General features: G+C 34.0%; 6 protein-coding genes across 6 annotated transcripts; 3 read left to right on the forward strand and 3 right to left on the reverse strand.

The window, feature by feature from the left end:
- Positions 1-6,738: 6,738 nt before the first annotated feature.
- Positions 6,739-9,579, reverse strand: LOC140884747 (protein SIEVE ELEMENT OCCLUSION B-like). Its single transcript, XM_073291595.1, has 7 exons — positions 9,322-9,579; positions 9,140-9,241; positions 8,599-9,047; positions 8,275-8,384; positions 8,027-8,169; positions 7,459-7,947; positions 6,739-7,371 (listed from the first exon to the last, which is right to left on the reverse strand). The coding sequence occupies exons 1-7, from the start codon at positions 9,505-9,507 to the stop codon at positions 6,739-6,741; spliced, it is 2,112 nt and encodes a 703-aa protein (XP_073147696.1). The 5' UTR covers positions 9,508-9,579.
- A 16,449-nt stretch (positions 9,580-26,028) lies between these two features.
- LOC140882157 (protein SIEVE ELEMENT OCCLUSION B-like) lies at positions 26,029-29,356 on the reverse strand. The gene is made up of 7 exons (XM_073287959.1): positions 28,915-29,356; positions 28,615-28,797; positions 28,090-28,532; positions 27,883-27,992; positions 27,657-27,799; positions 27,090-27,566; positions 26,029-26,994 (listed from the first exon to the last, which is right to left on the reverse strand). Exons 1-7 carry the CDS (start codon positions 29,311-29,313, stop codon positions 26,365-26,367), a joined length of 2,385 nt encoding a protein of 794 aa, XP_073144060.1. The 5' UTR covers positions 29,314-29,356; the 3' UTR covers positions 26,029-26,364.
- A 9,995-nt stretch (positions 29,357-39,351) lies between these two features.
- LOC140879040 (uncharacterized) lies at positions 39,352-42,990 on the reverse strand. The gene is made up of 7 exons (XM_073282673.1): positions 42,734-42,990; positions 41,474-42,630; positions 41,073-41,365; positions 40,843-40,992; positions 40,603-40,667; positions 40,331-40,447; positions 39,352-39,910 (listed from the first exon to the last, which is right to left on the reverse strand). Exons 1-7 carry the CDS (start codon positions 42,988-42,990, stop codon positions 39,352-39,354), a joined length of 2,598 nt encoding a protein of 865 aa, XP_073138774.1.
- Positions 42,991-45,298: 2,308 nt separating this feature from the next.
- Positions 45,299-49,998, forward strand: LOC140879041 (F-box protein At3g44326-like). Its single transcript, XM_073282674.1, has 2 exons — positions 45,299-46,354; positions 49,863-49,998. Exons 1-2 carry the CDS (start codon positions 45,315-45,317, stop codon positions 49,996-49,998), a joined length of 1,176 nt encoding a protein of 391 aa, XP_073138775.1. The 5' UTR covers positions 45,299-45,314.
- Positions 49,999-59,509: 9,511 nt separating this feature from the next.
- LOC140879042 (F-box protein At2g27310-like) lies at positions 59,510-60,616 on the forward strand. Its single transcript, XM_073282675.1, has one exon. It carries the CDS (start codon positions 59,510-59,512, stop codon positions 60,614-60,616), a length of 1,107 nt encoding a protein of 368 aa, XP_073138776.1.
- Positions 60,617-67,787: 7,171 nt separating this feature from the next.
- LOC140879043 (secreted RxLR effector protein 161-like) lies at positions 67,788-68,264 on the forward strand. Its single transcript, XM_073282677.1, has one exon. It carries the CDS (start codon positions 67,788-67,790, stop codon positions 68,262-68,264), a length of 477 nt encoding a protein of 158 aa, XP_073138778.1.
- The last annotated feature ends 1,910 nt before the right edge of the window (positions 68,265-70,174 follow it).

Below are 70,174 nucleotides of genomic sequence, written 5' to 3' on the forward strand. Positions count from 1 at the left end.
GGATCTACTAAAGACCAAACTTAGTTTGTATGCATCGAATCTATTTCCGACTGCATAGCTTCAAGCCATAAATTTGAATCCGCATCAGAAATTGCTTCCTTGAAGTTTCTTGGATCACATCCAACATCGGGTTCATCTTGATCCCCTTCAAGAAGAAGACCATATCGAATAGGAGGTCTAGAAGTCCTCTCGGATCTTCTAGGTACAGGCGTGTCTATCAATGGTTCCTGAGGTGTAGGATCGTTATTTTGTATTTCGGGTTCTTCTCGAATTTCTTCGAGTTCCATCATCACGCCTTTCTTATCCAATAAGAACTCCTTCTCCAAGAAGGTGGCATTCCTTGAAACAAACACCTTTGTTTCAGCAGGATAATAGAAATAATATCCGATTGAATTCTTCGGATACCCTACAAAATAACATAAGGTGGATCGACTATCCAACTTATCTCCCACTGTCTGTTTCACGTAAGCAGGACATCCCCAAATCCTCAAGTACGAATAATTAGGAGCTTTGCCATTCCATAACTTGTATGGAGTTTTGTCCACTGCTTTGGTGTGGACGTTGTTCAACAACAATACCGCCGTTTCAAGCGCATAGCCCAAAAACGAAGGTGAAAGATCAGTGAAGCTCATCATGGATCGAACCATGTCCAACAAAGTTCGATTACGACGCTCCGATACACCATTCAGCTGAGGTGTCATAGGAGGAGTCCACTGAGAGAGAATCCCATTCTCTTTCAGATAGTCCAAAAACTCGGTACTTAAGTATTCTCCACCTCGATCCGATCGAAGTGCTTTAATACTTTTACCTAGCTTGTTTTCTACTTCAGCCTTGAATTCTTTGAACTTTTCAAATGCTTCAGACTTATATTTCATTAAATATAAATACCCATACCTTGAATAATCATCAGTAAAGATAATGAAGTAGGTGTGGCCATATTGAGTACCAATTCTAAATGGACCACAAACATCTGTATGGATCAAATCCAACAGATTTTGACTACGCTCAGGTTTCTCCTTAAAAGGAGATTTAGTCATTTTTCCTTTCAGGCAGGACTCACAAGTAGATAGAGAGTTAATATCAGACATATCAAACATGCCCTCTCCCACTAGCTTGTTCATCCTCCTTGAGGAAATATGACCTAGCCTAGCATGCCAAAGGTTTGCCGGGTTTTGACTATCGATTTTCTTTTTGTTTGTTGTTACCGGTTTATCAACATAATTTATTGGAACGTCTTTTAATTTTAAGTTATATAGATCGTTTTCAAGTTGTCCATTTCCAATCAAACATTCATTCTTGTAAATTTTGCAAATCCCATTTACAAAATTGCAAGAAAAACCATCTCTATCAAGCATAGAAACAGAAATAATGTTTTTAATCAAATCTGGAACAAATAAAACATCTCTCAAAAGTAACTTAAAACCGTTCTGCAAAATTAAATAAATATCTCCCACAGCTTTAGCTTCAACTCTGGAACCATTTCCGAGCCTCAGCTGGGTCTCATCCATTCTAAGCCTGCGACTTCTTGTCATCATTTGCAACTCATTGCAAATATGAGATCTACATCTGGTATCCAATACCCAAGAAGTAGTATTAAGAAAAACATTTATTTCAATGTAAAACATACCTTTTGCAGATCGCAACTGCTCGAGGTATTCCTTGCAGTTACGTTTCCAATGACCGGGTTTCTTGCAGTAATGGCAAACTTGTTTAGACTTGTCCAATTTTTCATGTAACATTTTGCCTTGAGATCATGGTCCAACCATTTCTCTAGTTCGGCCAACCTTTCGGCAGTTACATTAGCCGGGGCTATTTTCGAAGAAGCCTTTTCTAACACTTAGAAAATCTTTTCCGAACTTAGGACAATCTTGACTTTATGGAATCATTCCGTTATAGTTGCGCCAGAAAGTTTGTTTTGTTTGAGAACATGTGGATTACGAATTCATTGTAATGAAATACTGAGTTGAAACAGACAATAATCGATGATTGTTTAATGAATTTACTAAGACATAAAATAGGCGAAATTTATTTTATGAATCTCACTCCCACTATTTTAACGATTTCACTACCCTCTAATGAAAACGGGAAACTGTTTTTCTTAGTGAGAACATGGAGTCCAATTGACAAACTATGGTCCCGAATAATATCAGCCAACCATAATTTTCAAAAGGTAGAGCCCAATTGCTTCCAAAGCAACCTCCACGTTTTTACCTCATGTCCAATAAGGGCCCAATAATATGACGCCGTTTATTGTGACATGTCAAGATGACCCATCAATATTAAGTTGTGATGGACGGTCGCCATGTGGATCCCCCAATAATATGAGCCGATCCCATGGGAGTTCCACCCAACTTACAACATGTGTCGATCCAATGTACAGCTTTCCGACGAACGGGCCCTCCCAATAATATGAGCCGGACCGTATCCGCGGGTAGCATCTCATACATTGATCGTTGATGGAAGGTAGGAACATTTAAACAAATTTAAATTTCCTTTATTTATCTTGATATCAATTTTAAATCATATTTAAAATGAGGGATTTTATTTTTGAAAATTTGTCTCATCATTTTTTAAAATTTTGTATGCTTGCCGGATTCACACAATTTTGTCTAAAACATGCATACAACAATAATATCACATATTATATAGGATGATCGATTCCATTTCTAATCGACCCGTGGTTGCCAATCACGAGTCTTAGTCCAATCCTAGGTAATATGTAGTATGCAATGCAATCCTTTACATTTTGCTTCCAATTTACATTTCTTCTGTCTTTATTGTCTGCTGGGCCCACCTCCATCTTCAAATCTTCATCTCCCACTAAATCTAATGTATTTACAATAAATAACAATGACAATTAGGGGATACATTTTTAAGGGGTGGGAACGGGCCATAAACCAAGCCCACTTTTATTACATATGACAATTCATATTGGGCCATAAATCAGGCCCATTAATAAATCCAACAACAATAAAAACAAATGTAAATTCCTAACATACACCTACAAAATTGGTCATGGCAATCGATCATCCTTATCCAATAACATTTAATTCAAAATTAATTTATTGGATAACATGCAATGGCAATTTAAATTTAAAAGGATAAAATCATATTTCATATATAAAATCTTATTTTACATACAAAATCATATTTTATCTTTTTATCAAATAAAATCATATTTTATCTATAAAATCCAATTTTATACATAAAATCATATTTTACTCAATATATCCATAAGATCATATCTTATCATCAATTGTACCAAAAATAATTAATTTCAAAATTCAATTTAACGGATAAAATATTTAAATTTTCCAAAAATTCAAATTTATCCAAAAATCAATTTTAAAATTTTCGGACTCCAACAATTCGATCCGATGCCTCGTGGACCAATCAAAAACAATTTTCGATCGGATCATAAATAGAATTTTAACATATTAAAATTTAATTTAAAAATTAAAAAATTAATTTTTCCGCGGGCCGCCCGGGACATTCCCGGGCTGCCCGCGCCCCATAGGGCTCGGGCCGGGCAGCGACGATCGCTGCCCTGGGCAGCGCCCAGCGCTGCGCTGGGCAGCGACGATCGCTGCTCCCCCCCGGGCAGCGATCCAATCGCTGCCCGGGTTTTTGCCCGAAATTTTTTTTTTATTTTTAAATATTTATTTTGTTTCAAAAACCGAGGCTTAAAAATATTTTTGTACAATCGATTAATTTAATCGCTTGATCTGAGCAACCTGGCTCTGATACCACTGTTGGAGAACGCGGCGATCAGATCAATCAGGATTGATACCCGGTGCAGCGGAAGTTTAAAATTTTTATATGGAACGATTCCATAATGGGTATCAACCTTACGATTAAATTGTGTGTGTGTAAAAATTAAATAACGATTATAAATTTTTACCTCCAATCTCGAAGCGAGATTATGGACACCAACAGATTGCTCTGCTCTTGTTGTATATCCCTGAAACTGATGGACGAACTGTTCTTCAATCAGGTCCACGAACGGATATTTAATCCCTCTGATAGATTGCACTAGAAAATCTATCAGAAGTTTCTACGAAGAGAATTAACGAATTTGATCCGTTAAACCAGACTATAATTCAAAATTCACAGACTGGATTTTACCAAGCAGAGGGGAAAAGGGGGCGGCCACTTCAGAGGAAAAACTAGGGTTTTTCGAAAATTTGTGACCTGTTCTATCTAATTTCTGTACTGCAATAACTTATTTATAATGTAGGCCGCTAACAGCTTAGGGCCCATTAGTCATAAGTTCAAGCCCGACAAGCAAAGCCCGCATGTTCAGAAATTAATATAAAATTCATCATGACTCCAATTGATAAACCGATTTCACCAATGTGCACAGAAACCATTTCTGCACCTTTTAAAGTCAAGATAAATTTTTCTGAATCCGAATTCAGTGATTTCCAAAAATACCCATTCCTATGTCATTTTAGGAAATCTTACTCCTCTACTCTTAAATAAGAAGTCCAACTTCTTTGTTCATTAAATTTAACTCTTTAAATTTAACTATCTCAACGGGAATTAAAAATCCATTACTCTGTGTGACCCTCAATGGTTCAGGGATACAGCTAGCCGTGGGCTCACAACTCCTTGTGACTCGGAACAACAATTTCCGACTTGCCCATCGAATCATGGTAAGAGCGCCTAGCAACATCGCCCCATGATTCCCTAGGTATCACTGATAGTGCCTGCAAGAACCAATAGATTTTTGTTAGCGTACAGTACGGTCCCTTCATCCATATATCCCGATCGAATCAACAACCATTGATAAATCGAGAGTCGTTCGAGATTCGATAACTATGCAATACATCTTGAAGATCAAATAGTGACATCGCATGTGTTACTAAGAAACCATTTCTTAAAACATATCATGTACTCTGGCCAGAGATTCGTCACACTAATATCTCCTCAGATCGCATAGGATATCCACACTCGCAAGTATGTGGTGAATCCTTGACAACAAAGCATCGACTCCTATATGTGTTGTAACTGTATCCAATCCCGACACCTGATGACCCCAATAGAGTCGGTAAACGAGTCAAAGCACAGTACTAGCATATAGAGTCTCAATGATGTCTCAAGTAGTAAGGACTAATGGTGTACAACCAAAACCGCGGACTTTATCCACTCGATAAGTGATAACCACTTGGAAAGTCCGGATAGGGTAGTTCGATCATTCATCGTATGAATATCCATTTGCATGCTTCGAACATCTCTATGTTCCTTACCAATGAAACGTGGTACTCTGCATCGCAAATGCTAGTCTCAAACTCGAGCGATCCTTATCCTTATTATCGGACGGCTCAATCGACTAGGAACAGTTTAGAATATACAGTGACTATAAAATGTGTTTCATGATAGACATCCCCATGTTCTACCACATCTTACATACACTATAGTATATTCAAGGTCTTTATCAAAACAACAATAGTATATCACAATATAACAATATGAAGAAAGATAAAGTCATTGCCATTAATAAAAGTGTAAATTATATTAAACAAAAGATTGTTTATACAAAGAGTCATCAAAGCCCTTAGCCACAAGTTGGCTCACCGGGCACCCACTCTTTCAGAGCTGGAGCTGGTTCTTACAATTCTTACTATGTGGTTTTATTGTTTAGCTTGTCTTGCTCTGATTAATGATAAAATTGTTTAAACTCTTTGTCTTGCTCTGAATTCTTATATGTTGTGTGTCTAAAGTACGATTATTGTTCTCGTCTGTTAAGTATTGACAGTAGGTGTTGAGTGTTGCCAACACTACTTTACAACACTAAGTACTACAGTGATAAAATTCAGGGGGAGCAGTAGTTATCTAACTCAGGGGAGTTATCTGCTCGTATGTGTTTTGTCCAGAAAGGCAAAAAGGTGAAGTTTGAAAGAATGTGCATATCACGTTTCTTTATTTGAAATTTTGTCCTTTCTTCACATGTGGTTAAATTGATCTCATGGATTTAAATTGATCTTATCACAGTTATCTTATCATGATTAATCAGAATTGAATAACTTATCTCTTGTTTAAAGAGGTTAGTTATATCTTATCAAATAAGTAGATAACATATTTTATCCTAACTACTTTTGTGTTTAAACTTTAGGTAGGATTTCCAAAAAAAAATCTATTTAAGAAGACTATCCTACAAGAACGATGAAGACGGAGAACGAGAATTGCAGAGAATAGAGGCTGGCCATTGAAGAAATTTTGGAGCATTTATTATTGAGATCCAGTGTTGTCGAGGAGGGTTGAAGACACTGAAGAGCACACGAGTGAAGAGTGTTCTGAAAGTGGATGATTGGGTTCTTTTGTCCTCGGCTGATCGTGAAAACATTCTATTGGTTTTTGTTCTAGTTTTGACTAGTTTTTAGGATGTTTTATTGTTTTCTCAACATGTTGAGAAAAATATTTTTTCGTATGCAATCACTAGTTGTTTGTGTGAACTGATTTATTTTACTAGTGATCTTTTTTGGCATGAGACACCGCGCAAGTATTTATTACTTGTGCATAAATAACTGAGTAATTTCATTTTTGTTTATTTTATTTATTCCGCTGCATAATTGTTTTTTTTTTAAGTGTTGTCAGCACTCACTGAAAATAACACTATCTCTGAAATTGTATATATCTGGTTTTTTGTAATTGAAACGTCAAATTCTTTCAAAATCGAGAAAGAGACACAAATATATATGAATTTATTCTAACATGCATGCGTTTTGTTTCATGCCCTCAATCAGTGCAGCAGCGATACATAACATACTGATCCATCGACTTCCCGCATTCGGAGCAAACGATAAACTCTGATTCATACCCGGCGTGCTCAGGCAGAATCAGGCTATTGCAGTGATGCTCTGTTCGCACCCGTCGTGTTTCCTCGTCCAGAATGTACACAAACTTGTCGACATCATGATCGACCTTGTGTGCCCATTGTGGGTAATTGTCCAAAACAGGCAGCAAGACGTCGGCTTTTCCCTTCGTCATCTCGTGGTTTCCTCGGCTAAAAACAGCCCACCCATCTTCGCCGCTGTCGAACGTGAGCATGCTCAGGATCTCCTGCATCACGGTGTCGGATTCCGCCGACATCCCGAGCCCTTTCTTGGAGTTCAACATGCTCATCAGTCTTGTCCAGAAGAACCAGATGTATTCGTTGTAGCTGTCGAGGGGGAAAGTGTGGCTCAGCTTCTCCCTGTCGATCACGTCGTGGCAGCGGCGGACTTTGTCTTTCGAGTTGCTTTTTCCCACGTAAAGCATTTCCAGCGGGATGCCCATTGCAGCCGCCGCTGCGCGGGTGGATTGGGTGAATCTACGCACCCATTCGATGTCGTCTCCTCCGAAAAGGCATCCGATACTGTTGTTCCTTATCTGTGAATGAATGAGAATGTTTCAAAAAAAAAAAAACAGGATTTTTGTTACTGAACAGAGTGGTGGAATTATTGTTAAGTAATTTACCCAATCTGTAAAACGTGGATCTATGGAATCCGCGAGTAATTCAAGGTTCCAGCTGCTTTCTGCCCATAGAACCATTTCTCTTTGCTTGGTAAAAGGGAAGCCATTGCTCCCCCAAATCCACATCATCGGCAAGGCGTCAAGATTCGACAGTTTGGCTTGTGGATCCAGGACGACAAGCATTGGCCTGTGCGCGAAATTCCAGACCTCTCGGATGTATCTTACGGCCTCCTTCTCTATTAATGCAGAGCGATCCAATGAATGCCAAGGCATCTTTTTTAGTAGGTTCCGGAACTCTGTATCTTGAAACAAGTCCATTGAAGTCGATGAAGAGTCGAGTATGGGGAGCCAGAGAACCTCGTATTCTTGCCTCGTTGGGTAATATTCTTTAGTACTGTAAATGGAATGGAGGATGCTTAGCTCTTCGTGAGGAATGTTGAGATCAGTGATCAACAATAGTACAAGCTTGGAACTCAGTACCTCGAGTCTCTCCTGTCAGTTCAAGAAATTCATTGTAAGGATTCTTTGGTAAGAGAGAGACAACATAACGAGTCAATTACCAGCGACTTACAGGCCTCTTTGTGGAACCAAGATAGAGTGGCATCTGATCGTCTCTAGTACGAAACATCGCCCTGAATACCTTCATGTTATCGATATTCTTTGCCTCCATGAGTTTCTTGAATGCAGTGTATTTATATTCTTTCATTCTCCTTTCTGCAGTATAACAAGATCAACATAGGAAGTACTTGGGAATGTGTTTCATGTATAATCCATGTAGACTGGTATAGATTGTGTTAAAACTAGTAATTATAATCTTACCAACTAGCTCCTTTTGCATATGCAGTTGACTCTGCAATTCTTCCAGCAATATCGAGAGCTTATAAGACAAGTCGAGTATATCCATCGACTCCGCAGTCGAACTGGAGTACCTGATCAACCACAAGTCAGTTTTGGCGTACATATTGTATTATAAGTTACTCCTTGCAAATCAAAAAGAGGGGTTGCTTTTAATTAGTTCTATTTTGGCTTAGATAAATTTAGATGCTCATAACATAGGTTGTATAAAAAAGCAATATTCAGTGAGTTTATTAGCTTCAGGCGAAAACCCAAAGGACAGTCCAAGATATATGTATATATGCATACTTGTGGCCTCTGCCAACGAGGTTCAGAAGTAGAGAGGCACAAGAAACAAGACCCTTGATGATCAAGTATACAGCCATAGGAATATGCGCGGTAGGAGCTGCCATTTCTCCCGATCCGGGGCTTAGGAACTCAGCCGGAAGATCCCTGAACTCTTTAACACAGCCAGTCACCTTTAGAGCTGTTTCTAAAAGCATAGGAATAGACTCAAACTTGTCTCTTAAATCAGCAGACTGATTCACTGAGTCCGGCAAGCTTTTGAGACGTGCGATGTCCTTGGCAAGTGGATCTTTTTTCTGATTCTGAAAGACTAGACAAAATTCACCATAGTTGATGGCGAAAGCAGCGAGGGTGATGACAAGTTTGGCGTCCCACGAGTAGCTCGACAAAGAACTGAGGATGTCCATTGTTATGGAATGCACTTCTACTCCAGCACCACATTTCCAAAACATCTGTTGCATCATAATTAAGCACACGTTAATATTTCGGATTCTAACAAGCATAAATGAACTGTTGCTTAGTTTTTTCCGACATAAATATATACCTCATTGCTAATATTATTAATGGGAGATGCCAGTGCTTCAACAATATCTAATCCCCTGTTAGCGTAGGCCTCCTCGCCATGCACCGTAGGGTACTCGTAATCCTTGAAAAAGACAAACACTCTCCAAGTTTAAACAAACCTCGGTTCTTGGACTAAAAAATCAAGATTTAACGATGACATACAAGAATAATACTGTCATCACTTGTACGCAATGGCTGCGCATGGCGAAAGACACCCTCAACTACATCGAGAACCGGCCTCACGTCGAAATCTTCATAGCCCAAAGCATGAGTGGCCACAATTTGATTTCTCAGCGTGTTCTCATTTGAAGGTAACAAGGGAATACTCCTTGGATTTGTCTTCAACATCGTCTGGCCTCCCTTTATAACATTCACCGGTGCGCGTGTTTGTGTCGCCTGGAAATTGCTTATGCTATCGAAACTCAGAGTACTCTTCTTCCAGGCTTTATCATGTAGAGATCATGAGCAGAAAGTAGGAAGACTGGAAGAAGAAAGCCAAGTTTATTCCTTGCTTCCAATGTGTTCTTAATCATATAGGATCCCTACTTAATTAATTAATATCTCGACTATTTTATTGCTGCTATTTTATATTAGTACTTTAGTATCGAACTCTAAAACCCATAAAATATGTCATCATGATTGGTTGAATTTGTAACACTTAGATATTTCTCAATACAATAAAAAGTTCACCTCAGTATATATATTTTTAGAGCACCTAACAGATTTTTGCAATTCTTAGAGCATTCTTCCTACCATCAGTTCAAGAAACCCTTAATTGGTAATCTTTTTTCAATTTTATTTACATTATTCAGGATGAGATATTCCTTATCTTCACTGTATATAAAGAATATGCTTATTAGATAAAAGAAGAAGACATCTTTTTTTCTTTTTCTTTTTTGCCAAAATTGCCCTTTGTTTTTTAAAGTTTTGTTTGTTTGTTTGTTTGTTTTTTTAATTTCGACATTTCAAATTGTATTTTAGTTTATTGGTAATTTTTACAACTATGATATTACTCATATCTGAATAAATCAAATTAATTAAAAAAAATATTATACAAACACGCAACGCATACACCGACACACTATTTATTGATTATATTTCTACGATTACAAACAATCATTTATGTTAATATAATTTTTATATATTTATTGATTACTTATTTTAACTTTAAATTAGATATTTCGATGTATTTCAATGGCAGTACGTATGCTATAAGTATGACTATTAAAAAATTAGATGTTTTAGTTAAGTTAGTGGACATAAATATTTAGTATATTTTAAAATAATATTATAAATTTATACTTTACCGCACAGTTCAACCATAATTAAATGATTTTTTCATATTTTAATCTTCTTCACTTGTCAGAACGTTACATTTGATTTTCATTTTGGCATCTTAATTAATTAAATTTGTTTATTCGTCAAATGAATTTTAGTGATAGCTAGTATTTTCGACTTTTAAAAATTAGAAGCTCTAGTAAATTAGTGAATATAAATATTTAATTTAATTTAAGTTAATAATTTTTTTACACGTTATGTTTTTATCACTTGGTCCAACGTATCCCAATTTATACGCCATTTGGTAGCCTCTATTATTAATCAATGTATAACTTATCTTATTCAATCACGTTCTTCTCGTCATATTATTTATCAATCTATTAATTATTTATTTTACATCAATCAAATCATTAATTATTTATCTTACATCAATCAAATCATTGAATTTAAATTACTATATTACAAATAATATTATTCATATTTTATTTATTATTAAAAGGACAAAATGATAATTTATCATTTTTATATAAAATTTAACCAATCAAATCAAATAAACTATAATTTATCAATCAAATCAAATATTATATTAACTATCATTAGTTTCTTATTTATTTTTTATTAAATTATATTACTTATTTATATATTATTTATCCTATCACCCTCAAACGTTTATCACATATTTTAACTCTCGACACGTCAGAATGCTACATTTGATTGTAACAAAAATATTTAATTTGAATCGAAGAAAAATTCTAAAAATATAGGCAACTCGTCTATGTCATGATGAGATCACACTAAAACTAGAACAAATAGCTACAAATATTTTCATAGGCTCAGTGGACAGATTACCTAATTAACTAAGCCCTGCTTGGAAACTACACCTACTTGGCTAGCCTATGAATTTGATATCTCACATCCGTTTATTTGGCGGATTGATTTATGCGTTAAAAAAATAGAGGATTTGAATCCTTTTTTGTATCGGCTCATTTCAAATCTTCTCCTCGCTCCCTTCTTTCTGTCCGGCAGCGCTCTCAGCCTCTCACCTCAGCTGTCTCGAATGTTTATTATCTTTCTTGAACAAATATTCAAGATTTGTGGATTAATCGATTTATTACACTGTGTTTGGATGCAGTAAAAAAATGGGATTTGGATTTGGATTTCCAATTGGATTTGAATTTGGATTTTAAAATCCATTAATTTGAAATTCCATTTAGTGTTTGGTATAAAATTTAAAATTGGTATTTGCAAATCCATTTTCGGTTTGGAAGAAAAAGGTTTTGAATTTGGAAATTAAAAATTTTACCTCTGTAACCTTTTATCTTTTATCTAAATATTTAACCCATAATATTATTCACATTATTAAAAAGCCGAAAACTTTATACCCTCTAGAAGAAAATATTCCAATCAAATTTTACAAGTATCGAGATTGAAACATATTTTTAATCCAAAAATATTAATTAAATAAGTCACTAAATAAGTTTAAAAAAAATAAAAATAAACGACATTGTTTTTTAAAAATAAAGTTTCGGTCTTGATGTAAAAATAATAATCATGAAATGTTCGAGCAAATAAATAAACTTATTACTGAATACGACCAGAAATCACATCCTAATTTTTATTCTAGAAATCAAATAATTGTTCAATCCTAAGATGAATTTTTCATTTTCCATGACAGCCAATCGAGACGATCATCAGCTGGAAGTCCCAAGAAAAAATCAGCTGCAGTTGGATTTGACATCAAAAAATCATTTGCTGTATAAACAAAACTTTTATCCACTCCATTTAGTTTCTTCAATTCAATATATGCCTCTTGACATCGACGCTTGTTCTGTTCAGTGACATCCAACACTTTAGCAATTTGCGATATGGTAGCATTCAAACTATCGAGTCTCTCATTCAGATCATCATTTTTTGATGTTTTTTTCTTGCCAGCCTTAGACATAACATTTGAGGATGATGAATGGGGAATGTAAGGTTGTTGAAAGTTCTCCACTCCAAAATCTTCCAAACTTTCTAGACGTATCTCTTGCTCAGCTACTAACTGGTCGATCTTTTCTATTCTTGAAGATTCACCACCACTTGATTCTCTTCATTCTCTTGCCCAACGACGTGTCTTTTATTTTCCAGTTTCCGCTCCTTTTCCAGCAGCTCTATCCTTTTCAAATAAGTCTCGAAGCAAGGTGAAACAAGGAATAGAAATATTTCGAACTTGTTTAGCATCGGGGTATGCCTATTCAATTTACACTAATATGTCATATCAATAATAATTTTTAAAAAAACTAAAATGAAGAAAGAAATTAAGCATACCTTGATTAGTGCTTCCCAAACCTCCTCTTGTGCGTTAAATTTTTTGGTAAAATCATTCCAACCAAACCCACTCCCTCTTTTAAAGACTTCAAGAACAATAGTCATTTTTCTTTTCAATGTTTTCAATCGGTTCTGAACATTATCCTTATTAACTTTCATTGTAAATTTTGAATTCATGGCTTCAATTACAGCATTATATGCTGCTTGAGTAAAATTTCTATCCGGTTTCTGGCCTTGATTTTTTTGGTCTAATAAAAAAACAAGCAAAAATTCATCCATTTGCGGCGTCCAAGTTTTGTAATGGACAGTTTCAACAACTTGAGAGTTATCGTTCATTTCCCTAACATGTAAAAAACACAAAAAACTAAATATCATATAAAGAATTTTTTTTGAATATTATGTAATCGTAATCCAGTTATTTCATAACGTAAAATAAAATACAAATCACATAAACAAATAAATAAGGTAAAAAAAGAAAACAATACATTATTTACAAATCAAACTATCTTAACATTATTATAAAATAAAATATTCAAGTACTAACACATGTATAATCTTCCCACATTTGTTGTGATATTCTATTCCTAATCAATATTCCAAGTCTACTACTTTCCTGTGTATCATGAGAAGAACTACATTCTTCATTTGTAAGTACTCCTTCAGTTCTAAGTTGATCATCAACTTCAGCAATCAATTGTTCATCAGGATCTACACCCATTAGAAAGTTATGCAATATGCAACAAGCTAATATAATCTCTGAATGGGTTTCAACGTTATAGTTAGGCTCGGCACCACTAGCTAAAATTGAAAATCTTTTTTTAAGACACCAAATGCTCTTTCTATTGCATTTCTCAAAGATGCATGTCTATGATTAAATATTTCTTTTGTTGATTCTAGTCCACGACTGCTATATTCTTTTAGATGATATCGCGTTCTTCTGAAAGGAGCGATAAAGCCATCTCTTAGCATAAATCCAGCATCAACGAGATAATATTTACCTACAAAAATTATTTGTTGATTAATATACATATTTTTTAATTTATTTTCAGTGACAGATGTAATTATGATATAATACCATTTGGAACTTTTAGTTTATCTTCTCTATGAAGCACATCATCAAGGATACATCCATCAGCTGCAGAACCTTCTCATCCAGGTAACACGTATGTAAATCTGAGATCGAAGGTACATGCAGCCAACACATTTTGTGTGGGAAAGTCTTTTCTACCTCTGTATCTTGCAATATATTCTTTAGAAACTTTAACACGAAAATGTGTTCCATCAATTGCACCAATACAATCCTATCATAAGTAAAAAAGAAAAAGTTATTTTTTTTTTCTAAAGATATGGCTCAAAGAATTTAGTTAAATGACAAAAAGTTTTGAGTAGTAATTTTACCTTGAAATATGGGTATAATCTAGGATTATGAAGGATTTCTGATGGAGTTTCACTTCCATCAGGTTGGACCAAAAATTGATCTTCAAGAGATATGATTGCCTTCAAGATATTGTGGAAATGTCGACTTATTGTTTCTCCAGAACTGATGGGCCTTGTCGTTAGCCAACAAACTTAAAATTCCTACTCCCTAAAAAAACGAGTATAATAATGAGCAGGGTCGAATCCACAGGGAACGGGTATTTATTTCTTTCAAGTGAATGTAACTAAAAGGGGGGTTTTTGGTATGCAGTAGAAATAAAAATAAAAATAAGCGAGAATTAAATAAATGAGATGAACAATTAAATAGATATGAACTTCAATAATTTACCAAACTCTGATTCAAGGAATTTTCGTATTTCAATTATATCACTGGTCATTGGCTAACAAATAATTTATTCATGCAGTTCCTAGCAATTAACCTTAAAATCATAGGGATAGCCACTAAGGTTTTTGTGTTCTCCTATTTTAATTGACCAAACCCAGCATCCAGTTAAAACTTATCAATAATCAACTGGGGACGATAGCGTTCCATATTGATTAAAAATAGCTTTTCGATTTGTGAAAACAGTTAATCCTAAAATCTAACAATCGAGATAGCTGCAACTGTTAAATCTAGTTCCGTTAATTTACTTAGATCAAACATGCTATGATAGCACAACACACCTAATCTATCGCTACTCAAGTACCAATCATTCATGACAATTATGGATCACTGAACTCATGGTTAGCAATAAAAAATCATAAATCAAATTAATTTGTCAGATTAATCGACCCACAACTTTCATGAAATAAATCATAAATTAACAAATACTAGAAACAGACAAGAACATCAATTTAAACACATAACCTCAGAGTGATAATCGAAATACCGAAAAATATCCTTGAATCAGAATTAAAAACTTAGCCAAACATAGTTGGCTTCATATTCAAAAATACAAAAGATTAAACCTAGAAATTATGAAGAAGAAAAGAAGAAGAAAATATTCACTGTCTTTTGCCGTGCAGAAAGTGCAGAATGCTGAAGCAGAGCAGAAATCTTTAGAAATTCCTAAAAACTAAAACTAACGTCTAGAGCCTAGGAAAAAAGGAAAAAAATAAAGTTTAAAATTAAAAACAAAAAGATAAAGTCTAGCTAAAAGATAATGTAGAGATATTGTTTTAAATAAAAAATCTCTAACTATTTTTATTTATCTAAAATTCTTCTCTTCAAAAAAATCTTCCATAACTTAAATACCATATTTATAATTCCTCAAATATGATATTTTCTTCTCAAAATCTGAAATCTTCTATCCCCTACTAGACAGTAACAGCGTAGTAACACAGCGCGCCCACGCCTTGCTCCAGATCCTCTTCTAGTTTGCTCAATTCCTCAAAATTTCTCTTGGCAACTCCAAATATGATAGAATTCAACTCTTTTAGTCCAAATTTTGTCTAAGATCATCAAAATTCCCCCAACTACAAAACACAACAAAAATGCACCAATTAACATATGCAAAAGATAAAAACCCGAAAAATATGACACTAAAAATATAAATATTATGAACCTATCAGAAACGTATAAATATAAATCCCATCGAACGATTACTTTCATTTTGGCCAACACCATACAAAAACTTTGCCAATTGTTCTTCTATGGTGTTATATATAGTATCTTTGAGGAGTGTTTTTTTCCTTAATATTTTAACAAATTTTTTAAATGCGGTCGGACCCATACGAAGCACATCGCGAATTCTTTCTTCGATTTCAATACGATACATTAACTCCTTCCTAACTTCTTCTCTTTTTGGATCATTTCCTGATATATTTCGATTAATATATCTTTTGTTTTTAATAAATAATATATTCAAGTAAGTAATGCAAGATACTATGACTATAACAGCAATCCTTGATCTTTCAGCTGATCCATTGATGTTATCCATCTATGAAATTAAAGAAATACTTATAAAAAATATGAAAAATATCCTAAATTCATAATTCCAACAAATATGTCAGACAAACAAATAATTTAAACGACAATTAAATTAAAAATGACTAACATGCATGTGTGCTACTATATATATGTAAATACATGAATTTAAAATCCAATAACATGAACCTACTGAAAACGATGCATGACACCAATTAATCATGCTTACAATTTTTTATTCTTATTTCCCCCCAACAACTATGTCCAACTCCGTGTCCACCATGTACAATAAGTGAGTTGACCAGCACAATTGGTGAGTTGACTTATACATGGTGGGCATGGAGTTAAGCATAGTTGTTGGGCACCATAAAAGAACTATATATATATATATATATATATATATATATATAAATATATGAATCATATTCTCGAGTATATAGTGGTACTGACCACACCAATCAATTTTATTTTTCCTACACTATATATATGCTTTTTTTGTTTAACAGACACCACATATATGCTTAATCATATATGAAACATTTATTTTCCCTACACTATATATATTTGCATAATATATGAACCATCGTTTTTTACCATTATATATATATACACACACACACACATATATATATATATACACGCATACACATATATTGACATGACACTTTTGACTTCATTGGACAACTACATGCAATACAACATTTATTTTTCCACATCTACCCAAATCAACTTTGGAAGTATTTTCTAAAATTTTCAATCTCTATCCTTTTCACCAAAAATTCCAATCCCTGCCCATTCATAAATTCATAACCGGGTCCATCCAAACATAAAAATATTGGCCTTGAAAACTATAAAAGACAAAAAGAAAACAACAAACTTCAGAAAAGAGCTAAATGTACACGGCTCCAAGAAAATAAACAAGAACACTGTACTGCAAAAGAGTCCAAAAAATTCACTCTAACTTTACCTAACCAAGGACTAAATATGTGAAAACTTGAAGTACACTATGATCAGAACCGCAGCTCAAATAAACCCAACTAACAGCTCATAATACTCACCAAAATCCATGCTTCCAAACAGTGTGTTAAGAGCAAATGATGATTACCAAGCCCAAAAACAAGAACAAAAAGAAGATCACTCAGTTGCAAACTCAACCCAAGACAACAAAGCATCGATTACCAAGCCAAAAAACAAGAACAAAAGTAAGATTCACGGACAAGTAAAACCAAAGTCAATAAAGAACAATCAACGCCCATAAAAATAGAAATCATGATAAATAAATAAACCCGATCGAGTACAACATTTGTTTTCCCATACACAAACATATAAAAGAGGGAGAAAGAAGAAAGCAAACTAACCAAAAGAGGAGAAAGGCAGTACGAGTTTGAAAGCTATCGGTAGGCAGGTAGATGAACTTTTGCTACAAGAAGGAAGGTGAATGGAAGAAGAAAAAAGAATGTTGTAAAAAGATAAATTAAAAGGATAAAAAATAGAAAATAAATGTTTGAATCAGTTGTTATTTTATTGAAATCCGAATCCCACAAAATCTTGTCAATTTTGATGAGATTTGAGGTAACAGAACAAAATCCTAGCAAATCCCATGAATTTCCTCAAAATCCGATTCAATTTTTTAAATTCCATAAAACCAAACAATGAAAATGGTATTTATAAATCCAAATCCTACCAAATTTCACCAAATCCATGCTTCCAAACAGTCTGTTAGGGTTTTTTTTAGGTTGGATATTTGTGATCGTTTATGTGTTTGCCTGCAGGTGAGAATAAACTTTCGATGTAATAGCGCCGGACAAGTGGAAATAACGTGCACGGAACACTACCAAAGGTTCTGGCCACGAGAACAAGCTGCTCTCCAAGAAAAACAGGTTTCATTCTCTTTTCTTGGACACTTTTTGCTGATTTTCCTGTATAATTGTAACGGGCTATGGTTTTTGTATCTGACTTTAGTTTCACGACCTATTTTGCTGGGTAATTTACATTGCTAGATCCAAGTGAATTTTTCTCTGATTTGGCTATGACTGAAATTTGCTACCTACTTTAGGGTCATTTAACATAACATGGGATTTATGCCTGATTCTGATAGCTCGTTGCGGATGGGTATTGATAAAATGAGATTTATATCTTATAATAATTTACCTTTTGATTTTGTAGATTCATTATGCCTACAACATGTTTGACAGAATGTCTGCGATTGGAGGTTATGTGGAGAGCGGTTTATCCGGCAATCCTATCATTTTTTTTGTTTTTTCAATTCAATTAATTTGCTTCATGTCAAATACACATTTAAAAAAAATGTAAGTGGAAACCCAAGGATGAATGGTAGTAATGAAAAATCCATTCCTACACTTTGAACATTCCTTTTGTATTTCGATGTTTAGTTTTCTTTGATTAATTTGAAACTCTATTTGAGAATCAAGGATGTGTAATGTTTGAGGTGCCACTAATCAGGATTCACGGGGTGGTTTATATTTTAGTATTAAGCTTGTTAATGGTGGAAGTGGTTTGGAAAGGGAGGGTACAATAGGCAAGAAGTGGTAGAGAGGTGAAGGGATAGGCAGTCGTGTTGACATTCTCCTATAGCTTACTATCAGAAGGTTCCATTTCATCATTTTTTTTATTCTCAAATGTAGTCAGCATGGGCATGCTTATGTATCTCTTTATAATTTCCCATCAGGGATCATCGGCACCAGAAACTTTAGGAGCTGGAGTTAGTGTGGGTTATGTCTGGGATGATCTGACTCTTCCGCACAAACTAGTTATTCAACTTGATGGTAGTTTCTGTTCTTTGTGATTGTTAGCTTTCATTAGATGATGATTGGCTGATAGATTTCTGTGTAGATTGTAGCTTTGTGAAGGAGATTTAAATGTTACAAAAAAATGTAACATTAGAAGAAATTGTAGAATCTTTTTTTATATATTATAGGACATGATAAAAAAATATAGTACTATTAAATCCGTATTTGGACGCTCTGGAAAAACTGTTAGCAGACAATTTCATATAGTTTTGCGGGCAGTCTTGAAAATAGGAAAGCTTTATATTAAGCAACAATCAAGTGGAATTCGTCACGAAAGAGATCTTGACAAGTGGAAATGGTTCCCGGTAAATTTCAAAATAATTATAAATATTTTATGTAGTTTTCCATCTTTCTTTGAACTGATTATTAATTTGAAATCATCTCTCAAATCCAAATACCCCCATCCAAGCACAACCTAAAATCTCTGTCGGAATAAAGGAAAATTTGATCAAATTAAAACGCATATAGTCAAATCGGAATCTAACAAGTCAATATTTTACTATTTTTTGACGTCACGTCATCAATTAAATTAATAACCAAAATTTAAAATCAATTTAGTGTCCCAAAATCAAAACTTGGAAATTTAGTGAACCAAAATCAAAATCCAAAATCTAAAATTGAATATGCTAGTGGACCAAAAAAACTATTTCACTTATTTGAACCATATAATTAATGATTAATTAAGTTAATGATGTGTAAATATATGTTTTATGAATAATTTTATGTTTCAGATCATGCAACTTCGCTTGGAAAACTCCAGTTCAATTATGTGTGTGGGACAAACTAAACAATTATCTAATTGCCATGTCTATTAATAAATTTTATATTTATGAAACTTAATTAAAACATATAACTGATTTGATTGTAATTAAACGCTTCATGCTCTTAAAAGTTATGGCCCTAATAAAATTCCAACAATCTCCTACTGGGCCATATATGTAAACTTATAAATGCATTAAACTTAATGAACTCAAATTTTTTGTCATCATAACTGTGAGACTTTTTAAACAATCTCGTCCATCAATTATATCGACATAGCTAGGATCAATGCAGTTTTTGTTGTATTTATGATTTATCACAACTAAAATATCAATGGTCACTTATATCAATACCATCAAATGACACATATCAATCATGAATGTGCGACATGAAAATCATATGGGTGTTATTCAGTTTGATGAAGTCTAGATTTAGTGAGAATTTGTACTATATATGTTATGTTAGGTTCTATTTTTCAAACTTGTGTATTTGGATATTTTCTGATCAGATATAAAGTTCACTATTTACTTCATTACACTTTTTCTAACTGAAGTTAAAGTTTTGATCTCACTTGGATAAAGAAGAACCAGTTGAAAATTGACATGAACAGATCACCTTGCATGTACTTTTCATGCCGCACATTCATGATTGATCTATGTCATTTGATTGTAGTGATATAAGTGACCATTGATGGTTTAGTTGTGATAAATACAACAAAGACTGCATTGATCCTATGTCGATATAATTGATGGACGAGATTGTTTGAGAAGTCCTATAGTTATGATGACAAAAGTTTTGAGCTCATTAAGTTTACACATTTATATGTTTACATATATGGCCCAGTAGGAGATTGTTGGAATTTTTGGGGCCATAATCGTAATTGTAAATGTTTAAATGTCATCAATTAAATAAGTCATAATTTGATGTGGTCTAATTTATAATTAAAGAATTGACTTATGGACTTAATTGTCATGATATTATTGTGTGGATACCATATATGATATTTCTGATTTGTTGAAGGGCCAAATTAGAAATAGTAAAAGCTTATTTAATTATAATTAAAGGGGTTGTGGTCCCAATTTTGCAGAACGACGTATACACATCAGTTTCTGTTTTCCATCGATAGAACAATCGAGTTCGGAAGGAAAACTGCAAGATTGAAGATCATCATCCATAATCACTCACAAATCATAGATTCTGATACGCTTCCGCAGGTCTGATTATTATTCGCTTGAGAGTTGGATATAATTGATGGATTATTGTGTTTGAGAGATGGAATCCAATTGCTTTCTTCAATTGTAAAAAGTGTGAGTTTAATTATGTAATGTTCACTTTGACCTTGTGTCAATAGTAAATAGGGTGAGAGTTTAATTGTGTCATATCCATTTTTATCTTGTTTCAACAGTAAAGAAGGTGGGTGGAATTGTCTTTCTCTTAATTTATTTGTGCTAGATGATATTTTATCCTGCAGATATTTTTGACCTTTCATTGTTCAATTAAATTTTATTGTCATGTTATCTTTGATTTATTGTGTAAATAAAATAAAACTGTGTTTTTTTTAAGTTCACTGTGTAAATAATTTTGTTTATTGTATAAATTGTCTTAATATTTAATTTATTTTCTTAAATTGGTGTTTATATCCACATTAATTGTGAGTTTTTATGTATCCAAAAATTTTTTCATTCTATTTCCATTAAATTAAAAAAAATTATTTATTCGATTTTCACTGTGTTTAATGGAGATATCAAGAAAATTAAAAATTTAATTGTCATAATTTGAAACTTAATTGGATAAAAAAAATTAGTTGATAGCATGAAAATAATTAAAATAATGGTAACAATGTTATAAATATTTTATATTAAAAAAATGATTGCATCTACAAAAAAATTTTTAGGATCGAAATATGTGTAGAGGAGGGGGGTTGAATACACAATTAAATTTTGTTTTATAAAACTTTGATCTGCTGAAGGTAGATTAAAAAATTTCTTGTTTAAAATGTTTATTCTGCTAGAAAGATCTGATCAGATTAGACGGAAATATCTTCCTCACAGAATTGAACTGGAAAGCTATATACAGATCAAATATAGTGCAGTAAGTAAATGTATAAGAGGCAAGAGATTTTTTATGAAAGTTTGGAGCTTAATCTTTTACGTTTCCCCTTCTTATGTTTTCAAAAAGACTCCATTAGAAGAATTTGATTTATACAACTCCTTGTACAAATCCGATCCAATCAACCCTTGAAAAAAACTCCTAGATACACTTTCTCAATACAGATCAAAGTCTGTTTGAGTTACAGAAGGAAGCCACAAACAAATGTGCTTCGATAACTTGATATGATAAAATACAAATTGCTTTGAACTCGATCGATCTGGTAGACTATCTAACTAAGAGCTTTGAAACTTTGATATGATAATATGGGTTTCTGAGTTAGAATTTCGAATGAAGGCTTTTTGACTTTCTATCACTTGAATTGATATATAATCTTTGTGTCGTGCACTCTTGTTCTCTTTTTCTATCTCTATCGATTTGAATCTTCATTATCATATATTTATAGCCTTCAAAAATTGTCGGTGAGCCGCCAACACATTCTGAGATTGAGCCACCAACAAATCTCTTGAGTTGGCTCACAAATCTTGACTTTTTGGATATGCATACCAACCGTTCACAACTTCATTAAATTCCTTTGTCTCTTTTAGCTCAACAACCTTTTGAAAAACGGCAGCAACTGATCAAACATGAATTCATCTGGTTGTTTGATTGATCTGATCTGGCCAAAGAAGTTTAAACTAATCGATCTGGATTGTTCTTCTAGAGAATGATTATTTGATCTGTTAAGATAATAACTGCGAGAATATGTAGATCAAAATATCTTATTAGATCTGGGCTGATTACTTTGTTCGGTAACTTGATTTGTAGGCATGAGACTTTGATCTGCTTTCGTTCGTACTTTAATAATATTATCGATTTAGTTCTAGGTTTTGTTTGATCTATTCTCTTTAATTTAATCACTAAAACTTTGATTTATTCACAAAAAAATATTATTATTAGATTTTAATATTTACAATGTAAGATACCGATTTTTATTAATAATATTTAGATAACTATATCATTTTTTTGATTAAAATAAAAATATAATAAGATTAATTAAAATAATTATTATGTAAAATAACTTATCGATAATAGTAATAGTGTTATAAATAATTTTATTAAATAATATAAAAACTAAATTAAATTTACCGAAATATATAAAAATTCCAATGATAAAAAATAATTAAATATTGTAAATATAAAAATTCATTTTGAAGATAGGAGAGAGTGAGAGGAGAGCAGATGTGAAATAGAGAAAAAAAAAAGATAAAATTTGTACGTGAATTATGAGTTTTAAAAATTTATCCAGATCTTTGGGTTGGATCAAAGAAAAATGTTGATAATTTATAGTTTTACATAATGCTTTAATAGTTTTATGTTAATGAATTCAATGAATTTGTTACAAGTTTATTAGAATTTTTAATATCGGTAGACTTTTGTAAAATTTTTAAAGGTAGAATATAAATTGACTTTTTAAAATTCTAGGAAAGTCTATTTTAAATATTGCTATATTTTTATAAAAAAATAAAAAAAAATCTGAATTGAATACCTGTGAATTTTTAAAATCTACAAAAGTAATTAAAAATGATCAAAATTCCTATGTTGAATATGACTTTAAAATAATTCGATATGTTCATAATCAGCTAACCTTCGTGTAGGAAAAGTATAATTAAATCAAGAAAACATCAATTAAATTGAAAATAAAGCATTGTCGTGGGGAGATCCTTGGCTGCCCGATTTGGATAATCCATGTATCACCTCTCATTGCATTCCGAAATTACAGCACACTACTGTAATTTCTCTGCGGCTGGAGGATAATGCAAACTGGGATGAGGATTTAATTAAGGATCTTTTTAATGATAGGGGTGCAAAGCTGATCCTATCAATTCCCTTGAGTCTCAGAAATTGTGACGACGCTTGGATGTGGGGAGATGATGCAAAAGGTTGTTATTCTGTCAAAAGTGGCTACAAATCCTTATTGGGATCGTGGGGGCCAAATCCAAATGTGTTGGGAGTTGATTGGAATTTAGTTTGGAGGTTACGTATCCCTCCAAAAGTACGCAACTTCATCTGGAGACTTTTATCAGCCTGTCTTCCAACTTTGATTGCTCTCCGCCGTCGAAGAGTCAATGTTCCGGAATGGTGCCCGTTGTGCCATAGCGAGAAGGAGGACGACTTGCATATTCTCATTTCTTGTCTGTTAGCCCGAAATGTATGGGTCCTTACGCCTCTTGGGAATCATGTAGGGTCAGAGAGGTCGGTTGTGGAGTGGTGGAGCAATTTGGTCGCCGACTTTGATATTCTAATAGTTGAACTTGCAGCTGTGGTTCTTTGGTGTTTGGCAGAACATAAATGATGTGGTGTGGAACTCTAAATCGAAGCCAGCAACTGTTATCTTGCAATCAGCTGTAGACATCCATTCTCAGTGGCAATCTACCCACCCTTCTAATCAAAATCAGTTGTCTTATGCGCTTAAACAAAGCCTAACTTGCTGGAAGACTCCGAGGGAAGATCATCTTAAATGCAATGTTGATGCGGCACTTTTCATTAATGCAGGTAAAGCTGGTTATGGATGCATTATCAGAAACCATTTTGGCTTGGTTGTTGCAGCGATCCATGGAAGCCTACCAGGCATTACCATCCCGTTGTTGGCAGAAGCTTTGGGTATTAGGGAAGCCTTGAGCTGGATCAAGGATTTAAATCTTTCTTCAATCACAGTTGAATCTGATGCCCTTTTGATTGTGGAAGCGTTAAACTCTTCGATATCGGATTCCTCTATGATTGGTCTTATTTTAGATGATTGTAAAATCCTTGCGATGGATATTCATTCCATCTCTTTTACTTTTGTTAGACGATCAGCGAATCAGGCTGCTCATGCGTTAGCACAAAAAACTGGTTCTTTGTCTGGTCTTGAGGGCAGAGTGGTTCCGCCCCCTTCTGTTATTTATGATGTAATTCTCCGTGACTTGGTTTAATATATTTTGTTTTCCTAAAAAAAAATAGCATTGTCGTGGTACAGACTTGCAATAACTGTTACAAAGATGTTATCAAAACTTCTGGTGGATTTAATTGCAAAAATTGTGTTAAGATTAATATAAAAGACGTCGTAAGGTACTCATCTATGCTAAATTATATATAGATTCTTAATCAAAAAATTTTAATTATTATATATACATTCCTACAATTGATGTTTCAAATACGAGATAATAATAATCGTCCAAGAACAAAGTGAAACGTCTAAATTAAGTGATATTGTTTGAAGATACGTTGCAATGTCATTTATTGGTTGTTCTATTGAGAAATAAATCGACACGCACATTTGTAAGTTAATTTAAAATATTCATTCCAATATTTTTATATTTATCTTATATTATTTCCAATAATTATGTATTTTATATTGTAGCAACCATGTACACTTGAGCAAAGAAACATAATTTATCACCCAAGAAAATAAGATCAAGTTAATTTCTTTTTCAAATTAGATAATTTTGTCTCATATGAAAATGCGATACTCTAAATAATTGAGGATGTTTTCGAGAAATCAGAACAATTAAAGAGAAATGTTACAGATAATAACTTGATAAGAAATGAAATACTTATGTCTTCAATGAAATACAAACGAATGATAAGAAAAGAACAAGACCAAACAAAACGACAAAACCTCTTAAAAAAACATAGTCATCTTCAAAAAAGTTCTCACAAAGATTTAAGATGATGAGAGAATTGGTAATTTTAATAGAAAAATGAAGAAACTCAAACAAAACAACAATATAGTCATGACTAAAAATTTAAAATTAAGCGGCAGAACACCATGCTTTTTATTCAAGTTTCAATGCGCAATGAAAATTTTACTTTCCCAAATATATCTACATAAACATTTAATTTCTCATAACTTCTTATAAATTTCGTCTTTTACGTCGTACTTACTAATTAAATAAAATTCAAGAATCTTTATTGTTAGTTTTCAAACAATAGGAATTTGTCTACCAACGCGAGTAAAAAAGACCCAAGTCCCAACTGTATTGACATAGTTTGTCGCATAGAGTTTGTCTAATATAGTTTACTCAACTAACGTTGTTTACAAATAGATGGATGGATGGATTATTGTTATTATTATTATTATTATTATTATTATTATTATTATTTTTGTTGCTGTTGCTGTTGTTGTTTCTCAATAAACAAAAATATATTACTCATGAATCAAACAAGATACAAAGTACCGACGGATTAATTGTTGGTATTTCCGGAGACAAGCTGGCAAAAAACATAATTGGAGAACAAATTTATTCGAATGACAACAATATTAATTAAGACTGTATTATTACACACACTGGGACTCTTACAATTGCAAAAAACAAGAAAACCTCCGACCAGCGCCGATAAAAATCAGGAATTTCGGCAAATAAGCTGGCAAAATGCGTAATCGGAGGACAAATTTATTCCATCGTAACAATATCATCACTGCATATTACGAACACACTCAAACTCCGACGCTTGCAAAGAACAAGAAAACATGCAAAAAATCGAAAAGCAGACACGAACATACATGAATTTATTCTTACATGATCACGAACATATGGAGAAGGGGCTGAGTGTATGTGTATAGTTCCGGGCATTGCCTCAATCAGTGCAGCAGCGATACATAACGTACTGATCCATCGTCTTCCCGCATTCGGAGCAAACGATATGTTCCGATACGTACCCGGCATGCCCCGGCAGAATCAGGCGATTGCAGTGATGCTCTGTTCGCACCCCTCGCGTTTCCTCGTCAAGAACTCCCACAAACTTGTCCACGTGATCGACCCTGTACGCCCATTGAGGGTGATTGTCCAAAACAGGCAGCAAAACGTCGCCTTTCCCCTTCACCATCTCGTAGTTTCCTCTGCTGAAAACAGCCCACCCCACTTCGCTGCCGTCGAACGTGAGCATGTTCAGGATCTCCTGCATCACGGTGTCGGATTCCGCCGACGTCCCGAGCCGTTTCTTGGAGTTCAACATGCTCATCAGCCTTGTCCAGAAGAACCAGATGTAGTCGTTGTAGTTGTCGAGAGGGAAAGTGTGGCTCAGCTTCTCCCTGTCGATCACGTCGTGGCAGCGGCGGACTTTGTCTTTCGGGTTGCTTTTGCCTACGTAGAGCATTTCCAAGGGGATGCGCATTGCGGCCGCCGCTGCGCGAGTGGATTGGGTGAATCTACGAACCCATTCGACGTCCTCTCCTCCATACAAGCATATGATCCTGTTCTCCCTTATCTGTGAATGAATGAGAATGTTTCGAAAAAATCAAGATTTTTGTTAATGATCAGATTGGTGGAATTAGTTTTGGATGAAGGGCCTTGCTTAATTACCCAATCTGTAAAACGTGGATCTATGGAATCCGCGAGTAATTCCAGGTTCCAGCTGCTTTCTGCCCATAGAGCCATTTCTCTTTGCTTGGTAAAAGGGAAGCCATTGCTCGCCCAAATCCACATCATCGGCAAGGCGTCAAGATTCGACAGTTTCGCTTGTGGATCCAGGACAACAAGCATTGGCCTGTGCACGAAATTCCAGACATCTCGGATGTATCTTATGACCACCGGCTCGATGTACGAAGGGTGCTCCACTGAATGCCAAGGCATCATGTTTCGTAGGTTCTGGAACTCCGTGTCTTGAAACGAGGCCATTGAAGTCGAAGAGTCGACTATGGGGAGCCAGAGAACCTCGTATTCTTGCCTCGTTGGGTGTTGGTTGTAAATGGAATGGAGGATGTTTAGCTCTTCGTGAGGAATGTTGAGATCAGTGATCAACAATAGTACATGCTTGGACCTCAATACCTCGATTTTCTCCTGTCAGTTCGAGAAATCAAGAAATTCGTAGTCGTTCATGGGATGTGTTTGAAAAGATCACGAAAACTTAACCGAAAACCAGGAACTTACATTGATCTTTTTGTAACCATGAAAGAGTGGCTTCTGATCTTCTCTAGCACGAAACATCGCCCTGAATACCTTCATGTTATCAATATGCGCCGCCTCCATGAGTTTCTTGAATGCTATGTATGCATCTTCTCCTTTCTTCCTATCTGCGGAATCATAAGATGGACATATAAAGTGGGAATCTGTTCCATAATTGGTGTTAGCTAGATTGTGTTCAAGTGAAACTTACCAATTAAGTCCTTACAGATCTTCAGTTGCGTTTGCAAGTGTTCAAACATTACTGAGAGCTTATGAGCCATGTTTAATATCTCCCAGGACTCGGCGGTGGAAGTAAGGTACCTGATCAACCACAAATACAGAGGAGGTTTAATTTAACTATAGCCTTTGGATGTATAATGTAGAATATTGGTTAAGAAACAGATGTATATATGCATACTCGTGACCGCTGCCGATGAGGTTCAGAAGTAGAGAGGCACAGGCAAGAAGACTCCTGATGATCCAGTATGCAGCGGTAGGGATATGAGCGGTAGCCGCCGCCATTTCTCCCGATTCCTGGCTTATGTACTGAGAGGGAAGTTCCTTAAACTCTATAAGACAGAGTGTTACCTTCAGAGCTGTGGATAAAAGGTCGGAAACGGACTCGAACTTCTTTCTTAAATCAGGGGACATTGTCTCCGGCAAATCTTTGAGACTTGCTACGCTCTTGGCGAGTGGATCTTTTGTCTGATGCTGTACGACTAGCCAAAACTCTCCATAGTTGATGGCGAAAGCAGCGAAGGTGATGACAACTTTGGCGTCCCACGAGTAGTTCGCCAGAGATCTGAGGAAGTCCATCGTTACAGAATGCGCTTCTGCTCCAGCAGCACATTTGCAAACTATCTGTAGCATCATAAACACGTTATTTCGGGTTTTACATTAAGGCTAGATGATGTTGCTTAGATTATCTGATATACATATATACCTCGCTGCAAATCTTGTTAATGGGAAATGCCAGGGCTTTAACAATATCTAAGTCCCTGTAAGAACTCTCGTACGCCTTGTCATCCAACGTCGAACTATGGTACGTCTTATCATCCAACGTAGAACCGTGGTATGCCTTGTTTTCCTTTGTATCAAAATGATGTTGAATTTGATTTCCCTGAATCTGCATAAAACATTAACAAACACAAAAAGAGGAAAAAAAGCGCTCTCCAAGTGAATAAGAAACTCAGTTCTTGGACTAAAAATGAATAACTATGACAAGAAAAGCATGTTCACTTACAGGAGTAACACTGTGATCAGTAGTAGTCAAGGGCTTGGCAAGACGAAAGATATCCTCGACTATGGCAAGAACCGGCTTCACATCAAAATCTTCATAAGCCAAATTATGAGTAGCCAGAATCTGCTTGCTCAGTGCACTCTCATCTGAAGATAAAGAGAGGCGATTTGAACTAATCGGCTTCAACATCATCTGGCCGCCCTTAACATTCGCCGGTGCACGTGGTGCTGGGAAAGGATTGTAAGAGCCATGATCCAGTTCATGGCTCGGCTTCAAACTAGGATCATTTGTGAAATTCTGCACCAACCCAAGACTCACAACTGGATCTTTTGGAGGCAACACCGTGTCAGTGACCAGCGGGCGACTCTTGGTTATGGGAGGCAACACTTGGTAGTTTGCCATTTCGGGAGGCAGTATTTGGAAGAGATATGTTTGTGTTGATTGGGAATTGCTTGTGTGATGTTCAGAGTTTTCCTCCAGGCTTTATATAGATGAGCAGAATGGGATTTTCCTTAAACAGAGAAAGTACAAGACTGGGAGAATAAAGCTAAGTTCCTTGCTTCAAATGTGTTCTTAATCCATATAGGATCCCAAATCATTAGCCTCACAGTAAAAAGATCACTACTTTTTGGAGTTCAGAATATTTAGGACCCTTTTTTAATTATTTTTTATCTTCATATCTTCTCCTGGCATATTTTTTTTCTGCAAAAGTATGCAGTTTCTTACTTCAAATATTGCGATCATGTTTTATGAGTATACCATCGTGTTGTTCCTCCATCTTGTTTCTTGAATTCCGGGATCCTCCCCCATCCGATCCCTTCGTCCCGCAGGGAAGGATTGCGAAATTCGCCGAGGAGAGGCAAGAGGAGACTAGTAAGGCAATTTCATTATATTTACAAAGAAAGGCAGAACATGAATTTTTAGAAAAAAACAACACATGAGATCTTAAAATTTTCTTAGTTGAGGGATATGCTAACCTTGTAGCATTTAGCAGAATGCATGTAAGCACAACACAAATTAATCTGATGTATCTTTACAGCAAATTTAAATGTTTTACATGCATATAATACCATTAAAACCTTATACTATGCAAGTTCTCGACCTCGGTTTGATTCGAACGTTTGTCTCCGATCGATCCACTTAACCGTTTGCTTGCGGTGTAAAAGAAAGTACCAATGATGTCATGGAACTTACACCAGCAAAAGGTCAGATGTGACAGTTAAATTCTGTGATTGGTAAATCAAAATTTGGATAACAACTGATTCTTGCATCCTTTTGTTTCATCAATGTGGCCTGCTTCCTTTCTTCATGCTTTGGTTCAATAACAGTACCAAAGTGTAATGTTCTTAAAGTGAAAGTTCAAAGCACATTATGTTTTGCTCTCACTTTTGTATGCACCTAAGTAATCTTTGATTCTCAAGCTTATGTTTTTGTGTTCTACTTACCATCATAGAAGGTGCAAACGGGTTGCCCGACTCGCCCCGCTTTACTCTGCCCACCAAACGGGGAGGAGCGGGACAGGCCAACACGTAAAAAAGAAGTAAACAAACGAAAATTAAATAACCACCACCATATCCCTGTTTAATACTTCATGTATTGCTCTCGGTATTAAAGTTGGTGGAGTATATAAACATTTGATGAGTGGTTTGCCGGTTATTTCGTCAATCAGGATTTACTTAATGCGAACCAAAATTTATTATATTTAACCAAATGATCCAACATCTAATGTCATTACCACAAGAAATTAAATTCAGAATCGAACAAAGTTTAAAAAAATCTTAACTTTTATTCGAAATTCATTAATAAACCATTATATCATTTAAAGTTTCATCTTTTTCTTTTCATATATTTCCTTCTCTTTAACGAACAATTTCCAAAATATTTACTCTCGTCAAACAAAGTTACTCTTAATATCTACAATATCTTCATCATTACGTATAAAACGCATAAATTTTAAAAATAGTTAAAAATTAAAATCACAACAAACCAATATATCAACTATATAAATAAATAACTTGATAATTTGAAAACAAAATTAATTGATAATAATTAATAAAAATTCGGGATGAATAAAACGCTTGGCCCATTTTGAACTCTCTCCAAACGGATTGATAAAATTGTAACCCAACTAGATTTTTTTTAAAAAAAATTAAAAGTATAATAGGTTAAGCTTAAATTGAAGGCTATAATGACAATTGCACTTCTTAGAGTCGTTCACCAATATGGGTACAAACGAACTGAATCGATCCAAATAAAAGTAAATATTTAAGACTCGAATTAAGTATATTCAAGTTTGAACTCGATTCAAAGATTGAAAATTTTAAATATTTTGGCTCGAGTTCGGCTTGAAATGAAGTTCAAGTTCAGCTTGAAATATTCGAACATATTTTTGCAGTGTTCGAACTATTGCTCGGATATTAAGGTTTGAAAATTTCGTTCAAAAACTCGAAATGTCCGAAAATGTTCGAAATGTATATATATTTATTATATCATTATATTATATTAATAAAAAAAATAATTTTGGCTCGAACTGATCAACTCGAAAAAAAAACTTTCAACATGTTGGATTCGACTCGAGTTCGATAATTTCGAATACAAGTCAAATATTTATCGAGGCCGCTCGAAAAACTCGCGAACCGGCTCGATTTGTTTACAATATTCCTATTTACCAATAACACTTGTATTCTTTGGATGATTCCTTGATCTTTAAAAAGTGTATATAATATGCAAAATTTGCAGGAAATTTAATTTAATGTTTTCATAGAAATGCATTAAGTAGTTAATTATTCTTTCATAGGGGTGTCAAAAATGAATGCAACCCGTAAACTTGATATGAGTCGACCCAAAAAATATTGGGTTAGTATTGAGAGCTTTTGGGTTCGATCGGCTTGAATCAGATCTACCCGAAAGATAATTCAAAACAATTAATTGGGTGGGTTGACCCAAGATGATCCGAATTTTATTATTATTATTATTATTAAGAAGAAGAAGATTTGCTACATTTTTATGTCGTGTACGTTTGAACAAAATTTATTATATATTTGATATAATAGATTTTCGTCGTCTAATATATGCTTATTTTGTACAATTTTGATTTTTTAAAATAAATTTTTATTTTTTATAGTAAGTATACTTTAAATTTTCTACAATTAAACTTTCAAATTAAAATTATATGTAAATTTATATTTTGTTATCATGTGTGTTAGGATCGGTTGAAAGTCTAAAGGGGGAGGGGGAGGGGGAGGAGGGGGGTTGAATATACTTTCAAGCAATTTATGAGAGTATTTTGAACTTGATCGGTTAATGAACAAGCTCGATGATTATCTTAGTGTCGAATACAGTTTGACAAACAAGATATGTGCGGAAAGATGTCAAACTGTAGATTTGAAAACACTGAGTAAATGTCAGTTTAAGGTATGTGGTGAGTGATGAACAAACTGAAAGTAACACACGTGGTTGTTTATAGATGTTCGGAGATTTCAATCACTCCTACGTCACCCCTTCTTCCACCTCGAAAGGATATCACTAGAAGACTTTGATTTATATAAGTAATTTGCACAAACCCAATCAAGTTTAGGACTTAGACACTGCCTAAAGAAGAACTCCTAGTAGAACACTTTAGTTTCAATCCTAGACTGATAGTATATGGAGAATAATACAACTCAGAATCTTTTAGCACAAAGATTGATCCTGCAATGATCTGTATATTGCTTTGAACGTTTGTGCTTTTGAGCTCCTTGAGAAATTCTTGAGCGTAATATGCTTTTTGTGTTCTTGCAAAAATAACAGAGTTTCTGGAACGTACGCCACTTTGAGTTGTTGATCGAGATCCCTATTTATACTCTTTGGATTTCCAACGGTCATAAATTCGAATTGTCCTTCTAATAAGATTTTGAATTATTCCGTTGGAATTGTCATTATCATCAACGAATTCTGGAGCCGACATTCCCTTAGGATCGCGGCACTACCTTTTGCAGAGATGTCAGAGTACGGATGATCTTATCCAAAAATAGCTCGGTAGTTAAACTGTTGTGGCCACCTGAAGTAGTGAGTTTTAGCAGGGGTAACTGCTTTGTATCCCTGAAGCAAATAGTTTAGCGAGGTCAACTCAGTTTAGCGAGGTCAACTGCTTTGTATCCTTAAAGCAAATAGTTTAGCGAGGTCAACCCAGTTTAGCGAGGTTGTTGATGGTTTAGTTTTAGTGAAGCAGTTTTAGTAGCGTTCACTTTATCTGTGACGTCACCATTTCCTGAATATCAGTTTAGCCCTTTGTGTTGTTGCTCAATTAGTTTGGATTTATTTTGTAAAAACCAAAACTAAATTTTCCAAGCAGTTTCAGAGAGAAAGATACAAGAGTAGATAACATAATGTCCACGATGTGATACAAGATAAACTATCTTCGATCAGAAGAAGATCTATGAAATGATGAACTGTGAGATGGATGATTAGCTCCTGAGTTACTCCGTTGTAGAGTTTGAGCTTCATGTTGAGTTTGAAGAACGTTCTGAGATAAGGTCATTAAAGTACTGAGTTGCCGAGATATTCCTTGAAAATTGAATTGTACTGAATTGTGAAAGATTTGAACAAATCCATTAAAATTGTCAACTTTTGTCTCCAAAAACTGATGAGAGTTTTGCAGCTGAGATAGGGAGCCAGTTAGTTGATTGGAATCTACAAGGATTTTATCTAGTAGTGCAAACTTTTTTTGAAGTTTACCAATCTCAGCATTCATTGATTGTCTCAGAAAAGATATATTGTTGTTGGTAGTTTGTTGATTTTCTTTGAGGCTAGTGACAGTCTTGGAGATGGCATAAACTGAATTCTCAATTTGAGAAAGTGTTTGATACCAATCATCATCAGTTGTGGAAGTGGGAGATGGGAGTCCTTTGTTGGTGAAGGAAAGATATTCCTTGGTAAAATCTTACTTCTGTCCCTTGGCGATGATGGAGGTGTAGCTGCGATCATTTCAACTTTCTCTTTTCCTTTGTCCCGATGAGTTGATGATTCAGGAACTGTATGAACAATCATTGCTAGAGCTTGAGAAGGAGTCTCAGTCTCGATAGCTTTGCCAGGAGGAGATGAACTTAGGAAGATTTGTTCATGTGAGGATGATTCATTCAGTGGTTCTTGCAGCGCGTCATCTTTAAGAGAAATTAGCGGGACTAAGGAATCATTAGTTGAAGGAACTTTTGAAGATGCTTCTTCAGCAGTAGACTTGGTTGGAGCATGTATGTCATAAGTTCAAGCTTGACAAGCAAAGCCCGCATGTTCAAAAATTAAATATCACTAATAGTGCCTGCAAGAACCAGTAGGTTTTGGTTAGCATATAGTACGTTCCCTTCATCCATATATCCCGATCGAATCAACAACCATTGGTACATCGAGAGTCGTTCGAGATTCGATAACTATGCAATGCATCTTGAAGATCAAATAGTGACATCGCATGTGCTACTAGGAAACCAAGTAACCTAAATCACATCGAGTACTCTGGCCAGAGATTTTTCATACTAATATCTCCTCAAATCGCATAGGATATCCACACTCTCAAGCGTGGGGTGAATCCTTGACAACAAAGCATCGACTCCTATATGTGTCGTAACTGTACCCAATCCCGACACCTATTGACCCTCATAGAGTTGGTAAACGAGTCAAAGTATAGTACTAGCATATAGAGTCTCCATGATGTTTCAAGTAGTAAGGACTAATGGTGTACAACCAAAACCGCGGACTTATCCACTCAATTAATAATAACCACTTGGAAAGTCCGAATAGGGTAGTTCGATCATTCATCATATGAATATCCATTTGCATGCTTTGAACATCTCTATGTTCCATACCAATGAAACGTGGTACTTGGCATCGCAAATGCTAGTCTCAATCTCGAGCGATCCTTATCCTTATTTGCGGACGGCTCAATTGACTAGGAACTGTTTAGAATATACAGTAACTATAAGATGTGTTTCATGATAGTGATCTCTCTTTATTCACTATCTCATCTTACTTACACTTTAGTATATTCAAGGTCTTTATCAAAACAACAATAGTATATCACAATACAACATTATGAAAAAAGATAAAGCAAATGCCATTAATGAATGTAAATTATATTAAACAAAGATTGTTTACAATAAGAGACTCTCAAAGCCCTTAGCCACAACTTGGCTAACGGGGCATCAACTCTTTCAGTTTCTGGAGATGTTTGAAGACTCTGTAGAGGTTCGATCATCATAGGTTTCTTTTCCTTCGAATCAGTTTTGGTTTTCAACTCGTCAACTATTTTATCAGAGAGATGTGCGTCTTCAGTTGAGGTTAGTTTAGTGGGTTTGTGACACACAGAAATGATCAGTTTAGATGGGGATGTAACTGCCTTGGTTTGAAGGGTTCTTGCACGCTTGGTTTGAGGTAGTTTAACTACTTCCTCACTTTCAGTTTCATCACTGTCATGAAAAATAACAGTTCTTCTCTTTTTGGTTGATTTTTTTGTTGGTGTTTTCTGTGACTTTGCAGTAGTCAAGTCAGTCGATTCTCTAGACTGAAAATTTGCTAGATACTCAATATTCAGAACTCTAAGCTTATGCAGTTGAGAGGGTGCCTGAAGAGTAATTCAAGAGTTTCAAGAAGTTGACTAGCTTGTAGTATATATCATGAAGATTGCTTGGTCGGTGTCATCATTTGAACAAATATGTTAAAGAGGATATTACTCCAGTTAATCTTCACACCTTTCATGATGGCAGTCATGACCTTGAATTTTCCAACGGTTAGTTTGGCGAAGGACCATCCTTTCGCCAAAATACTCTTGGCCACAATATCAGCCAACATTTGATATTCAGGCTTTAAGTCTCTTTTTAGTCCAGACAGAGAAATTGGTTGACTTGAGCTAGAAAACGTGCCTTGCATCTCAGTAATATCCGTATTTGATATAATATTGAAGTCAGTATTACCTGAAGTAGGTAATTTGAAGGTGTTTGCAAAAAACTCTTCACTGATTTGAATTGAGTGTCCTCCGAGGGAGAGTAACAATACACCATCATCCGTAAGTGTGCAATTGTGATATAATGACAGTAAATCTGTTTGATAGAAATTCAAATTCTTGATATCCAAAAAAGGGCGAAGTCCAGATTGTTCCAGAGCCGTGCATACTTTGGATATTCCTGGTTTATCCATTCCATATAGAGATTCAAAATCGACGGCAAGAGCATTGAGAATGTAGACTGCTGATGAAGTAGCCATTTGAGATTTTCCCTGAAAATCAAGAGAGAAATTTTAGGAGAAGTTAGAATGGAGTTTAGGGTTATTGATGAACTGAGATGTTTGTAAAAGAAATGACTTGGGCAGTACGACACAAGTATGACGTGTCTTTCAGAGTAATTTAAAATTCAAATTATATCGTACAGTAGGGCAGGAAATAGTACACATGTTTATCTCTATAAATACAACATGTTTCATAAGAAATATATCCGATTTAGTTAAGTTTAAGAGATATGAGTAACATTGTTCCCTTGTTTGGTTTCGGTCGAGATCCTTATGTGGCGTGTGAGGCATGTCGAGATAATTACTTTGAGTGTGAGAAGCAAAAGATCGAGGAGAGAGTGTTTGAAAAGGTGATGAAGGTTTGGTTGAAGATAGAAGAGCTCCATATGTATCATCATTCTCAGTTTCCTCCGAGGAGGTATGAGGATGCAAAGGAAATAGCTCAGAGGGCGATGTACTATATGATAGCACTGGATACATTTGAGCCCAGAGACATTTTTGAAGAAAAAAATGTTCTCTATATGATGCTCAGTAAAGAGTACATCACATTGGTTCGTATAGCGACCGATGAGCTAACGGACCCTTCAGCTGCTCCTCTACGAGCATGAGTAACTAATTGGAGCTATGAGATTTTCCTGAAGATGAGAGAAATAAAAAGTGTGTGATTGTACCTTTTTATATTTTGAGTATTAAAAGTTATTTTCTAAACTGAATCTTTTTGTGCACAAACTGCTGTTCTTAAACTATGTCGATGCAACTACTAAGTACATAAGGGTAAACTGAAGTAGTAAACGCGAAAATCAATGTTTATCAAGTAATGATTACACGCAATAAAGTTTTCAAAGATATTTTGTCATGAACAGTGCCTTTTTTCATAAAAGCTATACGTAAGAGACTCTTGATATTCTAAATATAATAAATACTAGCAACGCTTCGATATCTGGGCTGTTCAATCTATATAAAAAAAATATGTGCGAATAATCATAATATTAAGCAAAAGAAATGGATAGTTGGAGAGTTGCTCATGATAATTTCATCGAGGAGAAGGTTGCCCGTCTACGAGCAAAATTGATTTAGATGCAGTTCAGAGGTCCAGAGGCACTTGATCCTGAGGAGGTGCGTCGTATGGAGAAGTACAAGCAAGTGTTTGGAATCAACGACACTGCATATGTTCTTGGTCGTGAGGGCATACGACTCCTGCTGTTGAAGAAGGAGTTAAGGGTAGTAACCCTTCTCCATGGCTTGGAAGAGATGGAAGATGGTCAACTGGAAGGACATCTTCGCCTCAGGAAAATGGCTGTGGAAATGGAAATAGATATTGTAAAAAGGGTTTATTAATAAAATAAGTTATTTTGTTTGAATGTGTTGTTATTTTTATTTCGTTGATTGCAAGCCTAAAATATACACTGCACAAGAATGTATTAGTATTCCCCCTTAAAATGTGCTTATAATAGGCAGAGAGAGGAGTTTTTATCGAGCTTTAAACAAGTAAGATATCAACGGAAGGTCAGTTTAATATCCTTGCGAAGAATTCAGTTTAGGTCATGCTAAACTGTTAAGACAAGTTGCAATGGATAAACGAATTCTAATTTAATTCAATAAGTACTAAAATATTTCGAAAGTAAGAAAACTTAGACTCTGGGAGTGGTTTTGTGAAGATGTCTGCAGTTTTTTGCTTTGTTGATATGTGCTCCAGCCTGATATTCTTCTTGAGTGCATGATCTCGGATAAAATGATATGCTTTGTTCGTGAATGAAGAATGGGGTTGTAAGTAATTGCAATAGTGCTGGTGTTATCACAGAAGATTGGTGAATCCTGTTCTTCAATTCCATAGTCCCTCAACTGTTGTTGAATCCAGAGCAGTTGAGCACAGCAACTTCCTGCAACCAAGTACTCAGCTTCTGTTGTGGAGGTTGCAATGGATGTTTGTTTCTTGCTAAACCATGAGATCAATCAATCCCCAAGAAATTGACATGATCCACTAGTACTTTTTCTATCCAGCATAATCGGCATCTGAGTATCCAACTAGATTGAAGGAGTTGTGCTTAGCATACCATAGACCAACATTTTGCGTTCCCTTAAGATACCTTAGTATCCTTTTTCCAGCTATGAAGTGGGACTGCTTAGGAGTTGATTGAAATCTTGCACATAAACAAACTGCAAAAACAATGTCAGGTCTACTGGCTGTTAAATAAAGTAATGACCCTATTAGACCTCGATACATTGTGGCATCAACTGATATTTCCCCTTCGTCTTTGTCAAGTTTGACTGATGCACCCATGGGAGTTGTTGCAACTGTACAGTTTTCCATACCAAACTTTTTGATTAATTCTTTGGTGTACTTAGTTTGGCTTATGAATGTTCCATTTTCATTTGACGAACTTGCAATCCAAGAAAGAAATTCAGTTCTCCCACCATGCTCATCTCGAATTTTTCCTGCATTAACTTTGAAAATCTTGTGCACAGTTTGGGGTTATTTGACCCAAAGATAATGTCATCAACATATATTTGAACTAATAAAGTATGGTCATCTTTCGTGAATTTAAACAAGGTCTTATCAACTGTGCCTATTGCAAACTCGTGTTCAAGAAGAAATTTAGTTAAAGTATCATACCAAGCTCTAGGAGCCTGTTTCAATCCATAAAGATCTTTGTTTAAGTGATACACATAGTTTGGAAATTTATGACTTGCGAATCCTGGTGGTTGTTCAACAAAAACTTCTTCTTGGAGTTTTCCATTTAAGAAAGCACTTTTAACGTCCATTTGGTAAACTTTGAAATTTTTGAAGGAGGCATATGAAAGAAATATTCTTATGGCTTTCAGTCTAGCTACTGGTGCATAAGTTTCATCATAGTCAATTCCTTCTTCTTGCCTGTATCCTTGGGCTACTAATCTTGCTTTATTTCTTACCACAGTTCCTTCTTCATTAAGCTTGTTTCTAAAAACCCATCGAGTGCCAATGACTGATTGATCTTTAGGTCTTGGAACAAGATCCCAGACTTCATTTCTAGTAAACTGATTTAACTCTTCTTGCATGGCCTCTATCCAACAGCTATCAGCCAACGCATATTCGATTTTCTTGGGCTCTACTTGGGATATAAAGGCTGCATGAAGGAGTTCTTTAATCATTTGCCCTCTAGTCCTTAGTGGTGTCGTAGGATTACCTATTACTGAACTGAGTGGATGCTTTTAGGACCATTTAAATCTAGTATTAGGATGATATCCACTGATCACTTGTGTTTCTAAATCTTGATTAGTCATGTTGTCTTGATTGACTTCTGTTTCTTCAAAGTGAGGATGAAGATCTTGAGTTTCATGATGCTGCTCTTCAATATTCTCAACTGTGTGGGTTTGATGACCATCAATTGGTTGAGTAATGTTATGATCCTCAACTACTGAGTCCACTAGTTCTGGTTCAGGATATTGAAGTGTTCTTATAGGTGGTGAAACTTCGTCTTCACTTTCATTCTGACTGTCAATGTCTAGTTGTATTTCCTGAAACAGGTCTGAGAGTTGATGAGTATTAGTTGCAACATCATTAATGAGATCTTCGCCAAAGACAATGTGAACTGATTCTTCAACATTTAGAGTTCTCTTGTTGAAGACTCTATATGCTTTGCTGATTGAGGAATATCCTAGGAATATACCTTCATTTGACTTTGCATCAAATGCAGTCAGATGACTTTTACCATTGTTATGAATGTAGCACTTGCTCCCAAAGATTTTGAAGTAAGATACATTGGGTTGTCTGCCATTCCAGATCTCATATGGGGTTTTAAAAAATTTCTTGCATATAATTGATCTGTTCTGAGTATAGCAAGCAGTGTTCACAGCTTCAGCCCAAAATCTTTGAGAAACTTTGGAGTTAGCTAACATGGTTTTTGCAGCTTCTTTAAGAGTACGATTTCTCCTTTCTGCAACACCATTTTGTTGTGGTGTTCTAGCTGCTGAAAATTCATGTTTGATTCCATAATGTTCTAAAAAGGAAGATAAGGCTTGATTGACAAATTCGGTTCCTCTGTCACTTCTGATTATGTCAATTTTACTTGATTTTTCATTAAAAAATCTTTTAAAAATCTTGATCAGTTGAGAAGTGGTTTGATCTTTTGATTTTAAGAAAATGACCCAAGTAAATCGTGAGTAGTCATCAATGATGACAAGAGTATACCTCATTCCCCCTAGACTTGTTACTGGAATTGGACCAAATAAGTCCATGTGCAACAGTTCCAAACAACGGGAAGATGAGTTATAACCCTTGTTTTTAAAAGATGACCTAACTTGCTTCCTAAATTGACAAGCTGAACAAACTTTTTCTTTAGAGAAGTCAATTTTGGGCAGGCCTGTTATTATCTCGAGCTTACTCAGACCGGCGATGGTTTTGAAGTTAAGATGATTCAATCGCTTGTGCCAAATCCAGTTTTGCTTAGAATTGGAAGCTACAAGGCAAACTGATTTGCTAGACTGAATGTTCCATCAAACTTTATAAGTGTTTTCATATCGCTTTCCTGTCAAGATAATGTTACCAGAGGCATCTTTAATAATGCAATTTAGCTTTTGAAATTCAACAGAATGCCCGTAGTCACACATTTGACTAATGCTGAGTAAATTATATTTTAGAGTTTCAACCAATAGAACATCTTGAATGATAATGTTGCCGTGTATAATCTTACCCTTACCCACGGTCTTACCCTTGGAGTTGTCACCAAAGGTGATAGTAGGTCCATTGTATTTAACGAGTTCAGACAGTAGTTTATCATTTTCAGTCATGTGTCTTGAGCATCCACTGTCTAGGTACCATGATTCCTCTTTCTTTTCCTTCATACCTGCTTCCTGCATTCACAAGGTTGAATAACTTTTGGTACCCACATCTATTTGGATCCACGAGGGATTAATCCTTTAGGAACCCAAACCTGGAATACTTTGACCAGTTTACCAGTTTCTGTGTTCCTATAGGTATGTACTAAGTTAGATGTTCTAGATAGTGGAATGTGATGTGCTTGTGAAACTGTATGTTGTTTGCCTTTTTCAATATCCTTGATATTTTTATATCGCTTTTGAACTGGACGTTGATTATGGTATTGATTTCTATTCCCTCTCATGGGATTAGGTTGATATGCATTAGTCTGTTTAGGACTTTTAGCAATCTCTACCTTAGTTTCATGAGGGTTGAAGCCAACACCAAATCTTTTTCTGTTCATCTGCTCTATTTGTTGCCAAGTCATCAGAATAGGTTTTTCATTTTCATTTTCCCTAACTGCTCGTACAAAGTTTATGTATTTTCCTTTTCACATGTTCAGTTTGGGTAAAGTACTTGATTCACCAGTTTCCACTGTCTTACCAAATCCAAGACCAGTTTTGTCATGAAGTGGTCTTTGTGAATCATTCATTTTTGTCAACAGGCTCGAAGATTTATTCCAAGATCTTATTATTTCATCCATGTTATGTTTTTCCGTTGTAAGATTCTTGATATCGATCTTGAGCTGTTCATTCTCCGTTCGGAGCACAGCAATCTCTGTTTCAAGACAGTTTATCTCAACTGATTGTTCCCAGGAGAGTTCAGTTGAGTTGTCTTGCAGATCCTTTTGCTTGGCTCTGACTTCATTGAATGCTAAGGACAGTTGATGGTATTCATTTGCCATATCATGAAGAGCTTTGATTAGCTCTTCTCTAGTAAACTCCTCAGAGCTGAAATCAAATACCTGCTCACTAGTGGATGGAAGTTCATGATCATTTGCCATAAGACATTTGACTTTTTCTTCATCGTCACTTGAGCTAGAGGAGCCATTTGATTCCTCTGAATCACTATCTATTTCTGCCCACTTGGTTTTGTTGTCCTTTGAAACCAATGCTTCATGCTTCTGTCTTGATGTGTGTCTATCATTCCTTGAACTTTTTCTTTTGTCAAAGTTCTTAGGTTTGGGACAATCGGCAATGAAATGTCCTATTTTGCCACAGTTGAAACAGCTTCTTGGATCTTCAACTGAATATTTCTTTTGGAAATTTCTTCTGTGTGATCTTTCTTGGTTTCTTCCGATGAATTTTCCGAACTTCTTTACAAATAAGGACATGGCATCACTGCTCAGTTGTTCTGCTGTCTTTTCTGATTTGACTGGTGACTCAATTTTTACTGCGGTCAGGGCCTTGGTCAATTGAGAGGTAGACTGATCTTCCTCTCGAGTCTGCAACTCGAATTCATATGCTTTTAAATTTGCAAACAGGTCATGCAGCTCTAATTTGTTCAAGTCCTTTGATTCTCTCATGGCCATTGTCTTTACATCCCATTCTTTAGGAAGGCCTCGAATTACTTTGAGAATAACTTCCCTGTTGGGATATGTTTTTCCTAGACCATTAAGCTCAATAACAATGCTGCTTACTCTCTCATCAAATTCTGTCATTGATTCTCCTGGTTTCATCTTGATGTTGTCAAATTTTTGTGTGGAGACAGATATATAGTTTGTTTTCTTTTGTCTGTTCATTTCCTTCACAGAGTTGAACCAATTTTTCCCAAATCTCCTTTCCAGTTTTGCATGTCTTGATTTTGCTAAAGGTATTCTTGTCAAGTATTTTGTACAAGATATCTTTAGCAACATTATCAAGATTTGCCTTCTTTTTATCTTCAGTAGTCCATTCAATTCTAGGTTTCTCAATATACTGTGGACCACCTCCAGAAAGAGCTATAGCAGTATTGACCTTGGTGATTGCAAGAGGTCCATCTGTGATGACAAACCACATATCATCGTCTAGTGCTGATAGGTGTGCTTGCATTCGAATCTTCCAGTCGTCAAAATCCTCTTTTGAGAACATGGGGATTTTGCTGAAAGAGGTCATTTTGATTTAGTGTTTTGAAAATAAGATAATAACCGCTCTGATACCACTTGTTAGGATCGGTTGAAAATCTAGAGAAGGGGGAGGGGGTGAATATACTTTCAAGCAATTTATGAGAGTATTTTGAACTTGATCGGTTAATGAACAAGCTCGATGATTATCTTAGTGTCGAATACAGTTTGACAAACAAGATATGTGCGGAAAGATGTCAAACTGTAGATTTGAAAACACTGAGTAAATGTCAGTTTAAGGTATGTGGTGAGTGATGAACAAACTGAAAGTAACACACGTGGTTGTTTATGGATGTTCGAAGATTTCAATCACTCCTATGTCACCCCTTCTTCCACCTCGAAAGGATATCACTAGAAGACTTTGATTTATACAAGTAATTTGCACAAACCCAATCCAGTAATAAGCTTTTTGTGTTCTTGAAAAAATAGGACAGTTTCTGGAACGTACGCCACTTTGAGTTGTTGATCGAGATCCCTATTTATACTCTTTGGATTTTCAACGGTCATAAATTCGAATTGTCCTTCTGATAAGATTTTGAATTATTCCCGTTGGAATTGTCATTATCATCAATGAATTCTGGAGCCGACATTCCCTTAGGATCGCGGCACTACCTTCTGCAGAGATGTCAGAGTACGGATGATCTTATCCGAAAATAGCTCGGTAGTTAAACTGTTGTGGCCACCTGAAGTAGTGAGTTTTAGCAGGGGTAAACTGATGAATTCAGTTTAGCGAGGTAAACTGCTTTGTATCTCTGAAGCAAATAGTTTAGCGAAGTCAACTCAGTTTAGCGAGGTCAACTGCTTTGTATCCCTGAAGCAAATAGTTTAGCGAGGTCAACTCAGTTTAGCGAGGTCAACTGCTTTGTATCCCTGAAGCAAATATTTTAGCGAGGTCAACTCAGTTTAGCGAGGTTGTTGATGGTTTAGTTTTAGTGAAGCAGTTTTAGTAGCCTTCACTTTATCTGTGACGTCATCATTTTTTGAATATCAGTTTAGCCCTTTGTGTTGTTGCTCAATTAGTTTGGCTTTGTTTTGTAAATATCAAAACTAAATTTCTCAACAATGTGTTTAATAAATTAAATAGTACTATTATTATTTTGTATTTTAAATTTTATTTAATTATTTTGTTAAAAAAATAGATTAATTCGGATTAATCGAGTTGGGTTCAGGTTGAGAAAATTTTAATTCGATAATCCGAATCGAACCCACCCGACCCACCTGAATTGACACTCTCATATTATATGTATATATGACATGTTAAATGAGAAGCTCTCTTCAAGTATATATATATATAAAGGTGTCAAATTTAAGATCCAATTATAATTTGTACAAAAAAGAAATTCTAACAATCTATATCTATATATATTTTTATTCATGGGCCAATATAAACAAAAACACTTTTCTTTATTCCCTAAATTTCATATGTAGTAGTGTAAATTGGTTCAATATAAAAACTTATTATTTGCCTTATAGGCTTGTTCTGATGTTAATCAGGATGATTTATTTTTGGAGTTAATATTCTAGAAGTACTCATTATTGAAAGAAGCAAAACCGATAATTGATATAGTGAGTTACGAAAGAAATGGAGACATACGTTTTCCAAATGCTCATAATACTTATAAAATCATGATGATTATCTCGATTATATTAGAAAATGCAAAACATATGTAGTTTTCTAAAATTTAAAGCTAATAAAAAAATTTATCGAATCAACCACGTCATCGTACTGATTGAATTGATTAACTATGTAATCAATTGACTGACAAAAAAATTATTGAATAACTTGCATTACTATTTTATCTCTAAAATCGGTAGACATGTTTTCTAGTGATCATTTCGAACATATTTGATTTTATTATTCAATTATGATATAAATATTTTAAATATTGCATATTTTTAAAATTTTAATTGTGTTTAATTTATTGAGATACATAATTCCAAAATAATGGTTATGGAACTAAAAGATTGAATGCATGTTGCAATTTAATAGAGATGTATAGTTGTAATGATCGAACTAATTGATTTCACTATCTTTTTTCTATCGTGTTTCTCTCCTCTTTCATTTTTCCTCCTTTTCTCCACTAAATTTATAACATTTAATACATTTTAATGATTTAATAAGTAATAAAGTTTTGGTCCAAATATATGTTTGGAATCCCTTGTCAATTTTCTAAAGATTTCAAATCTCATCAAATCCTATTTGAATTTAAAATTTAATCCAATCTTATCAAACACCATTAATACCTAAATTCAAGTACATATGAGGAGATGATACCATCATCGTCCGAAGATTGAACAAAATACTGATCTACGGCCATGATGTTCCCAATCTTCAACATGATTTTTCGACCAAAATCGACCGGCGACAAAGCCGACATCCCCAACGATGTCATCCAAACCCACATCCTCAACAGACTCGACGGCGCCACTCTCGCCTACGCCACCTGCGCTTCCACCCAATTCCATGCCTTGTGCAGCGACGATCAACTATGGCGGAATATCTGCAACTCCACCTGGCCCTCCACCACCCGCCCCCGCGTCGTAAGAGCCATCTCCGCCTTCCCCTCCGCCCATCGATCATTCTACCTCGACGCATTCCCCTCCATGCACCACCAAATCCCCAAGACAACCCGTTTATCGGGCAAGTCGTCGGAATTAATCTCCGCCGTCGACATATACTACAAAGATCATGTGATATACTCACAGGTGTTGGCAACAGAAACCGCGGGAGATGGGTTTCTAGATAACCCTTTTATACTACGTCTTCTTGTCACGACGCCCCTGCGAATCCAGGGCAAAGGCAAGATTTCCATGTCTCTGGCAAAAGAACACCTGAGAGTAAGCTGGATCGCGATCGACCCCAACAACAAACGGGCTCTCAACGTGGCGAGTCAAAAGGCGGTCTCTTCGATTTGGCAGTGGGACGGTCGTAGCACCATACGACTACGTTACTCGAAAGTGGCAGCGGTATCCAGGGGGAATCTGGTTCAGTGGGCTGTGTTGGTGACCTGCAGCAGAAGGGAAGAGACGGGGGAAGTGGAGGTGGAGGAGGTGAAAATGCAGATGGATGACCGCATGGGGAAGCCTCTGAGTGGGTGGGAGGGTTTGCGGATTTTGCAGGCGGCCATGAAAGGGAGGAGGAGGAGAAGGGACTGGAGAATGGAGAAATGGCATTACAAAATCTTTTCGGACTCGAAGCTCTACAGAGATCAGATGAAGTCGGTGGATTACCGCATGGTTTTCCGTATTTGGTCCATAATGAGCCTTGGGGTGTGTGTGCTTTCAATTTTATTGTATTTAGTGCGGAAAAAGGTGTCATTGGAGCTTCTGCCATTGTCTATGGGGCAATTGTTTTGGTGTGTGCGTTGTTGGAAGCTGATGCGCTCATACAATAATCCTTTTTGTTTGATATCATCCTCTTCAACAGACTCATATGTTATATAAATTGGTACTTGTTGCTTAATTTGTGTTGAGAAGTGAAAACCTAATATGTTACAAAGTAGATTTAAAATTACAAAGTTATCCTACATGTTTTAAATTTTTTTTTTCACAAATTAATTGTGTGGATAATTTTTCAATTTCAATTGCAATTTATAATTCAATTTATTATAAACCTCATTTTACATGTAACTTTTTCTTTCAAATTTGCATTTACAAAATAAAAATAAAAATTTACATTGACGTGGCAGTCACATGGAAGCCATGTAAGTAGGTGCTCACTTGTTACGTTGTCCACCAAGTTGATTTTTTAAAAATACGATAATACGTACAATTTTTTAATCACTTAGAAGAATACAATCTCATCGATGAAATCATGAATTTTTTTTTTATATATAATTGTATTACATATTATTAGATAGTAGTTTAGAGCATGACACGTGTCTTTGTCATCTTTCCAAAAATAGTACAGCAGCGCGGGACTCTTTTAGATGATAGCTGAATATGGAAACGACGACTTTATTCACTTTGTCTTATATATCTTCAACAACTCAAATCAATCTTGAAAGTTTTTGAAATTGTTCTTATAGATTATTGATCTGGCCTGGAAGAATCAATTGTTTTATGTGAAACCAAGAACTAATGATTTATATATAAATCAACATATCATTGTATATTTTAGTCATGAAAAATAATTGATCAGGAAATGGTAAGATTAGATATAAATACTTTTTATATAACTATAAAAGTGTTAATCATGGATATTTTTTTAAAAAAAAGCAAGGAAAAGACAAAATTATTGCACCCTTGTAAAAATCAAAATGCACTACAATGATAGATACGTAAAACTTTAAATTTGAATTTATATATCCCCTCCCTTTACTATGAGACCTCGAAATTTCATGTGTCTGCGAGCTAAACCGACATCTGTTCAGTTTGGGCAAGTTCAATCCGCGTGATTGACTGAAATTAGTTTAGCTTGGGAAAGTTCAGTCCACGAGCTAGACTGACATCAGTTCAGTTTGGTTAAGTTTAGCCTTGCACGTTTAGTTCAGTTCAGCTTGGAAAGTAAGCTCAATTCAGCTTGCCAATGTGTAACGGACAACTGATAGTTTGGGATTTTGTAACAGCTGAATTAACTCAAAATCAAGGCAGATAAATTGCATTAATGGATGTGTAGCAGTCGGATTTGCGTCTATATAAGTAAAAAAAACAGCATAAGTCGAGTCCGAGCATTCTATTGAGCAAGAGTTCAGGTTCAACAAGTAGTTTCAAAGCAGTCGAACAACTTATGAAGCAGTGAGATCTGTCTTTCAATTTAAGGGATCAAATTTATTGTCATCTAGAAACGATTTGTATTTTTTTGAAAATAAAAAATCTCGATTAATAACTTATCTCACTAATCGAATTTATTGTTTTTTAGAAAATATTTTTCTTTTTTTGAAAGAAAAAAAATCTCGATTAATTGTTGTCTTATAGATGAATTAATATTATATCATAATAGATATAATCTTGAAATGAATCTAAAATATGTGGATAAATTTATCTTTATCTCACAATATAATCCTTAAATAAATTTTTTGTTTGTTTTTTAATATCACAGATCAAATTTATTTTCATCTAGCAACGATTTGTCTTTTTTTGAAAATCAAAAATTTTGATTAATAACTTATCTCATAATATTTTATGTTCATATATTTACAATACAAAGATTATTAAGTATTTTTATATATTTGTGCTTTGGGCGGGAAAAAATGTATTTTTCCTTTTTAGATTTCTACAAAAATATCGTGTACAAGGATATTTACTACAATAATATCATGAGATTTCTTATTTTATCGTGATATTTTTAAATTCACTGTATCGTGCGATTTTGATATGTTAAATTCTTGTATTGAATTTTTTTGTGTTGTAAGATTTGGTGTACAAATTTCGTTGTACCTGACAAAACAGCCAACATTAAGATAAAAAATTAAATTTTCTTTCATCATGATAAAAGATATTTTAAATTTTTTTAAAATTAAATTGTATTTTTATCTATAATTCTAAAAATTTTAGATCAAATAGTTTATAACTTATAATATCATCTTATTTTTTTAATATTAAATATTATCCATATCTACAATTTTAATTTTAATAATATATATTTTGTATTTTTAAATTTTATTATATCTTTACTATTTTTGAAAATATGTTTTGGGCGAAAAAATGCTTTTATTTCTATTTTCGGTGACTTTTTTTGTGTATAATATATTGTATTATTTATATATATATATTATAGATTTAAATTTATTTAAAACAAAAATACAATATATATATATATATATATAATAAATAATATCCATATTTAATTACACATGCAACTAGTTTAATTTTAAAAATCCTATCATCATCTTCAATTTAAAAGTTATAGAAACCATTTATCAATAACATATTACCGTCCTAAATATATTTTTAATCTTCAATTTTTTATTTGCGTATATGATAGTTAATTATTAATATATTAACCAAAGTAGAGTATGTGATCTTACTCTTAATTTATGTAAATTAAGTAATCAAATTAGAGATGTCAAAACGTGCTAGCGCAGCAATCCGACCTACAACTCGTCGCAACCACCTTTTTTAGGTGGCGGGGCCGGCCTACGTATTATTTAACGAGTTTTGGCGGGTCAACCTGCAACCCACCATTAGATGTTGCCAGGGAGTATTATTTAACGAGTTTTGGCGGGTCAACCTGCAACCCACCATTAGATGTTGCCAGGGGCGGCCCTGGCCCTGGGCAGCCAGGGCACGCGCCCAGGGCCCTACCCTTGTGTGGGGCTCCAAATTTTTTTAAAAAAAATTTATTATATATATTTATTTATATATAAATTTATATATCATGCTCTTACACAAAATTCATCCACATAAAAAAAAGATTTGAGTTTTTAATTTTGAGAGTTTCGATAATACTTTGCCATTTTGGGATTATTCTATGCTATACCTGGAGTACTTTTCCTCCATGATGTGGTCAAATATCAACCATTGGATCATCAAGACATATGTCAATTTCCATAAAAAAATATATGGGTCCCACGTGATCTAATGATATTGAAATAGAGGGAGAAACACTCCCGGTGTAGCATAGACTAACCCGTCATTTTGTTAGTTTGTGGCTGCGTGCGATACGTGAATTGACTATCAATAGTTTAAGAATTCAGAAAATAGAGAAATACAAAATTTACGAAAATACACAAACGCATTCAACAAAACGATCCAAGGTATGAATTACAAGACTCTTGATCAAATTTATTTTATTTTTGAATTTTGATATATTGTTTAATCTTATTTTGATTTAATGTTTTTGCTCACATTATTTTGGTTTAAGGTAACATGTTAATATTTTTTTGTAATTTCACATAGATTTTGAAAATTCGAGGATTACAGGTCTGAAGTAGACGGGGGAAGTAGACGTGAAGGAGGTGAAAATGCACATGGAGGACCACCTAGGGAAGCCTCTGAGTGGGAGGGAGGGTTTGCGGATTTTGCATGCGGCCATGCAAGGGCGGAGGAGGAGAAGTGACTGGAGAACGGAGAAATGGCATTACGAAATCTATTCCGACTCGACGCTCTACGGAAGTAAGATGAATTTGTTGGATAGCCTCATGTTTCCCCGTATTTGGTCCATAATCAGCCTTGGGATGTGTGTGCTCTCAATTTTCTTGTATTTAGTGCGGAAAAGGTATTCAGATTTGGAGGTAGCCATTGTCATGGGAGTTTCGGCCATTTTCGGGGCGGCAGTTGCTTTCATGTTTTCGTGGTTGGAAGCTGATGCGCTCATACAATAATAATCCTTTTGTTTGATATCGAATGAGAAAGGGTTACAAAATAAAGATTTCGTTGTGTACCTAATACTTTTTATTAGTTAGGAGTTAAATGGGTTGATTTCTGAAATTCCTCACAGAGTTTTCAAATTGGGGTCAAAATTCAGATTTGCATGTAAAAAAAAAAAAAGGAAAGAAAAAACGTGGCCGTCACATGGAAGCCATGTAACTAGGAGTGCTGATCACATGTTCGTTGCGGTAGAGTTCAACCTATCTTAAATTCAATATTTCATAATTTATCAAATCAACAATATCTCATTAATTATGCTCATGTGTAGAGATCTCTACATCATCATATATATATATAATTTGGATAATACTAATATTTGTTACCCACCAAATTTTGGGCAACATTGAATTATTATACTTGCTTTGTATTCTATTTGACCAGGTGGTTTGGAATTATGAGAGAATTGCATCAAATACTTTCGTCAAATTTTTGATATGCCCATACATCCATTTGTTCTTGTTTTATTTTTTTGGAAAAATTGTTTTTTAGTTATGTATATATGTTTGTCACTTTACGATTTTGGTCCTCTATATTTTTAGATTTCAGTTTTAATCCGCTGTCTTTATTTTTTTGGCAATTTTATTCTTTTTTCTGATGTGACGACGATGTGGCACAAATACAGTGTTGATGTGGAGCTGACGTGTATAGTGTCAGGCAAGTATTTCGAATAAAAAAGACTGAAATTGCCAAAAATCGAAATAGAAGACTGAAATCACAAAGTTACAAACATAAAAAATGAAAATTACAATTTTTCTTACTTTTTTAACACTCTCTCATAGACTTTACTTTTTGCCTCATAGATTTATCAAATGATAAAAAATTAAACCCTCAATTTTAACAAAATTCATTCTCATTAATTATTTTTAAAAAATACAATAATACATTTCTTTATTTTTTATCACTTAGAAGAATACAATCTCACCGATGAAATGAATTCTTTTTTTTATAATTGTATTACAAATTATTAGCTACATGGGAACAAATGTAAAAAATAAAAAAATTCAATGAAGAAATGAATATTGTGCAATCGCCGACTCACTAATGAATTTTTTTAGTTAATTTGTGATTAATAATTATATATAATATATAATTAATATATATAATTATCTTATCCAAAAAGTGTGTATTGCAAGAAAAAATTTTCATTCTAAAATAACATTTTGTCGAAGCATACCTCTTAGAAAATCTAAAAACATAATAGCAAAAAAAACAAAGAATTGATGTTTTATAAAAACAAATATTTTTTGCACTAAAAATATTAAATAGATTAAGGCACCGTTTGGTGTGAAGGATAACACATTGATTGATTAATCATCCTTGCTATGTCCAATGCTTGGCTCAAGTTATACCAAGGATTGTTGTCATGCACCATTGTCTAATCAAAGTATATTGATTTAAAATCCTTAGATTATTTATCCATCATCATACAATCCATGAACCAAACGGTGCCTAAGCTATTTATAAAAGTAAATATGAGGATGGAGTGTTTTTTTTTAAAGAAAAATGGTTTTTGTCCATTAATTTGTCCATTTTTTGCTTTTGGTACATCAACTTTTCAAATTTTGGTATTAGTACATTAACTTTTAATTTTCGGTTATTTTAATATAATTTTTGACGTGACAGCTTGACGTGTCAGCATTTTCCAGTATCACATCATCATTCTCCGATGTCACGTTAACAATTTGACAAAAATAACTAAAAACCAGTGTTTTCGGAATCGAATCGGACCGGACCGAACCAGCCGGTTCGGCCCCAAAAACCGGAAAATCGGTCCAACCGGTCAGATTCGGTCAAAACTGGTCAAGAACCGGTTGGACCGACCAAGAACCGGAAAATCGGTTCAACCGGTTTTTTGAATTTTTTATTTTTTTTTGAAAATTTTAATTTTTTTTATTTTTAAACCTTAGATTTAATATTTTTATATATAAATACATTATTATTTGAAACTTCTACTTCATTTTAAAAAAATATTTTAATAATTATTGGTTTTTTAAAAAATAAATAATTTATTATTTAAATAATTTATAACTATAATTGATATTTTAAATATATTTACATATTTATTTAGCTTTCAAACTATGTTAAATATATATTTTATGTCTATTTATATAATTTTTGAGTTTTTAAAATTTCAAAATATATTATTTATTATATTAATTTATATAAACGGTTTTCCGGTTCGACCGTCCGGTTAAAACGGTTCGACCGGTTGGACCATTTTTTTAAGTAAACCGGTTCGATCACCGGTCTGGTTATGAAAACACTGCTAAAAACTAAAAGTTAATGGATCAAAACCAAACTTTGAAAAAGTTAATAGACCAAAAAAACTATTTTTCAAAATTTTGAATGTGAATTTTATGGGCATAGATCCTCTACAGTGGCTTAGTCACAACACTGTGTGTCGTGGCTTGAAAATGGTATCGTTTTGGTAAGTGTTGTGATTAGGCCACCATCAAATGGATGATTGAAACATTTTTTTAGTTTTAATAATGATCATGCTACATATTCGGATCCGTATCCTTTGCTGTGGAGAGACAAACAACACAAAAAAATATTATGCATTCAATAGTCTTCTGTAATTCATATCACAGGATTAAATAATTAATTAATTACACACATGAAATATTGAAATCATGTCTATTTTAATGTACAATATCATGTGATGTTTCTCTCTCCACAGCAGAAAATCTTTTTCCTACATATTCGTATTTAAAAATATTTTAATTATTTTTTGTTTAGATTTAATTTTTTAAGTTAAGATATATAATTGAATTATTTAAAAAACATTTTTAGTGTTTTATATATAAAAATTTTAAATTATACGTTTGGACATAATTTTTATAAAATTAACATTTTAAAAAAATGTTAGAATTGAAAAAACATATTAATTTTTAATTGTAAACATTTTTATAGAATAGTTCTATACACATACTCATTCTTAAAATAAGTTTACAATATTTTATAAAATAAAATAAATTTTTTTATAAAAAATATTTTATATGTATTTGTCACAACCGAGTCTTAATTTTTATGTATGGACCGTTTTTAATAGTAATATACTTTGCATGAATTAATTTATTATTTAAAAATAATATATAACTAGTATGTCTATTGACTTTGTTGTAATAAGATAATTTAGTAAACACGTAAATAAAATTAGATAGGTGAACAATAAAAAAAATTCGAATCTTGTATATTGGAGGTTCTTATTAAAAAGAAAAAGAATGAAACACAAAATGAGAAGCATTTAAAAGAACGAAAAAAAAAAATTAAAACAAAAGTGAATGAGGGATAAAATGACAATTGTATAATTTATTTTCAAATTTAAAAATATTTTATTAAAATAAATTTAGGCTTTTAAATTAATTGTAATTTTCATATAGTCGTTATAAAATAATTTTGGTAATTATTTTTTGAATGAAAAATAAATTAAGAGTAATAAAATATTAGTGGGGTCCACAAATGTTTGGTTTGTAGGATATTTAATTGTGAAAAGTGAGATATTTGAGATGTGGGATATTTGAAAGATGACGTGAATAGATGGACCCACAAATGTTTGGAAGTAATGTTTCCACTACCGTGGGTGCCCTAATATGTTGGACTTGTTCTGCAAAGTCTTAATATTTCACAATATTTAATGTCTACTGTTCTGCTACTACTCCAGTCAATCTTTTCTTTTGCTCTTCTTTCTTGAGTAGTTAGCGATTTCCTCTTTACTTAGTAGTAATTCCCTTTAATGGATGATGTCTCACTGGTTCATTAGTGAGAACTAAGCGTTTTGTGGGGTCTTGAGCTTATCAACTCTCAGAGCATTTGACTTGTGAGACCTCGGTTCTAATCATCTAACGATAATATAAAGTAATTCAACATCAACTCAAATTCACAAGTTTCGAAAATCATAAGAAAAATTATATCAAATCCGATCGTCGATAAATCTCCGAACCGTCTTAGATATACTATCACAGCAACCTCAAGAACATCCTCTCCGAATATCAATCAATTCTAAAGACATCCAAAAATTCAAACCTCATAGAAATAAGAGAAACTTACTTCCAAACGGAGCACTCGACGCTGTGATCGCAGATATCTTCTCGAGATTGAATTCCAACGGACGGATCGAGCTAAAATCGAAATCACAAAAGCTTGGGGAAGCTTTTGTCGCTTCAATGGAGGGAGAGGCGGTTGGAAGGGATGAGGGGAAAGATAAGGAGACTAGTCAAAGCCTCCAATAATATAACAAATCCACACTTTGCGTTTTAGTCCCCAAAATTTCCAAAAATTTCAAAATAGTCCCTGATCAATAAAAAGTTGGCTTTTCAATTCTGAAATCACTGATTATCTCAAATAAGTTCAATTAAGATAAAAACGGGGCTTTACATGACTGATATTCTTTTTTCATGCTTCTGTTCTGATATCATATTTTCGCTAAGTTACTGCTTATGCTGATTCAGTTATTCCCTAGATGTCTTTCAAATTGGGTCAAAATTATCCTTAGTTTGAATTGATTTTCTGCTTCTGATTGTGCTGCAGATAGGCTTCTGCTGATCTCATCTGTTATTTTTTTTTCTTCTTGATCTTATCAACTCTCATAGCAGTCTATTGATATTTTTTGTCATGCTTTTGTTCTACTAATTAATATGCACGTTAAGTTACTGTTTCTGCTGAAGTTCAGTTATGCCATAAAAGACTTTCAAATTGGCTCGAAATTCTCTTTAGTTTGAATTGATTTTCTACTCGTAATTGTGCTACAGATATGCTTCTGCTGATCTCATCTGCTATTATTTTTTGGCTGATAGGATTGAACTTGTATTAAACGGCTCTACTGAATGTGTTTGTGTGTTTGACAAAAAATAACAAACACATCAGTTCGTTTCTGGATGTTCAGACATTCAACTTTTTCTACGTCATCCCTTCTTCTGTTTTCAGAAGGTATCACTAGAAAACTTTGACTTAACAGCCCACCTCAGCTAGTACTTACCATATTGCCTACAGCTGAAACTCTTAGTCGCTCTATTGGTTTCAGCCCTCAACTGAAATCAAGTTATAAAGGTTTGAAACACCTCAACTATATGAATACAATGTTTATAATTCAACACTTAACATAATATGATCTTAAAAGATCTGATCTACTTGAAGTGTATGTTGTGTTCTTCGGTTCTTGATGTGATCTACAATTTAAGCTTAGATTTGACCGTAGCCATGGTTGCAACTTGCCCAGCTCCGCACAGCAACCACCGCCGCCCCTTTATTCTCCAAGAAAATCCTAGCATTACTTATAGGCAAGATTATGACTATTAGACTGCCCATTGATTGCCCTTAATTAATTGCCATTATTCTGCTTTAATTCGTCAGTTACAACTTTTGAAGCAACTGGAGTTCAGTCTAGCGGTAGGACTATTCTTGGTCAACTGATCCACTCAGTTCACCTCGTTTCAGTTTACTTCAAATTCAGTTTCAGTCTGCCTCAAATTTCAATTTACTATCAATGCAAATTTTCAGTCTACCTCCAAACAGTTTACCTCAAGCTTAGTCTACTGAAATTTCGGATTCTCACGATCTTGACGGTTGGAAAGCCCCAAACCCAATCCTAAGTCCAACCCATCATAAATTGTGGTACTGAAACCTTATTTTACCATGTGATCCTTTCTAGCTTGTCTCATCGCCATGCATCGGGCCGCCATCAAGTGTGATCGGGACCCGGTGGCCCGTCATATTGACGGCTGGAAGCCCCAAACCCAATCATAAGTCCAACCATCATAAATTGTGGGTAGGACGGGCACTTATAAAAAATATAAAAAAAAATTCAAAAATAAATATATGAAAAAAAATTAAAAAAATATTCATAAACAGTTATAAATGATATACATATTTAAAAATTCATTAGCCACACATAAATCATTATAAATAATATAAACTTTCAAAATTAATCAATAATACACACATTATTATAAATAATATAAATATTTTCTGATCAATCACATATAAATTATTTCAAATAATATAAAGGAAAAATTATATTTTTGGTCATGTATATTTGTCACTTTGCGATTTCGGTCTTTTATATTTTTAGATTTCAGTTTTAGTCAGCTAACTTTTTTTTTTTTGGCAATTTTTGTCCTTTTTCGATGTAGCACCAATGCAATGTTGATGTGAAGCTGACGAGTATACATATATAGTGTAAGATAAGCATTTTTAAATAAAAATGACTGAAATTAAACTACCAAAAATCAAAACAATCAGAACAGAAATTGAGATATAAAAACATAAAAGACAGAAATTACAAAATGATAAACATACAAAACCAAAATTACATTTTTTCGAATATATATTATTCAAAACTTATCAACTATACATAAACTATTTATAAATACTCGATACAATATAATTTTTTTAAAAAAATTTAAACAGGGCCCAAATAATTCATTCCATTTCGTCTTGACGAGCTATCAAAACACATAATCCAACCCATTCTCTTTTTTTTTTTTTTTGGAGTGGATTGATCCGAAATACGAAATTCAAATTGACGGTCTACATATAAGCAGAATTCTCGTAGAAGACCAAATAAAAAATGAAGATTCGGCCCTTTATAATTAATGAAAGTTTTGTGTTTTTGTTTCATTAAATTTTCAAAATTTTGTATTAGTATACTATATTAATTTTTGGCTATTTTAGTCCAATTATTGATGTGACAGCTTAGCATACCAGTATTTTTCAATGTCATGTCATTATTTTTCAGTTTCGCGTCAGTATTTTTCATAGTTACATCGGCAATTGGACTAAAATAATCGAAAATTAAAAGTTAGTATACCAACAAACCAAACTTTGAAAGAATTAACGCACCAAAATTAAAAATATATATAAGAGGATGTTTGGCAAAACTTATTAAAAAGAGCTTATATGCTCATAGAGCTTAAAAGCTGTTTTACGAGCTTATAAGTTGTTAGAACTTATTTTAAAAATAAGTTGTTAAAGTGTTTGAGTAAACTTATTTTAAACAACTTAAAGAAGTTGATATGTTTGGTATTATAATATTTTTTTATTGTTAAAATTACCAAAAAAAGATATAATTCTATGAAAATAATATTTCAAGTTATACATATACAAAAATAGTTTTAGAATAAACCTATATTAAAAAATAAAATTATTTTAATATTTTACTTTAGAAAAATTTATGTGATTTGTAATTTTTTTAAAAAATAATATTTAATATTTAATGGGTGGAGAATATGATGGAGATTTATGAAAATATTCAAGGAGATTTTAGAAAGATAAAATGTTAAAATAAGATCTTTTTGAAAAAAATACACCCCCATTACTTTTTTAAAAATAGCTTATAAGATGTCAAACAACTTATTTTGACAGTTTATAAGCTGTTTTTAAAATATTTTACCAAACAAATTTGTGGAACTTATAAGCTGTTTTGGAGAGCTTATAAGCTTAGCCAAACACTCACTAAAATAGACCCAAAAAAATACTATTTTTCCTTTTTCTAATGTGCACAAAAGATTGAATATTATTACTGTTGTTATAAATATTGGACTTGCTAATCTAAAAAAACCTATGAATTAGGTTTAGAGTTGTCAAAGTGGGTTGTATCCATAGAGTTGTTCCGCTATATAAGCGGGTTGGGTTGAAAAATTTCCAACCCACCTAAATGGTGGGTCGGCCCACCTCGCCAAGCGGTGAGTTTTGGTGGGTTGCGGGCCAACCCCGTCACATATAACTAAAAATTTACGGGTCGGCCAGTCCCGCACTGTCAAATAGGCTGGTTGAGTTGATAATTTTCCAATCCTAAAAAATGGTGGGTCGGCCTACCCCATCCCGGTAACTGGCTGGTTTTGGTAGGTTGCGGGTTGATCCGCCCCACCGGCCCGTTTCGACAGCTCTAATTAGGTTCTCTTTATTATCTGATAAAATTCATTTTCATATTTTAATTTTAAAAATTATAGAATCATCTTCAATTTAAAAGTTATAGAAATTGCTTATCAACTTTTTATAGTCCTATATATTTATAAATCTTTAATTTTTTATTTACATATATTATATAGTTATCTTTCCATCTTATAATAGTAGGATAACTAATTTTCAATTAATTGGTAAAACTTGAGATGAAATTACGAATATATGTCAACTTAATTCCCAACAAAACAATAATTATTAAACAAATTAGTCATTTTATATGTTCACCTCTTTTTGTAGCCATATATTTATCTTATTTACCAAAATGACATTTTTTTATTTTTATATATATTTTTTAGAAATTCTAGATTAGATAATTATCACTCTTAAAACTTTTGAATATCTAATTCGAGTTTTAAAAATAACATGAAAATTAAATAGTTAACATAAAAAAAATTATGTATATACACACATCGCGTACAAGTAACGCCAGTAGCTATATAAACCAAAGTAAATTATATGATCTTACTCTCATCTAAATCACGTAATCTAGTACATTTTAATGATTTAATTTAATTAATAATTTTTTTCTCCAAATATATGTTTATTTCAAAAAAAAAATTAGAGGTATAAATATTTTTATATCTATTACTATTTAATAAAGTGAGAGGAGATTATAGTAACTGTTTTGGTATTTTTAAGTGGATTTCAAAAATTAGCCTTCACTTAATAAAATAATTTTTAATTAAAAAATCAAATCGGTTGATTTTCAGATTTTAAAAAGTAACTCCCACCATGTATTTAAGTGCTTTAGGATATTTTTTTAATTTTAAAAAATAAATAATAATAATAATAATAATAACTACTATAACATATATTTTATCTTCTATAGCTTAATAATACGAGTAACACTTTTGTGAGACGATCTCATCCGTGGGTCGGGTCAATCCTATCCATATTTATATTAATAAATAATACTTTTGACATAAATTGTAATATTTTTTAATGGATAACTCATATAAGAGATCCGTCTATTAAAATGACCATTGAGACCGTCTCATATAAGTTTTTGTCTAATAATAATGCATATATTAACAAACACACGCATTGCGTGTGTAAACTATAAAGAATCCCTTTGCGATTTTGTAAAGATTTTAAATCTCATAAAATCCTACTTGAATTGAAAAGTTCTTATCAAAAACACCAATACCTAATTTAAATACGAGGAGATGATACCATCAGCCACCAAATCGTATTCAACAAAATAATATTGATCCAAAGCCATTTTCCCAATCATCAACATGATTTTTCGGCCAAAATCGACGGCCGGCAGTAAACCCGAAATCCCCCACGATATCTTCCAAACCCACATCATCCACAGACTCGACGGCGCCACTCTCGCCTCCGCCAGCTGCACTTCCACTCAATTCCATGCCTTGTGCAGCGAAGATCAACTATGGAGGAATATCTGCAACTCCACCTGGCCATCCACCACCCACCCCCGCGTCGTAAGCGCCATCTCCGCCTTCCCCTCCGCCCATCGGTCCTTGTACCTCGACGCCTTCCCCTCCATGCACCACCAACTCCCCGAGACAACAACCCTTTTATCGGGCACGTCGGAATTAATCTCGGCGGTGGACATCTACTACAAAGATGAGGTGATATACTCCAAGGTTTTGGCAACAGAAACAGCGGGAGATTGGTTTCTAGACCACCAGTTAATCCTAAATCTTCTGACTGTCCCGACGCCACTGCAAATCCACGGCAACGGCAAAACTTGTGTGTCCCTGGCAAAAAAACACCTGAGAGTAAGCTGGATCGTGATCGACCCCAACAACAAACGGGCACTCAACGTGGCGAGTCAAAAGGCGGTGCGCTGTTGGATTGAGCAGTGGAACGGTCGTAGCACCATACGACTACGTTACTCGAAAGTGGCAGCGGTATCCAGGGGGAATCTGGTTCAGTGGGCTGTGTTGGTGACCTGCAGCAGAAGGGAAGAGACGGAGGAAGTAGACGTGAAGGAGGTGCAAATGTACATGGTGAGCCGCGTAGGGAACATTCTGAGTGGGAGGGAGGGTTTACGGATTTTGCAGGCGGCCATGGAAGGGAGGAGGAGGACAAGTGACTGGAGAATGGAGAAAAGCCATTACAATATATTTTCCGACGAGAAGATCTACGAGGGGAAGATGGATTTGGTGGAAAAGCGTGTGGCGTACAATATATTTGGCATAATGTACCCCATTATATGGTGGGCGGGAATCAGTTTCGTGCATTTACGGAGGACAGGTGGATGGAAAGAGCCTTCATGTTTGTTGCCATTCATTTTGATCGAAGCTTTTATCATTTTAGGGGTAGCACTTCTTTACAAGTGTGTGTCGGCTATCCAGGCTGATGCCCTCATACAATAAATAATCTTTGCTCATTAGCGGGTGGGTTTTTTTTTTTTGGTGTGGGAACCTGCAGCATAGTCTGCAAACTACGATAGTCTGGTAAACCAACAACACTAGGCAAGCCTGATAGGCTAGTTCAAGAGGTGTTGGTAGGGAGAATCGAACTCCTGACCTCAAACCAATAGTTCACATACTCCACCAACTTGAACACCGCGGGATTATATGTATTTTTGAAACCAAATAAAGTGGATGGGTATTTTTGTAGTTGCATGTGTAATGCGTAATATTTGAACGAGAATAATCTAATTTGTTTCATTTCAATCTTTCTTTTTTCACTTTGATCAACATATCCGATTTCCATGGTTTCTTTGTCTAGCGATCTTAAAAAATGTTTACCTGTGTAATGTATTTATGTTTTATTGAAGAGTATGTTTGGCTAAATTGATTTAAAACATATTTATATAGGTTCCTATAAATTGTTTTATGAGCAAAGTTGTATAATCTTATTTTAAAAATAAATTGTTTAATTTTTTTAAAATGAAATAATGATGTTAATTTAAATATGTTCATGTGTTTAGTATTATAAAATCTTTTAAATTTGATAATTACCAAAAGGACATGACAATATAAATTGATATTACACAACTATTTGTGAACATATACATACAATATATAGACTAGTTTTATATTTTGATTAATATAATAGTAAGTTTTATTAAAATAATTATAATTTATAATTAATTATTAGATATTATAATAATAAAAAATTATAATAGTAACATGGTAATAGTAATCTATATATATATATAGACAAAAAATAATCTAAAAATAGAAAAATGTCATTTTTCTCCCAAAAATTCTTTCCGAAAATAGTAAAAAAATTATCATTAAATTTAAAAATACAGATAAGATATTATTGAATTTAAAATCATAGATAAAGATAATATAGTGTAACGTTCCGTATTTTAAATATTTAATGAAAATAGTTGCGGAAAAAAAAGTGGAATTTTTTTTTCTAAACTTTGAACAATGTAGGGAGTCCATCACACTAACTCCAAAAAAAATTTAAAATCTAGATCTATAACAATAAAATTCGTGACTTAACGTTCACAAAGTCAAAGAAATACCAATACAACCCTACAACAAAGATCATCTAAAATAAGATATGTCAAAACGTACTACTAATTTTTAAATGGGACAAAGGAATGTGAGTTCAATTGATTAACTATATACATAAAATACATTTGAAAGTAATCAAGGAACCCACGGAATGATATAAAACTCAAATAAACATTAAAAAGATTTAAACTTAAAATACTTAAAATTCATCCTCAAAAGGCCGACAATAAAAATAATAAAATCTTTACTTTCAAACCATCGTGCATAAAATATTATAGCAACATGATATAAATAAACATATGTAAATATTTTTCTTTAAAAAAATATCAAAGCTTCTGAACTGTCGTTTCATGCAATGTCTTCACCTTTTTGACTCTTCAACTGTGCTACCAAAGCTTTTAAATCGAATCTGCTAATGCAACTGCAATATTCAAATATAGTGAGTCTAAAGACTCAGAAAGATTAAAAACATGCATATCAATAACATCATTTTTTTTTTGAAATGATTTCAACTTAAAAGAACATGCGCATGCATAACATGATGTCTTAAAAACATTAACGTGAACTTCATGGTAATTTAACTCAAAAATCTTTAAAATAATCTTCAAAACTCTTTAAAATGCAAGAACTTAATCATGGACATCATACATATCATTAAACATTACTTCTTGTTTTCTTGAAGAAATATATACACTTAAAAGCTTATGCAAATCATGAACTTGACAAGACCACATAACATGAACATAATCATAAAAACATAACGTTTGGGTGACGAATTATGTGAAATTGTGGCAACCGTCATTGATCCGTATTTGGAACAATCATCCTTGGAGCTAATCTCTTGGAGTCATTATCATCATCATTGAGTCATGTTTGGAATGGACTGTAGTAACTCGCACTGTAATCACCTACTAATCAGAAGCTTAAGCATGCATTTAACTTAATTAAATAAATCATCAACTATAACAGCGAAAAAGCATAAGTAAATCCCAAATATAAAATAATTAAGATACAACCATATCAAAATCTGTATCAACCCATAATACAACAGAGTTCAAAAGCCTAGACAAAAACCCTACTGGTCCTCCATCGCTTATGCTCTCCTGGAACCACTCGCCTCATCCAACCGCAGACCTTCCCCATGGAATAGGGTGTCAGATACAACAAAGTACAAGACGTGATCATGAAAAGCTCAGTATGAGAGTATAGTATACGATATTATACGTGCATGTATGCTAATGAACTGGGTACCAAGACACTTAGATCAAGAAACAAGCTCATAGACTGGGCCCAGGGTATAACTGAAAAAGTAGTTGCAACACAAGAACCAACAAGGCCAGGTCACTCAAGAACAACCGACATGCCAGCTACAATGTCAAGGGCCCTAAAAATTACAAGTTTCCTAATTTATATATCATAGTTTACATATGATTAATTAATATATGTGTTTGTGTATATAATTGTCAATATATTACTTGTGGAAGGTGAGAAACAAATTTGTGGGAGAGAGTTCCAAACAAGCATTGCCCCGACCAATGGGATTAACATCTCCATCAATGTTTGAACAGTTTCAAAGTTGTCAATTGCCGAATCAAGGGGTGAATATAAGGGTTCCTGCACCTTTTGTTGGAGGATCTTACATCAAGAGTATTGAGACATTTGTTACATGCTCCTGAGCTACAGCTACAGAAATCATCACGAAAGGAGGGATAAAGTACACAATGTAAGGACCTGATTTTAATATGTTAATTAATTTGTGTGTTAAAAATATGTATTAATAAATATCGGTTTATAGACGATATTAAAATGCATATGTTATTTAAAGAGCACACGGGAGTTGAAATAACTCGAATCGGGTCAAGTTTTAACCCCGAATGAATAAAATATGACACACATTAAATCAATACATATCTAATTAAATAGATATGGATATATGATACATATAATTTTCTCTCTCTTGTAGTCATCATCTTCCACCGCCTCACTCTCTCTCCCCGTCTGTATCTTGTTTCTTTTCCTTTCAAACTTTTTCCTTCGCTTTAAATGCTTGTATCTCTTTCGTTTTTGGCCGAATTTCAAAAGTAAATATAGTTCCATAATCCTCTCGACGAGAGATTCCTTTTGGTACCGATTTCCATAATTTTTGAGCTCATTTTTTAGAACCCGATTGCCGACAGCTAGCGCCGTTCGCCTCCTACTTCGTCACCGTGAGTAGGAGGAGTGTTGTTTGAGTTGTTTGGACCTTTCTTTCAAAATATTGAGGTAAATTCGATGTTAGGGTTCGAATATTTGGGAATTTTGGTTCAATCGAATTTTTATAATTGATATATGATTATTTGTTAGTTGTAGGTGCTAGAATTGAGCCGAATTGAGGTATACATGGAATTTCCTATTTTTACAGAATTTAATTCAAAATTTCAGATTATTATTTTTATAGATTTTAGAATTATTGAGTTAAATTATTGATTATTGTAAAATAATATTAATTTGTATGCATGTATGTCGAATTGTCAAAATTGACACATAGCATTTGATTAAGTTTGTTTAGCACATTTTATTTGTTGTCAAATAAGGTGGCTGGGATACAAACATGAATGAAAAGAAAACAAGTTAGAAACGTATCATTTAATGCTTCGAATGGGTTGTATCTAGCCACATGCATTATTAAATAATATAGGATGCGTGTCCTAATTGTATTGGAGTGTAGCGTGCATATCATTCTATATAAATGATTGTAAGAACGAGAAGAAGGATTTCAGAGAATAAAAATTCATTTCCTCCATTCCTTTGTTTCTTTATTCCGCATATTTTTTGCTCAGTGTTCATATTAAATCTAAAGCTTCCGACGGCAGTTCATAATTATTTCATTGAAATCCTTGCATACGACCTTATATTACTGGTACCCATGACAAAATTTTGGTATCAAAGCCACGTCCGATTTCTCCTTTGCAAAAATATTCTAAAGACAAAAAATGTCTAAAGATTCATTAACTACACCCATTCCCGTATTTGATGGGGAAAGTTATGAATTTTGGAGAGTCCAGATGAAAAACTCTATTTATCTCTCAAGATCTTTGGGAGATAGTAGAAAATGGTATACCAGAACCAGCAGATACCGAAACCTTGGCCACGTGGACTCAAGAAAAGCAAAAGGAGTACCGGGAAAATATTAGGAGCTTGCCGCAAAGATAATTTAGCCATGAAAGATAACGAAGAAATTCGTACATTTATTTCACGTGTAGTTGAAATAATCAATCAAATAAAAAGTTACGGAGATACCATCAAAGACAATAAAATTGTTGAAAAGTCCTACGGAGCTTGCCACAAAAATTTGAACATGTTGTGGCTGCAATTGAAGAATCAAAAGATTTTTCAAAACTCAAGATGGTGGAGTTGATGGGTTCTTTAGAAGCCCATGAAAAAGGATGAGTAAATTTGTTGGACCTTCCATTGAGCAAGATTTTGAATCCAAGCTCAAAATTGCATAGAAGAAAAAATATGAAGGTGGAGAATCAAGAACATCCCAAAAATTTCAACAAAAAGGAGGATTCAAAAATTATCGATACCGTGGACGAGGAAGAGGAAAACCACGCTTCAACAACATTCAAAGAGGCAGTGGTAATATCAATTCTAACTCTTCATGTTTTATTTGCAAGAAACCGGGTCATGAATCAAAAAATTATTGGGTTAGATGCAAAACTTGTAAAATTCCAAACCACTCTTCTAAAGACTGTTGGCACAAACAAAAAAAATAAAGGAAACGAAGCCAACTTCACGGAGGAGAACGATCAAAAAATCATGTTTTATTCATGTATGAACATGATCAATAATTCATTGAATATGTGGTACTTGGATAGTGGTTGCAGTAATCACATGACAGGACACAAGGATTACTTCATCAAATTTGCTGAAAATTTCTCATCGAAAGTCAAGATGGAAGATAGAAAATTGCAACATGTTCAAGGCAAAGGAACTATAGCCGTGAGGACAAAGGGAGGTAACACAAAATTTATTGAAAATGTCCTATATGTCCCTAATATTATTTCAAATTTACTGAGTGTTGGACAATTAATTCAAAATGGTTATTCAGTTAATTTTGAAAAAAGTGAATGCAAAATAAGGGACAAAGATAAGAAACTAATTGCGGAAATTAAAATGGCTCCGAACAAAATATTTCCATTGACAATGCCACTGGATAATAATATCTCATTAAATGTTGAAACATCTGAAGAATCACTTTTGTGGCATTTGAGATTATGGACATTTGAACTACCATGGACTAAGATTTTTGAAACAGAAAAACATGGTGATTGGACTCCTTGATATTGAACTTTTGGAACAAACATGTGAAGGATGTATATATGATAAAATGCACTGATTACTTTTTCCTAAGATTGCATGGAGAGCAAGACAACCTCTTGAACTGATACATGCGGACATTTGTGGACCAACAAGGACATCATCATTTCAAAACAAAAAATATTTTCTTCTTTTTGTTGATGATTTTAGCAGGATGATGTGGGTGTACTTCTTGGATCAAAAATCAGAAGCTTTTGCAGTATTTGTTCGGTTCAAGAAGATGGTTGAAAAAGAGAGCAATCTCCAGCTCAAGACACTCAGAACTGATCGTGGTGGGGAATTCTTATCTAAAGAATTCTCAAATTATTGCAGTCAAGAAGGAATCTGAAGGCAGTTGACAGCTCTCTACACACCTCAACAAATGGTGTAGCTGAAAGAAAAAATCGAACCATTGTCGAAATGGCCAGAAGCATGTTGAAACCAAAAGGTCTTCCCAACACTTTTGGGCTGAAGCTGTCAATACTGCTGTATACATCCTCAAAAAATCAACTACCAAGACCAATCCAAATAAAACTCTTTATGAAGCTTGGCACAAGCGCAAACCAGAAATCAGACATTTTTGAGTTTTTGGATGTCTGGCTTATTCTCCCATTCCTTCACAGCGACGAGAGAAATTCGACGAAAAAGGTGAAAAATATATTTTTATTGGCTACAGTTATGAATCAAAAGCCTATCGTTTGTTTAATCCAAAAACAAACGAGTTGATAATTTCAAGAGATGTACACTTTAATGAAATGAAAGCATGGGACTGGGAAAATAAAAATTCCATTGAATCAAAACAAACAGAAGATTATGGTGCAAGTTTTACAGTGGATCCAGTACGCGGCCAAATTATATTTGACTTAGATTCTGATTCAGAATCCTCTGTGAGAAAGGTATGTTCACTAAGAGAAATTTATGATTTATCAAATGTTGCATTTTTCTCTTGTGAACCACAGAATTTTGAAGAGGCTGTGAAAAAAAAAGTCTGGCAAAAAGTCATGGATGATGAAATGACCACTATTCTGAAAAACCTGGAGCTTGGTTGATCTCCCAAAAAAATAAATATGTGGTCGGATTAAAGTGGATCTACAAAAACAAATTCAATGAAGATGGATCAATCCAAAAACATAAAGCTCGAGTTGTTGCAAAAGGCTACTTACAACAGCCTGAGGTTGACTTTAATGAAACATTTGCACCTGTTGCGAGAATGGAAACAATTCATATTGTACTTGCTATTGTTGCACAGAAGGAACTATCAGTCTATCAACTTGATGTCAAATCAGCTTTTCTAAATGGAAAATTGCAAGTTGGAGTTTACGTAGAACAACCATATGGTTACGTAGTGAAAGGCAAATAAAACATGATTTATCGCCTCCACAAAGCACTTTATGGCTTGAAACAAGCACTTCGGGCATGGAATAGTAAGATCGACAATTACTTCATCAGCAATGGATTCCATCGAAGCCCAAGTGAGCCATCACTTTATGTCAAAAAGGGAGGTACAAATGAATTTTTGATCGTGTGCCTTTATGTTGATGATTTTATATATACTGGCACTAACCATGTGATGCTAGAGAAATTTTAAAAGGCCATGATGAAAGAATACGAGATGACAGATCTGGGCCTTATGAAATATTTTCTTGGCATTCAAGTGCAACAGAAGAAATGAGAAATATTTATTTCTCAACAAAAATATACAAAAGATTTGTTGAAAAAATTCAATACGTCTATGTACTGTAATCCTGTCACAACTCCAATGGCCTTAAATAAAAAATTGCAGCAACATGATGGAGCAAAAAAGGCCAACGCTACAATTTATCGAAGTTTAGTGGGTTCATTAATGTACCTCACTAACACCAGACCAGATATTGTTCATTCTATGAACATGATATCCAGATTCATGAGTGACCCAAGTCAAATTCATTTTTCCGCTGCCAAAAGAATACTGCGATATTTGCAAGGAACAAAAAATCATGGTATCAAATATACCAAAGAAGATGAAAATAGCCTAATTGGCTACACTGACAGTGACTGGGCTGGATCAATTGATGACATGAAAAGCATGTCTGGATATGTATTTTGTATTGGTACAAAACCAATTTCTTGGTCTTCTAAAAAACAGAAGACATTTGCACTTTCATCTGCCGAAGCAGAATATATTGTTGCTACTAATGCTGTGAAGCAATCTGGGTACGAAGAATTTTGAAAAATTTACAACAAGAGCCAAAAAGTCCTACAAAAATATTTTGCGACAACATGTCTGCTATTGCTATGACGAAGAATCCAGTTTTTCATGCAAGATCAAAGCATATAGAACTTCGTCATCATTTCATCAGGAATCTCATCAATGACGGAGAAATTCAGCTTACTTTTGTTAGCACTGGAGAACAAATAGCATATCCATTCACAAAACCTATATCTTCAGAAAAAATGGAATACTTCAAAAATCGCATATGCATTACAAATTAAGGAGGAGTGTAAAATAATATTAATTTGTATGCATGCATGTCGAATTGTCAAAATTAACACATAACATTTTATTAAGTTTGTTTAGAACATTTTATTTGTTGTCAAATAAGGTGGCTTGCAGACAAACATGAAGGAAAAGAAAACAAGTTAGAAACATATAATTTAATGCTTTGAATTGGTTGTATCTAGCCATATGCATTATTAAATAATATAGGATATTGCATGTCCTAATTGTATTGGAGTGTAGCGTGCATATCATTCTATATAAATGATTGTATGAACGAGAAGAATGATATCAGAGAATAAAAATTCATTTACTCCATTCCTTTGTTTCTTTATTCCGCATATTTCTTGCTTAGTGTTCATATTAAATCTAAAGCTTCCGACATCAGTTCATAATTATTTCATTGAAATCCTTGCATACGACCTTATATTACTGGTACCCAACAATTATTTGGGTATTGGAATTGTCTATCTGAAATTCAGGATTTATTAGCAATTTTCTGGAAAATTTCAGATTATTTATATTTGGGTATTTTGACTTGTAAAGTCGTATATTCGATAGTTGGTCATGAATAGGAATTAATATGATATAAAATGGTTTTCCACAGGATTGGAGTATTCGAGAATTACTTGAGATATTTCTGTGGTAAATTAAGTGTTGGTTGAGGTACGTATGAGATGTTTACATTACGACGCCTATAATAGCATGCAATGATATTAAGTATTTTGTAATGAGTGATAACGTGTTTTATGTGCTTATGTGAATTATATGATTGCATTCACTCATTTACATTGGTTGTTAATGTGCAGAATTGAGAATAATCCCTATTTTTTTTAATAAAATAAAATAAATTTCAAATACATTTTTATTGAAAATATTAAGAGATATTCGTCCGTTGCTGAATCGGACTTAAGAATTAAGGGTTAGTAATTAACCAATTCCAGGACATAATCGAACTTCAGAATTACCAAATAGATCACTACATATAAAGGTAGTATCCAAGTTCCACTTTACATGATATGATATGACATGTAATTTTAAAAGTGGCAAAACATGATTAAGGAGTCCTTATTTGGTGAACAGCTCCGGAACGTCCGAAAATGGTAGGAAGGATCCCGGGGGTCTCAGACAGTTCGGAGGCACCTAAATGAGTTCGGAGCATCCGAATTCAGATACCAAGTTCAGACCATCCGAACCCAATTCGGAGGATCCTAACTCAACACTTCGGAGGCTCCGAACCCAGCTCTTAGGAGGCTCCGAACCCAGCTCTTAGGAGGCTCCGAACCTAGTCAGGATCTTCGAACTCCCTCAAACAGCAATGCTTGATGTCTAATCCGCGATTTTTTACAAGTGTCAACGTGCAGGTTCGGAGGGTCCGAACTCCGACGGATTTTTGGCTATAAATAGGGCTCTTTGGAGTCATAATTTGATACGAATTCCCGAGTTTTCTTCTTCAGTTATATAGTGTGAGACATACACTTGATGGCCCTATCGGTTATAATAGAGGTTTTGGAATAACCAAGGTGTGGTTATAGTCATCCGGGATTAGCGACTCCAAAGGGCTTACTACGGACAAAGGTATGGTCCGGGAATCTATTTAATTTTTGGGAGTACTTATTAGCTTAGTTAAGGCTTATAGAACT

This window comes from Henckelia pumila, chromosome 2 (genome assembly GCF_033568475.1).
Source record: "Henckelia pumila isolate YLH828 chromosome 2, ASM3356847v2, whole genome shotgun sequence".
NCBI lineage: Eukaryota > Viridiplantae > Streptophyta > Magnoliopsida > Lamiales > Gesneriaceae > Henckelia > Henckelia pumila.

Coding starts and splice junctions, on each gene's coding strand:
- LOC140879042 (XM_073282675.1), top strand. CDS start 59,510: ATGATTTTTCGGCCAAAATCGACGGCCGGCAGTAAACCCGAAATCCCC.
- LOC140879041 (XM_073282674.1), top strand. CDS start 45,315: ATGATGTTCCCAATCTTCAACATGATTTTTCGACCAAAATCGACCGGC. Junction 46,355..49,862: donor TCTATGGGGCAATTGTTTTG/GTGTGTGCGTTG, acceptor CGAGGATTACAG/GTCTGAAGTAGACGGGGGAA.
- LOC140882157 (XM_073287959.1), bottom strand. CDS start 29,313: ATGGCAAACTACCAAGTGTTGCCTCCCATAACCAAGAGTCGCCCGCTG. Junction 28,533..28,614: donor TTAACAAGATTTGCAGCGAG/GTATATATGTAT, acceptor ATGATGCTACAG/ATAGTTTGCAAATGTGCTGC. Junction 27,800..27,882: donor GATCTGTAAGGACTTAATTG/GTAAGTTTCACT, acceptor ATGATTCCGCAG/ATAGGAAGAAAGGAGAAGAT.
- LOC140879043 (XM_073282677.1), top strand. CDS start 67,788: ATGTACTGTAATCCTGTCACAACTCCAATGGCCTTAAATAAAAAATTG.
- LOC140884747 (XM_073291595.1), bottom strand. CDS start 9,507: ATGTTGAAGACAAATCCAAGGAGTATTCCCTTGTTACCTTCAAATGAG. Junction 8,170..8,274: donor TATGCAAAAGGAGCTAGTTG/GTAAGATTATAA, acceptor GTTATACTGCAG/AAAGGAGAATGAAAGAATAT. Junction 7,948..8,026: donor TTGGTTCCACAAAGAGGCCT/GTAAGTCGCTGG, acceptor TTGAACTGACAG/GAGAGACTCGAGGTACTGAG.
- LOC140879040 (XM_073282673.1), bottom strand. CDS start 42,990: ATGACCTCTTTCAGCAAAATCCCCATGTTCTCAAAAGAGGATTTTGAC. Junction 41,366..41,473: donor AGTGGAAACTGGTGAATCAA/GTACTTTACCCA, acceptor GGCAACAAATAG/AGCAGATGAACAGAAAAAGA. Junction 40,668..40,842: donor ACAACTCCAAGGGTAAGACC/GTGGGTAAGGGT, acceptor TTATCTTGACAG/GAAAGCGATATGAAAACACT.